Genomic DNA, 59,784 nt, shown 5'->3' with positions numbered 1-59,784 from the left:
AGCACCAGTTGTGTGTAGACAAGGCCCCTAGGGGATACCTGCTGTCACGGAGTCCCGGGGCAATGCTCTGGAACTGCTCCCCACAAAGCCAGTCAGGACTTTGGGGAGCCTCCTCTCCCTCGGAGCAGACTGTTTTTAGGGCAAGACGCTCACATGGCTTCACCTCCTGGGTCTCTCCTGGGAGCATTCACCATATGCCCCTCCGTGCGCTTCCCACAGCGAGTCCGCCCAGGCAGGGTCCTGGGGAAGCCAGAGGGTTCTGCACCCCCCACTTCGCAGTCAGATGTGACTCTTAGCCAGCCAGTAAAACAGAGGTTTATTAGATGACAGGAACATGGTCTAAAACAGAGCTTGTAGGTCCAGAGAATGGGACCCCTCAGCCAGGTCCATTCTGGGGCCCAGTGAGACAGACAACCCTGTTTGCACTTACTCCCGGTCCCCAGCCAGCTTCAAACTGAAACCCCCTCCAGCCCCTTCTTTCTGGCCTTTGTCTTTTTCCCGGGCCAGGAGATCACCTGAACTCTTTGTTCACCTTTAGCTATCCCCTTGCAGGGGGAAGGGCCCCGGCCATTTGTTGTTAGGAGACAGAGTGCTGGCCATTTATGCATACTGGCCTTTATCCCAACACCTAGAGACTTAAGAAATGAATAGGGGAAACTGAGGCACCCACACAGTATTCAGCGGAAACATTAAGAACAGTCCCACTTCGTCACAATTATAAACAAGAAATAAATTTGTTAATTATAAAAAGTGAATTTTAAGTGGTAAAGAGATAGCAAACAGAACAAAGCAGATTACCAAGCAAATAAAACAAAACATGCAAACTAAGCTTGCGTCACTAAGGAAATTGGTTACAAATAGTAATTCCTCACCCTAGATATTGTCTTAGGAAGATTCCTTCACAGGCCAGATATCTATCCAGCCTGGGTCAAGCAGTTCTTCCCCACCCCGCTCAGGGCCAGTCCTTTTGTTTCCAGGTGTTTTCAAGTACCCCTCTACCTCGATATAACGCTGTCCTTGGGAGCCAAAAAATCTTACCGCATTATAGGTGAAACTGCGTTATATCGAACTTGCTTTAATCCACCGCAGTGCGCAGCCCCGCCCCCCGGAGCACGGCTTTACCGTGTTATGTCTGAATTTGTGTTATATCGGGGTAGAGGTGTATCTCTTTGGGCAGGGAGGTGAAGGAGAAATGAACTGAAGACCTTGATTGTTTTCCTCCCCCACCTTATATAGGATTTCCAGAGGCGGGAATCCTTTGTTTAATTCCCCCACCTCCCAGTGGAAAAGTTCAGCAGTCGAACTTTTCGTGAGTGATGTACCCGAGAATTCGGATTCTAATATCTAGACTGAATTGTTAAATCTAGTCACCTACACTGGGTTATTGCTGATTCTGTGCTCTATGTATCACATGACTTTTACAAACTAACTTTATAGTTGTGGCTAATCTAAGCACTATACCCAGATGTACAGACACTCTTTTCCCAACCTATGTGTTACACATTTTTTTTAACATTAGCTTTAATACAATTTTTATATCAGGTGAACCAGGTCACCTGACTCTGTAGTATCACAGCATCAGTGGCGTAGCCAGCTTCTAAGAGGAGGGGGAGCAAACATAAAAAAGGCGCCCCCCCTTGGCTCCTCCTCCGGCCGCCCCGCCCCTCCCCACCATAGCTTCTCCGGCCACCATGCTGCGCCCCACCCCCCCGCTCCTCCGGCCGCGCCCGCTGTCCTCCCGCAGCTGCCGGCCGCCAGCCTGCTCCCCCACCCGCTCCTCCAGCCGCGTGCCTGCCACCCCCCCATGGCTGCCGGCTGCGCTGCGGGCGGCCAGCCTGTGCCCCCACCCGCTCCTCCAGCCGCGTGCCTGCCACCCCCCCATGGCTGCCGGCTGCGCTGCGGGCGGCCAGCCTGCGCCCCCCCTCGCTCCTCCGGCCGCCTTTGGAAAGCCGCCGCTTTTGGCAAATTTACTGAGGGGAAGCGGCTGCTTCCCCTGCACCCCGCTAGCTACGCTACTGCCCAGCATCCATGAGTCATGGCAGGATGGAGTGTCCACAGGAAGGCCGAGCTTTTCACAGTCCGTTGTCCTCGCTGATGAGCCACCCGCCCGGCCTGGCTTTTCCATTGTTGTACCTGAAGTGTTAGCAGTGGGCGTCACCCAAAGTAGCATGGCTGATGTACAGATACATGCTCACTATTCCTAACTTCAGATACAGAAATGATACAGGCACACAAATTGGCTAATCACATTCAGTAAATCATAACCTTTCCAATGAGATCTCACAAGACCCATCTAACATCTCCGTTATATCATATTCATATAATAAGCATATTTTCATAAAGACTGTGGAGTGCAACGTCACAATCCCAATTATGAATATAAAATGATGGGGTCTAAATTAGCTGTTACCACTCAAGAAAGATCTGGGAGTCATTGTGGATCGTTTTCTGAAAACATCCACTCAGTGTGCAGCGGCTGTCAACAAAGCAAACAGAATGTTGGGAATCATTAAGAAAGGGATAGATAATAAGACAGAAAATATCATATTGCCTTTATATAAATCTATGGTACGCCCACACCTTGAATACTGCGTGAAGATGTGGTCACCCCATCTCAAAAAAGATATATTGGAATTGGAAAAGGTTCAAAAAAGGGCAACAAAAATGTTTAGGGGTATGGAACAGCTTCTGTATGAGGAGAGATTAAGAAGACTGGGACTTTTCAGTGTGGAAAAGAGACGACTAAGGGGGGATATGATAGAGATCTATAAAATCATGGCCATTGTGGAGAAAGTGAATAAGGAAGTGTTATTTACTCCTTCACATAACACAAGAACTAGGGGTCACCCAATGAAATGAATAGGCAGCAGGTTTAAAACAAACAAAAGGAAGTATTTCTTCACACAACGCACAGTCAGTATGTGGACCTTTTTGCCAGAGGATGTTGTGAAGGTCAAGACTATAACAGGGTTCAAAAAAGAACTAGATAAATTCATGGAGGATAGGTCCATCAATGGCTATTAGCCAGGATGGACAGGGAGGGTGTCCCTAGTCTCTGTTTGCCAGAAGCTGGGAATGGGCGACAGGGGATGGATCACTTGATGATTATCTGTTCTGTTCATTCCTGGGGCACCTGGCATTGGCCACTGTCAGAACAGGGCCGGCTCAAGGCACAAGCCGAGCAAGCTGGTGCTTGGGGCGGCAGCTTGTAGGAGGCAGCATTCTGTCCAATCCTAGGGCGGCACGGCCGCTTTTATTTATTTTTATTTTTATTTTTACTTTTATTTTTTTTGGTGGTGTTCCGCTCCGGCCGCCCTGTAGGGGGCGGCAGCACAGAGGACGGGAGCGCCCTGCAGCAAGCCCGGCAGGGCAGCCAACGTTCTTCCCTCCCAGCCGACCGGAGCAGCGCAGAGCCCTCCCGGCAGGCGGCGGGGCTGCGTGGCAGCGCCCCGCTGTAGCCCTGGCCGCCCCCCTTCTCTCTCTTCCCCCCCCCGCTCCCTCCCCTTCCCCTGCTAGCCAGGGCACATCTGCAGCGCAGGGAGTCCCCCTGCACCCTGGCTCCGGCCGCATCGCAGGTTTTATTTATTTTATTTTTTTTGCTTTGTCATTCTGGTCGCCCCGTTTTTATTTATTTATTTATTTATTTTTGCTTGGGGCGGCCAAAAAGCCAGAGCCGGCCCTGTGTCAGAAGACAGGATACTGGGCTAGATGGACATTTGGTCTGACCCAGTCTGGCCATTCTTATGTTCTGTCATGAGTCTCAGGATAATTATTGTTTTCCTTAAAGCCCCAGCTCCTGGAGTCATGTGGAGATGTGATGATTTCAGCCTTCATTCTTAAAGACAAAGTATGTTTCTAGCCCTCGTGACTGTGGAGAAAGCTTCCAAATGTGACCCCAGTGCATCCTAAAGGCCCCAAAAGCAGAAGGCAAATAAAAAGAACCCCAAATCTAGTATTTTACATAATCTTGAGATTTTAAAGCCAATCTCGTGATTTTCGGTGAGCCTAGCTCATGATTTTTGAACGTTTAGGTTTGGCAACACGTGGCGGGCCCTCCTGGCTGGGAGAGAAAAACAAACCCATCATGAGCGTGCGACTCTGGCCTGAGTCAGCAGAGAGCCTGCAACCGTAGCTCAGAGGGGGAGAGTGGCCTCCTGCAACTCTGCGGGGGTGGGGTCAGCTCCAGTGCCCCCACGGAGATCATTTCATTGGCACCGACATTAACTCCTTCACTGCTGATCATTTCAGCAGGCACAGCCAGGTGAGGCATTCACCCCTGGTGTGGAAAGGCCCGGCTGCCACAGAAGTCAAGTCACCCAACCCCCACCTCTGGCCTCCCCCAAGGGTGTCTGCAATGGGATTTTGCTCTGGCAAGGAACCTCTTTGGCACCGACGCCGTGGAGCGTGTGGGCACCGCATAAAATCAATGGCATTTAATAGCACAGGAAACAGAAGTGGTGCCAGGAGGGATGGGTCACTTGGGTGCATGCTGAATCCATTGCCAACAGCCGCAAATGGATGTAAAGGAAGCGGCTGCCGATGCCCGAGCTGGGCTGTGAAGCGAGAGGAATCCTGGGGCCCTGCTGGCGAATTCAGCCCAGTGGCTGCTGAATACACACCTGCTGCCCAGAGCTGCTGGCACCCAGGCACATCCCTCCCCCTGTACTGCCCTGCGGCCCCCGGGCTGCACAGGTGGGCTGAGATAGGCTGAAAGACTGGAGCTCATGCCAAGCCCCAGTGACGGCATCCGAGAGTGTCTGTGCTCCTGGGCAGGGACGGTGGCTAGTCTCTGCTCCCTGGCTGCCGGGTTGGGGAATCCAGAGCAGTGTAAGTAAGCGAGCCAAGCGAGTGGGATGGCCAGGAAGCGGCGTGCTCCTTTGCAGGTGAGCTGGAGACAGCCCCCTGATAACAGCCCTGCTACTAATATAACACTCAGGGCTCCCCGCTTGTCGTGGGCAATGCTGCAAAGAATGGATGAGTCACAGCCAATGTGGGTAAAACCAGGGATTTGTGACTCAGTGGGGAGGAAAGGTTTGCAAAACGCTCAGTGCTGATTTAGCTGTTACCACTCAGAGCGAGATCTTGGAGTCATCGTGAATAGTTCTCTGAAAACATCCACTCAGTGTGCAGCGGCAGGCAAAAAAGCGAACAGCGTGTTGGGCATCATCAAGAAAGGGATAGAGAATAAGACAGAAAATATTATAATGCTGCTATATAAATCCATGGTACGCCCACATCTTGAATACTGCGTGCAGATCCGGTCGCCCCATCTCAAAAAAGATACATTAGAATTGGAAAATTGCAGAAGGGCAACTAAAATGGTTAGGGGGATGGAATAGTTTCCATATGAGGAGAGATTAAAAAGAGTGGGACTTTTCAGCTTGGAAAAGAGACGACTACAATGGGATAAAATCTTGACTGGCGTGGCAAAAGTGAATAAAGAAATGTTATTTATTCCTTCACAAGAACCAGGGGTCACCCAATGAAATTAATAGGCAGTAAGTTTAAAACAAACAAAAGGAAGTATTTCTTCACAGTCAACCTGTGGAACTCTTTGCCAGAAGATGTTGTGAAGGCCAAGACTATATGGTTCAAAAAAGAACTAGATACATTCATGGAGGACAGGTCCATCAATGGCTGTTAGCCAGGATGGGTAGGGATGCACCCCCATGCTCTGAGTGTCCTTGGTCTCTGTTTGTCACAACCTGGGAGTGAACGATACTCCATTGCCTGTTCTGTTCATTCCCTCTGGGGCACCTGGCATTGGTCACTGTTGGAAGACAGGAGACTGGGCTGGATGGACCTTTGGTCTGACTCCGTCTGGCCGTTCTGATGCTGTTCTTAACTCTCCTGTGTGGGTGGCTCAGGAGAGGTGTCATGGATCCATAGGTCCGGTGCTCTCAAACGGCTCTAGAACAGTGTGTCAGCCCCCTTAGGGTCACACCCATAGGGTCACTATGGGAAGCCATTTGGCTTCACCGCCTCCTGGGACCAAACTTCAGAGCCTTCAGGACCCCCGTGTCACACTGTGAGCTCCCTTCAGGAGTCCACCGGAGTTGGAGACCTGAGGGAGCCATGCGCCCCAACTCCCTGACTGTGGAGTGACTCTCAGCCAGCGTGTAGCAGCAGGAGGGTTTAGTAGATGTCTGGAACACAGCGTGGAAAGTCCTTCATTAACATGGAGAACAGAAAGTTACAGCCTGGGCCGTCGGGGCCGTCCAGAGCCCTCTGACCCCTCTTTAGTCCCAGTCCAGAAGCTTCAGTTCTCTCCTGCCTCCAGCAGCCCACACTTAAACCCGTGCGCAGCCCTCTGTTCTCCAGCTGGTCACATCCCACTGGCTTCCTAAGGAGGGTGGGCCAGGCATGGTCATTTGTTGCTAGGTGCCAAATCTCTGGGTAATTGGAGCAGCCATTCTCTTCTGGCACTCTTCATGGGCATGGGCCTCCAGGCGACTAGGCCTCAGGCATGTCTGTATCTCTGGGTCTCTGCAAAGAGCAAGCAACCTTCCCCCAACCCAGTCAACCATGCACCACAGAGGGGAAACCGAGGCACCCGCACTATTCATCCAAAATATTATGAAAAATTCCCACTTCCTCCTGGGGGGGGAGGGCACTCTCCCCTCTGTGTTCGCGCTGACCGCTGTGTCCCAGGACAGCACTAAGGGATGCTGGGCTGCAGGAGTGGTGTGAGTGGCTCAGCAGGGGGCGCTCTCCTCTCTGAGTCAATGCTGAGCCCCGTGCCGCCGGACGGTCCCAGGGAGCCCTGTGCTGACGGCAGCAGGAGGTGGCCCAGTGTGGGGAGCGGTTCCACCCGTGCCACTACTGACTGCAGTGCCCCGTCTGGTGCAGGGGCTGCTGTGCTGGGGGAGGGGTGACTCCAGGGGAGACCTTTGTAGTCTGAGAACAATCCCTGTTTTAGGGCCATGATGAGTAGGCCAGGGGGGCTCAGACCTTTTTTTGCTGGGCCTCCTTTGGAAAATATTTAGGGCTGTGGAGTTCCCCCGCCGCCCCCAGACACACACACACACAAGATAGCAAGTTACTGTACATACTCCTAGGAGCATACTCGTGGTATTGCCACCCTTACGGTGGCGCTGCCTTTACAGCTGGGTGGCCAGGGAGCAGCTGCTGTACCCCCTCTCCCCCTCAAGCTCCCCATCACCCTGGTAATATTTTTTGTGATCTCACGACCCCCCTACAATTGCCCTGTGACCCCTTTTGGGTCGGGCCCCCCGTGTGAGAAGCGCTGATTTAAGCGAACGTTAACCCCCGCCAGGCCGCGGCGGCAGGCCCTGGGCAGAGCTGCTGAAGGGTCAGGGGGAGTGGTTGCTTGTTCAGCTCTTGGTGGTTAGTATTTCGTAGCGAGGAGAAATGCAGCTGAGAACGCTCTGGACCAGCCGGACTGCACCTGGGTCCAGGTCGGTGCCAGGCTTGGGAGCAGCGACATTTGACTGGAAGTTAACGAGACTGGGGGCCAGACCCGTGGCTGGTGCAAAGCGTTCAGAGGAGTGTTGCTGATTTCCACCTGCAGAGGATCCAGCCCTGTGGAACCTGCCCTGTGTCCTGCATGAGTCTGGGGGCGATACCGGCTGTGTTTGCTGAGCCAAGCCAGGCACGTCAAAGGAACCTGAGCCAAAGGAGCCGAGAGACGCTCAGAGACTGCGCTGCTGTCAGCGCACAGCTGGGATTGGGAGGCTAAGTGGGTCACAGGAGGGGAGACGAGAAATCGCTTTCGGCACATGGCAGAAAGAGGGATTCTTTCACTGCCCCACGGCGCGCCTGCCTGGCCGGACCACTCAGTGTGCCAGCCTGGCTGGGCACTGTGGGCCTCTCCTTGTCCTCTGAGCGTCGCTTCTGCTTTTAATGCAGCTTGTTAACCGAACCTGAGGCTCCTGCCTGGGAATCTCATAGCACCCCCAAGAACTGTTCCACCCATCTCAGGGGAGGGATTGGGATGGGGTGCTGGCTCGGACGGGCACGGACTCGGATGGCAGGATGTGGGGAGGGACCGGGGCAGTGAGGGAAAGCTGAGGCCAGCCAGTGGGCAGTCGTGGGCAAAGGGAGGAGACTGGTACCTTTCCCGGCTCCATGGTCTGGAGGCTAAAGGAGGAAAGGCTCAGCTCAGGCCCTTGGTAGCCAGCAGCCACCCCACTAACAGCCCCCTGCACCCCGGGGAACAGGTCAAGGTCGCTGCACAGCGGCAGCCCCAAAGGCGCGGAGGAGCCTGCAGCATCCCATGCCCCCAAGCTGCCAGCCCTGGCCCCACGCCCATAGCTGCTGGCATTGGGGTATTGGGGGGCTGCGGCACCCCCTGGCTTGAAGTGGTTTCCAGCATATGCAGGCTTTACAGTTTGGTTCAATGGCTCTCAGCCCCCCTCCCCCCCCATTACACACATTGTTCCAGCACCACGACCAGCCCAGGGTCCAGGCTGCTCCCTGGGGGGAACCTGGGGGAGTCTCTGTGTCTGACAGCAGTGGCCAGGCTGCACTGTTAGAAGTGGCCACCAGAGGGCAGGCCATTCCCACCTGTGCTGGGAGCAGGGCAGCGCAGCGCTCAGGTGGGCCAGGTGCAGGGTGGGGGCTGGGGCGGGGTGGGGGCTCTGTTTGGGGCTCCGATTCGATTCCCTTCATGCTCGTCACATCCGGGCGCATCTCTTTAAGGCCAAGCCTGCAGTGAAGGCGCGATCCTGCCCTCGGCTGCTGCCCAGATGCCCTCAGTGTGGGTGGGGTGCACGTGGGAGACATGAGACACAGCACGTGTGTGCGTGGCATGACACGTGTGTGGCTGGGGGAGGGGGGCAGGGTCATCCACGGGAGCCACACGTCAGGGATACAGATGTAGGATGCTGCTGAGCAGACCCCAAGCAGAAGGTCCAGGTGACCAACTGGGTGGGGTCTTCCTGATCCACATGGTGCTAATAGGCCATGCTGGGTGCTGGCCTCTGGGTTTATCGAACACAGTCCCAAGTAGAGCTTGTAGGTACAACCAGGACTCCTCAGTCAGGTCCCTCTGGGGGGCAGGGAGCTTAGACCCCAACCCTGGGGTTCCCGCCGTTTCCCCAGCCAGCTCCAAACTGAAACTCCACCGCAGCCGTCTCCTTCCAGCCTCCCCCTGGCTCCTCCTCCAGTCTTTGTCCAGTTTCCCGGGCCCAAGGTATCACCTGGCCCCAGCCCCCTCCCGGCTCAGGTATCTTCCCTCAAGTACAGTCACCCCCTGCTCTTCCAGCCCCCATGCAGACAGTCCCAGGTCAGTCCGCCCGGCTCCCTACTACGCAGCGTCACAGCCTCTTCACCCCCCATCTCCAGGGGCATCGCCCTGCTTCAGCTGGTCCACCAGGGTCTCCCTGCCCCTTCTGGGGTGGGCCCGGGGGGGCGTGGCCAGCTTGGCACAATCCTCTGCCAACCTGCATCACAGCGCCTCCTAGTGCCCCATTGCGGCAATGGGGTCAGCACTGGCTGCAAGGGGAAAGTGCCCCCTACTAAGCCCCACCCCTCTCCGTACAGCACAGCGCCCCCTAGTGCCACGTGGTCCGATGGGGGCGAGTTTTGCCCCTGACACCCTGTTCTGCGCAGAGCCCGGGGTGTGATGAGGCCCCAGCTCCCGGCCAGTGCGGGACTCCGAGCTCTGCCAACCCCGCCGACAGCGCCAGCACCGGCCCCGCTCTGCTAAATGCCGATGCCCCCGAGAACCCAGAGGGGCCCCCAGTGCCTGCTCAGCTCAGAGTCCCCGACAGTCCCGTGCCAGTGGGGCAGAGCGGCAGCGGGTGCCCTCACCCAGGGAGCAGAACCTGCGGTGGCAGCTGTGCCAGCCCGGGGCAGGGCAAAGGGCTCCCAGCGCCCCCTTTCTGCTTGCCCAGCCGGCTGCCCTCCTGGCTGGCAGCGCTCGGTGGCACCCTGATGGGCTCCTGCGCCTTTAAATCCGCCAGCAGGTTGCGGGGCTGATGACATCACTGAGTCCCTGGGCTGCAGGAGGGAGCTGAGAGCATCATCGGGGAGGCAGCGATGGAGCAGTCGAGCCGCAGCAGCCGGAGGCCGGGGCCGGGGAGGAGAACCGCCGGCCCGCAGGCTGGGGCAGAGCCCTGCGGCAGCCACCGCAAGGTAAGTCCCGCGGGCAGCCCGGGCGCACCTGAGCCAGGGGAAATGGAGCCTCCTCGCAAGAGCCGGGAGCGCTGCCCCCCGGGGTGCCCCCGAGTGCCGGTCCCCGCTCGGACCGGCCGTGCGCTCTGGGGACCGGCCGTGCGCTCTGGGGCCGGTCCCTGCTCGGACCTGCCGTGCGCTCTGGGGCCGGGCCGTGCGCTCTGGGGCCGGTCCCTGCTCGGACCTGCCGTGCGCTCTGGGGCCGGGCTGCCCCTGGAGCCCTGCGGGGCGAGTGAGGCCGGGGCCCTGGGCTGGGGCAGTGCTGCTAGGACTGTTAGTCCGATGACCCCAGGCTGTCCCCCGGCTCCGGTCCCTCGCACACCTGCGTGAGGGGCCGGATGGCCTGGCCGGGGTCCCACGCACCTGTGGCCCAGGCGGGGGAGCTGGTTCCCGCTGGCAGCACCAGCCGACCTCTCGCCCACCCGGTGACAGACTCGCTGGTTTTGGCAGGTGAGTCAAATGATGGCTGGTTTCTCCCCCGCCGCCCCCAGGCCGGGGGAAGGCGGGGGCCTGGGCTGAGCTATTTTCATGGCCAGTTAGTGGAGGAGCCAGATCTCTGGAAAGGCGGGGGAGGTTGGGGGGGCTGGGTCCCCGAGGGAATAGAACCCAGGAGACCTGCCTGTCGCTCCCCGGCGGGACAGCTCTGCCCAGGGCAGGAAAGAGCCTGGTGATGTGGAGGGTCTGGCGGGCTCTGCCCCCCAGTGCCCCCCAGCTCTGAGCCCCATGGGGGGATTTCATTGGTTTGAGCCAGGCTCTGGCGGCTCCAGTGGCTTGGCCTGTCGTGGTGCCCCCGCCCTGCTGCAAGCGCTGCCCGAGCTGACACCCAGCACCCGTGTTACCCAAGAGCCAGCCGGCCTCTTCCTCTTCCCCTTCCTGCCAGCAACGGCAGACGTTCCTGGGGCGAAAAGCAGCCCCTGCCTTTGGAGGGAGCCAAGCGGCCGTGGGGTCCTGTGCCCGATGGGCCAACAGCCCCAAAGCGGGGTCCCCGGTATGGGAAGGGTTACGGGAACGGTGCAAGTGTCAGCAAGTCTGAGCCGGGCTGAAGAGGGGAAATGAAGGGCATGGAGGGGCCATGTGAGTGCAGGGCTCCTTGGAGGGAGAACGGTGCCTCGCTCCCCAGGTGCCAGTGACTCGCTGCCCAGCCCCCTGCCGGCAGGTCGGACATCCTGTAAGACCCACAGCGCAGAAAGCCAGACAGGAACTGGGTCCCCAAGGTTGATGCTTTTCACACGAAGGGGCCTCACATCAGACACCGAGGCCAAGCTGTTCTCAGGGGGCCTGATCGTCCCTCAGAGCTGAGAGCTTGGCCCCCTCGGGCTGGGTGCCCGGAACTGCTAGGCCAAGTCCTGCGGGAAGGGGGGTGTCTCTGGGAGGGGGCATCCCTGGAAGGGGGTGTCTCAGGGTGTCCCGGGAAGGGGGCGTCCCTGGAAGGTGTGTGTCTCGGGGTGTCTCTGAAAAGGAGCGCGTCTCAGGTGCCCCTGGAAGTGGGGCGTCCCTAGAATGAGTGTGTCTCAGGGTGCAGGGACGGTGTCCCAGGGGCTCACACGCTCCCTGTCTGTTCTCTCTCTCTCTCAGATGGAGCCGGCTCACCGTGGGAACAAGGACCAGGGACCGGCCTCAGCCATGGGGGCCCCGTCTCTATCGCCACGGGGCTCCATTACCGCCACCTCCCCGGGACCATTTGCTCCTCTCGTGGCCCCGTTCGGGGCAGAGGGCTCAGTTCGGTTCCAGCCGGAGGGCTCCAGTGGGCCCATCTCAGCAGCGTACACTGGGGGGAACCTCCCCCTGGGGCACAGGGGCTCCAGGCCCGACACCCTCTTTGACCCTTTCCATCCCGTCTCCCCTCGCTCGCAGCCCGAGGGCTCCCAGCACGTGGGGCCCGAGGAGAGGTCCCCGGGCAGGCACAGCCAGCCCCAGGCGCTGGAGAGCAGCAGAGCCCAGCCCGACGGCTCAGGCGGAGTCCAGCTCTTCACCCTGCTGTCCCCGGTGGAGTTCCGCCCGCTGTCCCCGGGCGCCGGCAGCCCCTCCTCCCACCCCAGCCAGTCGCCCAGCCGATCCGCGCTCCCCGAGCTCTGCCCCCTGGATCAAGGGCCCTCCGGGAAGATGCTCCCTGTGGAGCGGAAAGAGCCACTCCCCAAGGCAGAGTCCAGTGACTACATCTCCGGGGGGAGAAGTGGCTCGTCCCCCAGACCCGTGAGCCTCCCCAAAGCCATCTCCAGTGAGTTCCTCTCCGGGGGAAGGATCGGCCCCTCCAAGTCCATGACCCTGGCCAAGGCCGAGTCCGAGGACTTCCCCTCGTACGGGAGGAGCAGCCCTTCCCTCGCCCTGCCTGGCTGCATGGACCCCTCTGAGACTTCCCTGAGCTGGCTGGGCAAGGCCAAGGAGAACGGCGCATTCCGGTGAGCGTGGGCTGCAGCGCTGGGGGGGGGGGGGCAGTCTGCTCCCTGGGGGGCTGGGGAGCCTATTTCAGGGTCTGGGCGTGCTCGGAGCCCTGCTGCAGTGGGCTGTGGGGACGGACGGCCCGGGAGAGGCTCTGGCTGAGTGCCAGCACCAAGGAGCAGAGAAATGCCTCTCTCCGGTGCTCTCTGCAGGTGGCTCGCAGCGTGCTCAGCAGAGTCGGGGCCACCAGCCCAGTCTGGATGGGCAGAGCCCTCTCTAGGGGGCTGGGGCAGGTGGGGCGTGTGCCACCTGCCTGCCGACTGCTCCTCGACCTGGCAGCAGCTGGGGATGTGATCCCGGTGCGGGGCTCAAAGGGCACCAGGGACAGTCGTGTAGCTGTCTGTCCATCCAGCTCCCTAGCTTGGGAGCCTGCCTGCCCCATACACCCACCCTGCAGCCAGAACCCACCTTCTTCAGCAACTGTCCGGTGGGGCTGGTGGGCCGGCATTCAGTGCCATTGCGTGACTGATAGCAGCTCTGCACCAGGAGAGCATGCACCTGCCCTGGGTTCCGGGCCCCTCTACACATCCCAGCCCTTTCCAAAGAGAGCCAGCAACTGCTCCAGAGGGAACGGCCCGGCTTCCCCCAGATGCCAAGGCATTGCCTGCTCCTCTCTTCCTCCCCCAGGTCTGCACCATGCCTCAAAGCCAGGGCAGCAAACTCAGGCAGACTGTGGGGAGGGGAGTGGGCTCCGGTGTCTCCCCCCTGTGCCCCCCCCACCCCTCTCTCTCCTAGGAATTTGGGGGGACTGACTCTCCGGTAGGCAGCTCTCAGGCAGTTGAAGGCTTAGAGCCAAACCCAACCCCCTTGAACGCCACCCAGAATCCAACAAGCTCCTGGATCGGGGAGAGACCCACGAGAGACCCTGTTTCTGCACCAGCTTCCTGGCTGGGGTCAGCTGCAGCCTTGTGTGTGAGCCATGGCTACAGCCCGTCCCCGGGGCTCAGATGAAGCCACTGCCCTACCCCACCTCGTCCTCGGTCTCTTGTGCAAATGAGCTAGCGAGTCAAGTTCCATTTTGCAAGTAATTTGCATGGCACTAGAACCACCAAGTCCCTCCCTGAGCAGTGGGGCAGAAGGAGCAGTCACGGGGCTGCACGACCTCAGGCACTTGTTGGGGTGGGTCACTGGGAGCTGATACAACGGGGAATTAGCAGGCTCCTGGGGATGGGGGGCTGCGGGGAGCCTGGAGCCAGCCTGCTGCTGCTCTAGCCCGGCCCTGAGCCTGCAGGGCGAGGGGCAGAAGTTCCACAGTGGCCTCTAGTGGTCAAAAGACACAGCTGCAGGTAAAGGCCTTCCTGCCACCTAGCCGGGTGCATGACAGTCCTGCTGAGGTGTGGGCATCAAGGCAGGGCTGAGCACTGGGCCTGCTGTGCCCTGGTGTGGACCTCGCGCCCCTGGGCTGGCACTAGCAGGGTGCTGAGTGCACTCGGTGCGTAGCATGCCCAGCGTGGTGTTCTTAGCAGCCGCTCCGTGCACGGGCACAGCCCAGCGGTGCGGGATGCCCAGCAGCCTCCTCCTCAGGCATGGCCTTTCCAGACCCTTGCCGTGTCCATTAGTCTCTGTCGTGGCCGGTTCTCTCCCCCGCAGGGCAGCAGCTCCGAGGCAGAGGGGTAAGAGGACTGTGGAGGAGGGAGTGGGGCCGGGCACCCTTGTCCCAAAACCTGAGTGTGGCTCCCTTTGTCTTTCCAAGGATCACCGTGGTCACGTGGAACGTTGGCACAGCCATACCCCCGAGCGATGTGACATCCCTGCTGCACCTCAACACGGGCGACACAAACGACACCGACATGATTGCCATTGGGTAAGCGGTGCCTGGGCCGAGAGCTCCTCCTTGCCCCACTGTGGGGGTTGAAGGAGGCTGTCCTGCAGTAGGTGGGCCCCAGAGAGGCCAGCAGGGCACTGAAGGGAATTGTCCACTAGCCCAAGCAATGGGGCCTCTTTAGAAGCAGACAGATCCAGGTTCTGGTCCCAGCTCCCCAAGTGTGCGTGCTGTTCCTGCAAGGAAGATGATTCAGAATAAAACACACAATAAAAATCTAACAGTAAAAGTCACCCAAACACTCTTTAACCCCCTGAAATCCACCCTCCAGCCCTCCTTGCTCCCCCGATCCCTGTGTGCCCAGCCCGTACAAATGCCCCTGCACCTCTCAGTATTGGGCCGTGGACAGTTCAGCGTCCCCTCCAAAGTCTCTCAGGAGCGTCTCCCTCTGCAATCAGCCCTTGGCCGTAGTAAGCAGCCCTCAAGGGCATGAATCCATTGTTCTGTTCAAGTTGGATTGGAGCCAGCCCCTGGTAACACTTAATGCAGTTCTTAGCTATCGACCAGGCAGCTCCCAATACAACGCATGGAGACTTTGTTGGTACGACAAGCCGGACGAGCGTTGCCAAAGTGCAAGAAAAAGACAGGCCCTTTGGGTACTATTGTAGGGGCTTATGTTAGCACCTAGGAACCCGAACTGAGATCAGGGCTGCATTGTTCAGAGACCGGCCCTCTCCCAGAGACCTTCCCGGCCAAATGAGGCTGCTTGTGGGCTTGGTCTCTCTCCTGCTGGACTCCCCCATCCAGGCTGGGGGACACACATGCCCTGGGAGGTTTAATCCCCCGTGTTCGTCTGTGATCACTGTCCATTCCTAGGGCTCTCCGGGTGCTGTGACACCTCTGGCCCACTTACCTGTGCCCCGGGGCCTGGCACTTTTTTAATCCCTGTCTGCTTTTTGATGAGACGTCTTCAACCAGCAGCTTCCCTAGGGAGGGTGTGAAATCCCCGTCACTGGAGGTTTAAGAACAGGCTGGACAAACGCCTGTCAGGGCTAGTCTAGGTTGACTTGGTCCTGCCGCAGCGCAGGGGCTGGAGTAACTGACCTCCCGAGGTCCCTTCCAGCCCCACATGTCTACGAGGCAGCGTCTCCCACCATTTGCTTTGGTTAACAGCTGCCTGGGCCGAGCTGGGGCAGGCTGTTAATCCTGCAAAGCCGCTGCTGGTGCAAACCTGGGCAGAACTACAGTGGCTTGGAGGTGGCTGGGCCCCCCAAGCCCCAGACTGTTTAGTAACGCAGCAGCTGCATACGATGTGCACCAAGTGGCATTGCACATGCTTCTTGCATCTATTGAAGGCACCGAATTCCCTTAGGGTGCAGTTCAGGCCTGGGCTGAGAGCCTGCGAGAGGCCTACCCCATAAGCGGCTGTCTGTGACCCCGAGGCCTTTCCCAGGCTCTCGGCACAGGACGGAATTGCACCTTCCGAGAGCACCCACTGCCCCGCATCTCTCCACGCACTGCTTGTCTCTTCCCATCTCAGATCCCTGCAGCCAAAGCAGAGCGCCCAAATCTCCTTGAACATCCGTGGGATTTGGGTGCCTGACTCTCCTTGGCTCTTCTTGCCAGTCCCAGCCTTCCTCACTCCCCTTTGCCAGTGCAGCCTGTGTAATCGCCTCGGCCCGACCCAAAGGGAGGCTGGTGCTCCCTCTTGATGGGGGATGCTGGCGTTGTGGCCAGTTAAAGTCTGGCTTGGCGGTGGAATAGCCAGGGCCGTGCCACGGACTAGACATCATTGGCTAAGTATCTCTGGAGACCCCTCCCAGGGATCAGAGAGGCGGGTGTGCCACTTCGCGGATGGACTGTGCTGTCAGTCACACTTGGTAGGAAGGGGCCCTTTATAAAGGGTCAACCTGTTTTAGGGTTTTTTCCTGCTGCCCGTCACCATAGCATCTGGGTGCCTTCTACATGAAATCATTAGCAATAGCCAAGCCACTAATGGAGTTCATGGAGTCTCTGGCATTTCTCCCTTTTCCGGGGTCAAAACTCTGGGACGATTCTTGGGTTTGACTTTCTTTTTCAGATTTTTTTTCCTAGCATTTAAGGCCAGACGGGGCCATTAGATCATCTATTCTGACCTCCTGTATACCACAGGCCACTGAGTGTCACCAGTGACCCCTGTCCTGAGCCCCAACTTGTGATTGACTAAAGCCTCTTCCAGAAAGGCACCAGCCAGCCTGGATTGGAAGACATCAAGAGATGGAGAATTCAGCGCTGCCCTTGGCAGTCTGTCCCAGTGGTGAACCACCCTGGCCGATAACATTCACTGTAGGAGTTCCCCTGTGGGATTCGTTGGGAGGATTAGGGGAGCCAGTGTTGGGGTGCAGGGGAGACAGAGTTGCCCCAGTCTCCTAGCAGAAAGGCTTTTCCAAAGAGGAAGGTTTTGTGGCATTTCCTGAAGACGCTTGGACTCTGGTCTCCTCTGGAAGGTTGTTCCTAGCACCTCGTTGGAGAACACTTGGTCTCCTGCACTTTGGGTGGAGCGTGTCAACGACCGATGTTTTAATAAATGTTTAACTGATCGTTGGAGACCAGCAGGTCAATTGGTTGCTTATGAGCGTCTATAGCCTCTTCTACTGACGGACTTATAAGCAGCTGAGGCCAATATTTCTTTATAACGTCTGTCAGTCACCCCTGAGCCTCTCGCCCGTTTCAGAGCGGCACCGTCACACCAGCTGTGACTGGATGTCTGTGTCAGGCCGAGTCTTTGAAAAGTCGTTGTTAGCCTGATTCTTCCCTTGCGGGAAATGAGGCCGGGGTTCCCAGGTGCGCAGCATGTCAGGGCCGCAGCCCGTCTGAGGCTCTTGGAGTCCCTGGCAGGAGGGTGGAGCTCAAGGCTGGTTGTTAGGGCTCCCTGGTCTCCTTGGACAGGCTCCCCCAAAGCAGAGCCGTGCCCTCGGGTTAGTGCCCGGCTGGCAATACGTTGGGAATCGCACAGACTCTTGGGACGTCTCCAAGGGCAGCGTTCGTAACTGTGGGAGGCAACAGCCTGTCAGTTGCTGCATGTAGCTTTGTGTGACTACGGGCACAGCACCTCCGCGGGGTCCCCAAGACCCCAGCCTGGCGGTTAAGCCCCACCCTGCTGACTGTAGTGTTTGACTCGCCCTTAGCTGCCTGCTGGGCACAGCGCAGACGCCCCCTCCACTGCCAGCGGCAGGGACTCTCCCGGGGGGATTTCCGTCTCCCTGCTCCCTCCAGCACTGGGGAGCTGCCCCTAGCTGGGATCCAGGCAGTCTCCTGGCAGGGAGCAGTGCCCGCTGGCTGGAGGGCTACTGGGGAGTCTGCCCAAGCCTGCCATCAGACCTGTCTGTCTCCCTTCCAGGCTGCAGGAGGTGAACTCCATGATCAACAAGCGCCTGAAGGACGCCCTCTTCACAGACCAGTGGAGTGAGCTCTTCATGGACGTGCTGAGTCCCTTCAACTTTGTATTGGTAGGGGGGGGTTGGGCTCGAAGGTCTGCTTGGTTTGGGCAGGAAGCTGATTAAATCAAACTGGGGACCCCACCCAGGAGTGCAGGCAGCCAGGGCCTCCCTACGCCTTTCCCCCCAAGCCTGGCAAGCTGACAGTTCCCCATCCTGGATATCAGGGTCTCCCTGGGGGGCGGGATTTGAAGGAGACTGCTCTAACCCCTAGACAATGCACAGGGATAGCAAGGCCCTGCCACCAGTTTATTGGGTTACTCTGGGCAAGGCCTGTCCCTGCTCTCTGCCTCAGTTTCCCTCATTGCACCACGGAGAAGTGACACCCTGGGCCACCTTTGCAAGGTACTGAGAATCCGGGACATGAGGTGCTTCTTGTTCCATGGGTGTCCCCTCAGTGCCGTTTGGGGTACTTCTTTGAATTAAAGGGATGAGGTCAAAGAGTAGAGGGGAGCCGGTGGGGAGTCAGGAGTGGGGTGTGCAGGAGAACATACAAAGCTCATGACAGTGGTATCTGGGGCCAGGCACCATCCATGGGCTTCTACCTGTGATCTTCACACGCCTGGCCCCCCGGCCCTCTTTGTGCATGTCCTCATAGCTGTCTCCATGGCAACTTGAGACTGGGAGGTCACAAGCACAGTTAAACTCTTCTGATGGGGGGGGGGGGGGCAGGGCTGTGTCTGGCTCCTCCCTGCCTGAGGGCTGGGGGTGTAACTCTACGTGGGCCCAGGAGTGGAGGGCAGGTCTTCCCCAGCAGAACAAGGGTGGGGGCTGCTCTGCCATGGGGGCCTGAGCTCACCCCATCTCCAGTGGATCTACCCCATGGCCCGGAGCCCATGGAGCTGCCCTGTCCCGTCCCATGGCCCTGCGGCTCACAGCGTTCACCATCATGCCTGCCTGGCCAGCGCAGCATATCTCCCCATCATGCTGGTCCCTCGCTGGCCCACGGCCCCCCTTCCTTGTGGGGCCAGCACAGCCCCCAGCGCAGGCCGTGCTCTGGCCTATCCGAAGTCCTAAGGGCCCACCCCCATCCAGGGAGCTAAGCCCCGCTGGGCACTCTGGGATAGCGCCTGTTGCCAAGAGACTGCTCTGCAGGGTCCGTTCCTGGGGCAGTCGCATGCCGGCGTCAGCCTGGCTGCACACCGATTGCCTGGGAATGGACGCTGCGGAGCCGGGCGCCGGCCAGGTACCAAATACAGGACAGGGTGGGTGCTCCCCGTCACAGAAAGTTGCACAGACCTGTAGCCTGTGGGGTCTGCATGCTCAGGGTGGCTGCCATCTGTTCTGGCTGGCGCATAAACACCCCTCAGCGCTGGCACAGATGGGAAGGTGGGTCAGTGCCATCAGCCCTGTCTCGCAGATGGGGAGACTGAGGCAGGGGCAGGGACTGGCCGAAGGGCACCTGGGCAGAGCCGGGATTCTAGCTCAGGTGCTGGCACAGCCCTGCACCTCAGCCCCACGTCCCCTGCCATGCAGGGGCAAAGCCCTCGGATAGCTGCCCCGCTTCACGCCCTTCTCTCCCTGTCGCAGGTGAGCACAGTGCGGATGCAGGGTGTGATCCTGCTGGTGTTTGCCAAGTACTATCACCTCCCCTTCCTGCAGGACATCCAGACAGACTGCACCAGGACCGGGCTGGGCGGCTACTGGGTGAGGAGGGTGCCGCGGCAGGGGTGGGGGGATGTGACTCCGGGGGGGCTCCCCTCCCCCGATGACACAGCTTGGGTTCCTCTTGGAGCAGGGCAACAAGGGCGGGGTCAGCGTGCGGCTCTCCGTCTTCGGCCACATGGTCTGTTTCCTGAACTGCCACCTGCCGGCTCACCTGGAGAAGGCCGAGCAGCGCAAGGAGGATTTCACCACTATCCTCAACATGCAGCAGTTTGAGGGGCGCGCAGCCAGCGGCATCCTGGACCACGAGTATGTACCGCCCCCCCACTCCTTCCACTTCCTGTCCCATCCCCCCCCCGGCTCTGATTGGGGCTTGGAGCTGAGTCTGCGGCTCTACCCCTCTGAAACGGGCTGTGTCCTGCCCCCAGGAGCTCAGATGGGTCCAGCAGGGTTCCTAGCGGGGGCTCTGCTCTGGGAATTGCACGCCAGCACCTCACCTGGGCTCCCTGGGCGAGGTTAGCTTCCGCGGGGAGGGGCGGGAGAGTCTCCCCAGGCGGGGTTAGCTGCCACGGTGGGGGTCTCCCTGGGCTGGGTTAGCTTCCGTGCGGGGGGGGGGTTCCCCCCCAGGGGGGGTTAGCTGCAGAGGGGGGGTAGCTGCTGGGGTGGGGGGGCTCCCTGGGTGGGGGGGGTGGCGGGCTCCCCGGGTGGGGGGCTGGATTAGCTGGGGGGGGGGGGCGCAAGGTGGAAGTTTCGCCTAGGGCGCGAATCTTCCTTGCACCGGCCCTGGCTCCAGGCCTGTCAGGTTGTGGTTTGCTCTGCCCGCTCCCCGCCATGCTCTAGTGCTCGGTGCTAGCAGGGCTGCAGGCCCCGGGACGGCCCCACCAGCCGGCACCTGGCAGTGGAAATTTCCACCCCGGGTTCGTGCTCTCCCATTTGATCCATGGAAAGTCTGCTGATCTGAGCAGAAGGTTTCGGCTAATTATCCCCAGGGCTGCCGGGCCCCGCACCTGAGCCGCTCCAGCAGCGGAGCAGCGGGGCTGGCAGCCGGCCAGCGCGTTATCGGCAAAGCACTGACCTACATTCCCTCGCCCGCACGGCTGGGCTGCTGAGAGCGCCTGCGCGGCTGGGTGAGATTGACTCCTGTCCCCAGGCCTCCCTGTGCCAGAGCCACGCGTCCCGGCTCCTGCTCGGCCCTGCCTGCCTGGGTGCCCCCCTGTGTGTCCAGGGCCCCTCCCAACACCCCCCATCCCAGGCCCCCTGTGCATCCAGGCCCCCCATGTGTCCGGGCCCCTGCCCCGCCCACTGCAGCCCACAAGCTCCCAGAAGCCCAAGTTGAGACACAGCCCAGACCCCACCCTGCCGCCCACTGCCCTGCTCCAGCTCCCCAGGCTGTGCTAGGGCTGGGGAGGTCCCAGACGCTAGCAGGTAAAGGGCTCCTGGCTGCCTGAGAGCAGGCTGGAGGCCGGGTTGCATTGGGGCTCAGAGGGCAGCTCCAGGACTGCTTGTCACCCCACCTGTCACCCTGGAGCTGGTTGGGGGGGCGAGGGGAAGCCCTGGCAGGGCTGCCGGAGGCCCGGCTGCTTTTACCCTGTCCCTGGAGCCCTGGCTGCTAGACCAACGCTTTCCCCACCCCCGACCTGCGTTAAACTTCCCCGAGATCCCGTGACGCTGTGTCTCTGACCCAACCCGCTGGGAATCGTGCCCCATCACTCTGGGTGCTGCAGGGGGGGCCCCAGCCTCCTTGGACAGGGCTAGGGGAGCTGGTGTCAGGCAGGGACTTTCCCTCCCCACTGCCTTACCCAGGACACTTCCCCGGGCGTCGGTTCTCAGTCCAGCGCAGCCCAGTGGCTGGATGCCAGGCCCGGGAGCCAGGACTCCTAGTGCTCTCCTCGGCTGTCACTCACTCACTTACTGCAAGCTCTGGAGGGAGTCGGGTCCCGTCTCCGCGGGCCGCAGCTGGCCCACCCCTAGGGATGCTGTGTGGGGAGCACGGAGTCCCCTCTTCACCCTCTTGCCCTCCCCAGCATCGTCTTCTGGTTTGGGGACCTCAACTTCCGCATCGAGAGCCTGGACATCCGCTTCGTGAAGTACGCCATCGACAACCGTATCTTGAGCCAGCTGTGGGAGAAGGACCAGGTGAGCGGCTGGCTGGGCAGGTGCGTCGCTTACGTCCTGTGCGGGCTCGGCTCTGAGATAACGCTCGGCTCGGCGGTGCTGAATGGGGGCCGGCAGATACTCTCCTGCAGCCCCATGTACTGAGGGTGACGTGGGGCCAAGGAGCCAGCGCCTCCCTGGGGCAGATATGCAAATCCAATCCCATCTGCCCCCAGCCGGGGGGCGGGGAGAGCTGCTCCCCTGGGGAATGAAAATCCCCAGCTGGGGCCCGCAGCTCCTTTGGGGAGGGGGAGGGCAAGAGGCTACCCGTGCTGCTTCCTCCTAACCCGGCTGCTGCCAGCCCAGAGCCCGTGGGGCATGAAGGGCAGGCGTGCCCCTGGGCCTGGGGGCAGGTTCCCTGCAGCACCAGCTGCCTCCGTGACCCTGTCGCAGAGCCCCCCAGAGCGGGGCAGGGCTGCTCCCGCCCTGCAGCGATGCGGCCACCCTGCGTTCTTGCTCCATGTACAAGGTAAAATCCAAGTGCGGAATCCCCCTTAGGAAGAGATTGAGGGGGGCCGGGAGGGGGGCCGGGGTTCGGAAGAGGGCTGGGTTCTGGGGCTGCTCAGGAAAGTGATGTGCAAAGTGCCTCGTTCCTCTCTCTCCGTCCGCTCCCTGGGGTGTGGGTCAGAGCTACTTCAATCCTGTTCCGTTCGCCCTGCAGGGCCAGTTGGGTGTGGGGGAGCTGGGGCCCAGCCTGGCTTGTGCATCGCCAACCGAATTGCTCCCTGCGTTCCCAGTGCACGATCTCTCTTGTCGATGCACAAGCCCAGCATGACTCAGAGCCTGGGGAGAGAGGGGGCTGGGCGGGGGCCCCTGGGGGAGAGAGGGGGCTGGGCGCGGGACTCTGGGGGAGAGAGGGGGCTGGGCGGGGGGCCCTGGGGGACCGTGGGGGCTGGACGCGGGGCCTGGGGGACCGTGGGGGCTGGGCGAGGCCCTGGGGGAGAGAGGGGGCTGGGCAGGGGGCCCTGGGGCAGCAGGGGGGCCGGGCAGGGAGCCCCAGGGGAGTGTGGGGGCCAGGCGGGAGGAGAAACATCTCTGTACTGATGGGCTCTGAGGTTGATGCGAGACTGTAATCGCTGGGCTCTGGGCACGCACGGAGCTGCACTGAGGCTGGGCAGAGAGCACAGGAGCCGCCTGGCACTCCTAGAGGCTTGTGCTTGGGGCAAAGTCCTCCCAGCCTGGCCTGTGTTGCCGGGAGCTGTGGGGACAGATTTGCATGAGGGTCCGGATCTTCCCGCCTGCACCCGTGCTCTCAGCTGGGGCTCCAAGGGCAGGAACAGGTTGGCTGAGCTCCCCAAGCCCGAGTCTGCAGCCTGCTCTCCTCTGCGCTCCAGGGAACAGCCACTGGGGCGATGTGACGAACTGGGACTGTTCTTGCTGGGGTGTGGGAATGCTGACAGGGGAGTGTGACTAGGATGGTCTGCATCGGAGGATGGGAGTCGGCCCGAGGGAACATACCTGAGCTTGTAACATGAGAACCCAGGGGGGGGGGTTGGAGGTCAGGTGACTCCGGGGCCCGGGAAACTGAACAAAGGCTGTGGGAGGGGTCGCTGAAAGCAGAGTGCTGGAAGCAGGCTGGAGAGATGGCTGGGAGGCAGAGATGGCTCTGACCCCCCAAAGGGGGGTGGGCTGGGATGCCCTGGGACCCCAAGCTGGACCTAACTGAGGGGGGCCCTGTTGTCTGTGCCTGCAAGACCTGTCTTGGACTGTATTCCTGTCATCCAAATAAACCTTCTGCTTTACTGGCTGGCTGAGAGTCATGGTGAATCGCAGGAAGCCGGGGGTGCAGGGCCCTGAGTCCCCCAATACTCCGTGACAACTGGTGGCAGCGGCGGGATCTACTGCACCCCGTGGACGGCGCTTCCTGCAGTAAGTGACTGGGGAGCAGTAAAACGAAGGGGGATTGACGGGGACCAGGCGTGCTGAAGAGTGAGAGAGAGACGGTTATTACCCCTGGGAGTGTGTGACCAGCGAGAAGGACTTTTGCAGTAACAGGGTCCCCCGGGGGGATCGCAGCGAGTGGTCCCAGGGGCGGAGGAGTCTGCAGCTCGACCCTGGCAGAGAGGTGGTGACCTCGAGAAGGGCTGGCACACTAGGGGTCCCCCTGGGAACTGTGGGGAGCTGTGAGCACACAGGCCGGTGAGTGGCCAGCAGGAAGATGTATGCCAAGCGGCTTAAGAGCGACCTGGTGGAGCTGTGCAAGCAGAGGCGGCTGCGCATTGGGAGGCTCACCAAAGAACAGCTCATTGCCCAGCTGGAGGCGGAAGATCGCGCGAATGAACTGATCCCTGTGTCTCAGGGAAGCAGCCTGGCAAATGCAGCGCAGGCACCAGTGTCTGTCCCAGCTGGGAGTGGTCAGCCGGCTGCTGAGGGCTTCCCGAGACCCCTCCTTCCTATGCCTAGGGGAAGGGTGGGGAGGAGCCCAGCAAATACCGAAGGCGCCGTGACCCCCCCGGCCAGCAGGGGATCCTCCCGGCGAAGCTCGCCGGCCAGCAGAGGATCCTCCCGGCGACGTTCGGCATCCGTGGAGCGGAATTGGCTGGAATGGGAGAAAGAGCTAAAACTGAGAGAGCTGGAGGATCGTGAACAACAGAGACAGCATGAAGAGAGACAGCGTCAGCATGAACGGGAGGAGAAAGAGAGACAGAGACAGGAGAATGAGAGACAGCGTCAGCATGACCTGGAACTGGCGAGATTGAAGGGCAGCGAACCCCCGGCTGCGGTGAGTGAGGGGGGACCCAGGACTGCACGGAGCTTTGATAAGTGCATCATGGCCCCATACAAGGAGGGGGAGGACATGGATGACTTCCTGGAGGCCTTTGAGACGGCCTGCGAGCTGCACCGGGTTGATCCCGCGGACAGACTCCGGGTCCTTACCCCCTTACTGGACCCCAAAGCCGTGGCATTGTACCGCCAACTGGGAGAGGCAGAGAAAGGGGACTACGAACTATTCAAAAAGGCCCTGCTACGTGAGTTTGGGCTGACTCCTGAGATGTACCGGGAAAGGTTCCGGAGTCAAGATAAAACCCCTGAGATCTCATATCTGCAACTAGCCGTCCGCATGGAAAGATACGCCAGCAAGTGGGCTGGTGGGGCCCAGACGAAGGAGGACCTGATTAAACTGCTGGTACTGGAGCAACTGTATGAGCGGTGCCCATCCGACCTGAGGCTGTGGTTGGTGGACAGAAAGCCAGAGAACCCGCGACACGCCGGGCAGCTGGCTGATGAGTTTGTAAAGAGCCGGTCAGGGGGTGGCAGGGAGGAGCCCCAAAGGAACAGGCCCGCCGCGATGCAGAGAGAGAGTCACCCTGGGACCTCCCAAAGGGGGAATATGGGGAATCCCCTCCCACGGGGAATGCCCAGCGTCAGGGACAACCGACCGGCTCGAGGGGACCCACAGGACATGAGCTGCTATTACTGCGGCCGAAGAGGCCACGTTCGGGCCCAGTGCCCCAAGCTCAAGGACAGACTGAGCAGACCGAACCCGCACCGGGTTAACTTGGTAGAGGCCCAGACGGACGAGGGGCAGGCTTCTCACGCAAGAGGGGCTGGCAGCTTATCAACTGCTCAAGAGAGAGAAGGGCCCCAGGCCAGCTCCTCTAGGGGGCTGGATGCCCCAGACTCAGGGTTTTTGGTTTATACGGTGGGCGCGGGGCTGTCCCTCCGGAGAGAGTACCTTGTTCCCCTGGAGGTGGATGGGAGGAAGGTCAATGGATACTGGGATACGGGCGCAGAGGTGACGCTGGCCCGGCCCGAGGTGGTGGCCCCAGATCAGGTGGTGCCCAACACCTACCTGACCCTGACGGGGGTGGGCGGAACACCAGTCAAAGTGCCCGTGGCAAGGGTACACCTGAAGTGGGGGGCCAAGGAGGGCCCCAAGGATGTGGGGGTACACCCGTATTTGCCCACTGAGGTATTGATGGGGGGGGACCTGGAGAACTGGCCAAGCAACCCCCAAAAGGCACTGGTTGTGACCCGCAGTCAGAGCCGGCGAGGGGCCCTGCGCCCTGGCCTTGGGGGGGGTGCCTTGCCTGAGGCGCAGGACCCTAACCTGGTGGGGAGGGAACGCCCAGGGACACGGCTCAGGGAGGCTGCAGCTTCAGACCCAGCGGGCGAGAAAGAGCAGGTGGCCATCCCTGTCCCAGCTGCTGAGTTCCAGGCCGAGTTGCAGAGAGATCCCTCCTTGCGGAAGATAAGGGACCTGGCCGACCTCAATGCGGTACAGACCATGGGACGAGGTGGCCGGAAAAGGTTCCTGTGGGAGAAGGGGTTCCTGTACCGAGAATGGGCTCCCCCAGGGAAAATGGAGTCAGGGGGGATCAGGAGGCAGCTGGTGGTACCCCAGAAGTATCGCCGCCAGCTGCTGTGCCGGGCCCATGACATTCCCCTCTCAGGGCACCAGGGAACCTGGCGTACCCAGCAGAGGCTGCTACGGAGCTTTTACTGGCCTGGGGTCTTTGTTACTGTCCGACAGTACTGCGGATCCTGTGACCCCTGTCAGAGGGGGAGGAAGGCCTGGGACAAGGGGAAAACAGCTTTAGGACCCTTGCCCAGCATAAAGGATCCTTTCCAGAGGGTGGCCAAGGTTAAAAGGGCGGCTCTAAACCAAGAGAGCCCAAAGCACAGACCTCCAGACTGGAGCGCTGGGAGAAGACCACAGCCCAGTTGGAACCCCAGAGGTATGGGGGTGGGAAAAGGGCACAGGCCGCATAAACCTTCCCACATGCGAACTGCGAGTGCCATCAAGCACCCCGACCTAAGGGGGGGCGTGAAACTGAAGGGGCCTGGTGTAATTCCCACCAAGGAACTGGAGGGATGCGGGGGCATCCATGGGAACGGGGGTAGGTTCGAACTTCCCCAGGTCACTGGCTAAAGTGACCCCGCTCAGTTCGGTCTCGAAGGGGGGAGAGATGTGACGAACTGGGACTGTTCTTGCTGGGGTGTGGGAATGCTGACAGGGGAGTGTGACTAGGATGGTCTGCATCGGAGGATGGGAGTCGGCCCGAGGGAACATACCTGAGCTTGTAACATGAGAACCCAGGAGGGGGTTGGAGGTCAGGTGACTCCGGGGCCCGGGAAACTGAACAAAGGCTGTGGGAGGGGTCGCTGAAGGCAGAGTGCTGGAAGCAGGCTGGAGAGATGGCTGGGAGGCAGAGATGGCTCTGACCCCCCAAAGGGGGGTGGGCTGGGATGCCCTGGGACCCCAAGCTGGACCTAACTGAGGGGGGCCCTGTTGTCTGTGCCTGCAAGACCTGTCTTGGACTGTATTCCTGTCATCCAAATAAACCTTCTGCTTTACTGGCTGGCTGAGAGTCATGGTGAATCGCAGGAAGCCGGGGGTGCAGGGCCCTGAGTCCCCCAATACTCCGTGACAACTGGTGGCAGCGGCGGGATCTACTGCACCCCGTGGACGGCGCTTCCTGCAGTAAGTGACTGGGGAGCAGTAAAACGAAGGGGGATTGACGGGGACCAGGCGTGCTGAAGAGTGAGAGAGAGACGGTTATTACCCCTGGGAGTGTGTGACCAGCGAGAAGGACTTTTGCAGTAACAGGGTCCCCCGGGGGGATCGCAGCGAGTGGTCCCAGGGGCGGAGGAGTCTGCAGCTCGACCCTGGCAGAGAGGTGGTGACCTCGAGAAGGGCTGGCACACTAGGGGTCCCCCTGGGAACTGTGGGGAGCTGTGAGCACACAGGCCGGTGAGTGGCCAGCAGGAAGATGTATGCCAAGCGGCTTAAGAGCGACCTGGTGGAGCTGTGCAAGCAGAGGCGGCTGCGCATTGGGAGGCTCACCAAAGAACAGCTCATTGCCCAGCTGGAGGCGGAAGATCGCGCGAATGAACTGATCCCTGTGTCTCAGGGAAGCAGCCTGGCAAATGCAGCGCAGGCACCAGTGTCTGTCCCAGCTGGGAGTGGTCAGCCGGCTGCTGAGGGCTTCCCGAGACCCCTCCTTCCTATGCCTAGGGGAAGGGTGGGGAGGAGCCCAGCAAATACCGAAGGCGCCGTGACCCCCCCGGCCAGCAGGGGATCCTCCCGGCGAAGCTCGCCGGCCAGCAGAGGATCCTCCCGGCGACGTTCGGCATCCGTGGAGCGGAATTGGCTGGAATGGGAGAAAGAGCTAAAACTGAGAGAGCTGGAGGATCGTGAACAACAGAGACAGCATGAAGAGAGACAGCGTCAGCATGAACGGGAGGAGAAAGAGAGACAGAGACAGGAGAATGAGAGACAGCGTCAGCATGACCTGGAACTGGCGAGATTGAAGGGCAGCGAACCCCCGGCTGCGGTGAGTGAGGGGGGACCCAGGACTGCACGGAGCTTTGATAAGTGCATCATGGCCCCATACAAGGAGGGGGAGGACATGGATGACTTCCTGGAGGCCTTTGAGACGGCCTGCGAGCTGCACCGGGTTGATCCCGCGGACAGACTCCGGGTCCTTACCCCCTTACTGGACCCCAAATCCGTGGCATTGTACCGCCAACTGGGAGAGGCAGAGAAAGGGGACTACGAACTATTCAAAAAGGCCCTGCTACGTGAGTTTGGGCTGACTCCTGAGATGTACCGGGAAAGGTTCCGGAGTCAAGATAAAACCCCTGAGATCTCATATCTGCAACTAGCCGTCCGCATGGAAAGATACGCCAGCAAGTGGGCTGGTGGGGCCCAGACGAAGGAGGACCTGATTAAACTGCTGGTACTGGAGCAACTGTATGAGCGGTGCCCATCCGACCTGAGGCTGTGGTTGGTGGACAGAAAGCCAGAGAACCCGCGACACGCCGGGCAGCTGGCTGATGAGTTTGTAAAGAGCCGGTCAGGGGGTGGCAGGGAGGAGCCCCAAAGGAACAGGCCCGCCGCGATGCAGAGAGAGAGTCACCCTGGGACCTCCCAAAGGGGGAATATGGGGAATCCCCTCCCACGGGGAAGGCCCAGCATCAGGGACAACCGACCGGCTCGAGGGGACCCACGGGACCTGAGCTGCTATTACTGCGGCCGAAGAGGCCACGTTCGGGCCCAGTGCCCCAAGCTCAAGGACAGACTGAGCAGACCGAACCCGCACCGGGTTAACTTGGTAGAGGCCCAGACGGACGAGGGGCAGGCTTCCCACGCAAGAGGGGCTGGCAGCTTATCAACTGCTCAAGAGAGAGAAGGGCCCCCGGCCAGCTTCTCTGGGGGGCCAGATGCTCCGGATTCAAAGTTCTCCGTTTACAGGGTTGGCGCGGGGCTGTCCCTGCGGAGCGAGTGCCTTGTTCCCCTGGAGGTGGATGGGAAGAAAGTTTATGGATACTGGGACACGGGCGCAGAGGTGACACTGGCCCGGCCCGAGGTGGTGGCCCCAGATCGGGTGGTGCCCAACACCTTCCTGACCCTGACCGGGGTGGGCGGGACCCCATTCAAGGTTCCCGTAGCGAGGGTACACCTGAAATGGGGGGCCAAGGAGGGCCCCAAGGACGTGGGAGTGCACCACCATTTGCCCACTGAGGTGTTGATGGGGGGGGACCTAGAGGACTGGCCAAGCAGCCCCCAGACCGCCTTAGTCGTGACCCGTAGCCAGAGCCGGCGAGGGGCACTACGCCCTGACCTTGGGAAGGATGTCCCACCGGAGGCACCGAACCCTTCCCGGGTGGGGAGGGAACACCCAAGGACAGGCCGCGGGGTGGCTGGGGCTTCCGACCCAGCCGACGAGAGGGAGCAGGTCCCCATCCCTTCCCCAGCCGCCGAGTTCCAGGCCGAGTTGCAGAAGGACCCCTCCCTGCGGAAGCTAAGGGGCCTGGCTGACCTCAGTGTGGTACAGACCATGAGGAGAGGATGCAAGGAGAGGTTCCTGTGGGAGAAGGGGTTCCTGTACCGAGAGTGGGCTCCCCCGGGGGAAGTGGAGTCGTGGGGGATCAGGAGGCAGCTGGTGGTTCCCCAGAAGTTTCGCCACAAGCTACTGTACCTGGCCCATGACATCCCTCTCGCAGGGCACCAGGGGATCCGGCGCACCAGGCAGAGGCTGCTACAGAACTTTTACTGGCCCGGGGTCTTCACCAACGTCCGGCAGTACTGCCGATCCTGTGACCCCTGCCAGAGGGTGGGGAAGGCCCGGGACAAGGGGAAGGCAGCATTGAGACCTTTGCCCATCATAGAGGAGCCTTTCCAGAAGGTGGCCATGGACATAGTGGGACCTCTCAGCAAGACGACCCGGTCTGGGAAGAAATACATCCTGGTGGTGGTAGATTTCGCCACCCGCTACCCCGAGGCAGTGCCCTTATCGTCCATTGAAGCAGACACTGTGGCGGATGCGCTGCTGACCATTTTCAGCCGAGTGGGGTTCCCCAAGGAAGTCTTGACGGACCAAGGGTCCAACTTCATGTCGGCCCTACTCCGGTGCTTGTGGGAGAGATGTGGGGTCCGGCACAACTGGGCCTCAGCATATCACCCCCAATCCAACGGGCTGGTGGAGAGGTTCAATGGGACGCTAAAAATGATGCTGAAAACATTTATGAATCAGCACCCGCAGGACTGGGACAAGTACTTACCTCACCTGCTGTTTGCGTACAGGGAGGTACCCCAGGAGTCTACCGGGTTTTCGCCTTTCGAACTGCTATATGGAAGGCGGGTAAGGGGGCCCCTGGACCTGATGAGAGACGAATGGGAGGGGAAGGCCACTCCTGACGGAGAGTCGGTGGTGGAGTATGTCCTGACCTTCCGGGAACGACTTGCCGAGCTCATGGGCCTGGCCAGGGAGAATCTGGCCAGAGCCCAGAGGAAGCAGAAGGTCTGGTATGACCGCACAGCACGGGCCCGCGCCTTCGCCACTGGGGATCAGGTGATGGTCCTCATCCCCGTGAGGAAAAACAAACTCCAGGCCGCCTGGGAAGGGCCCTTCAAGGTTGTCAAGCAACTAAACGAGGTAAACTATGTGGTGGAGCTGTCGAACCGGGCACACCACCACCGGGTGTACCATGTGAATATGATGAAGCCATATTATGACAGGGGGAATATGGTGTTGGCCGTGTGTGGACAGTGGGAGGGGCAGGGAGATGACCCTTTAGTAGATCTATTCCCTGGGACAAGAGTTGGCTTCCCCCTGGAAGCAATTCCCCTCTCTGATCGGCTAACCCCTGCCCAGCGAGCTGAGATCGGAGGGGTGCTGCATCTGTACCAGCAGCTGTTTTCCAACCAGCCTGGACGCACTAATCTGACTGTCCACCGGGTGCAGACAGGATCGCACCCGCCTATAAAATGCTCCCCCTTCCGAGCCACAGGGAAAACTGCTCAGGACCTGGAAAGAGAGGTCAATGACATGCTGGCTTTGGGGGTGATCCAGCCGTCTTCCAGCCCTTGGGCCTCGCCGGTGGTGCTGGTCCCCAAAAAGGACGGGTCGATCCGGTTCTGTGTGGACTATCGGAAGCTCAATGCCATCACTGTAGCCGATGCCTACCCCATGCCCAGGCCGGACGAGCTCCTAGACAAGCTGGGAGGTGCTCGGTACCTTACCACCATGGATCTTACAAAGGGCTATTGGCAAGTGCCGCTGGATGCAGATGCCAGGCTGAAATCGGCCTTTGTCACCCCTCTGGGGCTCTATGAGTTCCTGACCCTGCCCTTCGGCCTCAAGGGAGCGCCGGCCACCTTCCAGCGCCTGGTGGATCAGCTACTGAGGGGGATGGAGAGTTTTGCCGTGGCGTATATCGATGACATCTGTGTCTTTAGCCAGACCTGGGAGGACCACATATCCCAGGTTAGACAAGTGCTGGACCGACTCCAGAAGGCTGGGCTGACCGTAAAACCGGAGAAGTGCAAGGTGGGGATGGCTGAGGTATCCTACCTAGGCCACCGGGTGGGAAGCGGCTGCCTAAAGCCGGAACCAGCCAAAGTGGAGGTGATCAGAGACTGGCCCGCTCCTCAAACCAAAAAGCAGGTCCAAGCCTTTATTGGGATGGCAGGGTACTATCGGAGGTTCGTGCCCCACTTTAGCGCCATAGCCGCCCCCATCACTGAGCTGTGCAAGAAGGGGAAGCCAGACAAAGTGGTCTGGACCGAGGAGTGCCAGGAGGCTCTCCGGGCGCTGAAGGAGGCTCTGGTCAGTGGCCCAGTTCTGGCAAACCCAGACTTTGACAAGCCCTTTATGGTGTTCACCGACGCCTCAGACACAGGACTGGGGGCGGTGTTAATGCAGGAGGATGAAAAGGGGGAGAGACACCCCATCGTGTACCTGAGCAAGAAGTTGCTACCCCGGGAGCAGAACTACGCGGCCATCGAGAAGGAATGCCTGGCCATGGTGTGGGCCCTCAAGAAACTAGAGCCATATCTCTTTGGGCGTCACTTCACCGTGCACACCGACCACTCTCCCCTGACCTGGCTGCACCAGATGAAAGGAGCCAACGCCAAGCTCCTGAGATGGAGCCTGCTCCTGCAGGATTATGACATGGACGTGGTCCATGTGAAGGGACGTGACAACCTGATAGCGGACGCGTTGTCCCGGAGAGGGAGCCCTGAACTTCCCCAGGTCACTGGTCAGAGTGACCCCGCTCAGTTCAGTCTCGAAGGGGGGAGAGATGTGACGGAGCAGGGAGCAGGGCAGATTTGACCTGGGAATGTTGCAGGGGGGTTGCAGTGGGGATGTGGGACTTCCCTTGAAGGAAGCTACCTGAGCTGTAACCTGAGCCAGGAACGGGGGTGGGGAGAATTAACACCTTCTGCCCGGGAGACTGAACAAAGGAGAGGAGCAGCGGGAGGAGTTGGGAGTTTAGTTTCGGTTTGGGCTGGGTGGTGCAACGCAGGGAACCCCAAGCTGGGGTCTAAGCTCCCTGAACCTCCCAGAGGGACCTAATTGAGGGGGTCTGGTCGTACCTACACGCTCTGCTTGAGACTGTGTTCCTGTCCTTAAATAAACCTTCTGCTTTACTGGCTGGTTGAGAGTCGCAGTGAATCTCGGGAAGAGGGGTGCAGGGCCCTAACTCCCCCACAATCCGCAACAACTGGTGGCAGCGGCGGGATCTACTGCACCCCATGGACAGCGCTTCCTGCAGTAAGTGACTGGGGAGCAGTAGATCCCGCCGCTGCCACCAGTTGTCGCGGAGTGTGGGGGAGTCAGGGCCCTGCACCCCTCTTCCCGAGATTCACTGCGACTCTCAACCAGCCAGTAAAGCAGAAGGTTTATTTAAGGACAGGAACACAGTCTCAAGCAGAGCGTGTAGGTACGACCAGACCCCCTCAATTAGGTCCCTCTGGGAGGTTCAGGGAGCTTAGACCCCAGCTTGGGGTTCCCTGCGTTGCACCACCCAGCCCCAACCGAAACTCCACTCCAAACTCCTCCCGCTGCTCCTCTCCTTTGTTCAGTCTCCCGGGTAGAAGGTGTTAATTCTCCCCACCCCCGTTCCTGGCTCAGGTTACAGCTCAGGTAGCTTCCTTCAAGGGAAGTCCCACATCCCCACTGCAACCCCCCTGCAACATTCCCAGGTCAAATCTGCCCTGCTCCCTGCTCCGTCACACCCCCCCTGGGGTAGCTCCCTTGGCTTCAGTGTGTTCACCCCAGGGAGGAGTCTGGCCCCTCTCCCTAGCAGGGGCCGTCCCTCTTCTCCTGTTCACCCCTGGTGGGGCAGCAGGGACTGCCCCCTTGACCCGGCTGCTGACTGGATTCCCCAGGGGCTCGGGGGTCCCCTGGGTTACAGCCACCTGCTGCCGCGTGCCAAGGCCCTGCCCTGGGTGCCGCTGCGCTGGGTCCGTGCAGCCGAGGGACAAGGGGAGGCTGGGGCAGAGCCTGCTCTTCGCTAACAGCTCCAACCCGGGGCCCTGCTGCTACGGCAGGAGCATGGCTGGAAGTGATGGAGCGGACGTGTCTCCCGCTCCCAACCCCTGACGGGCGAGCCCAGGCCCCGCTAGCGCTCGGGGCTGGCCAGGGGCCAGCATCTCCTCTGATTCGGGTGCCTCAGTTCCTGGATGCCCAGCCGGGGACTGGGACTGTGGGGTGGGGGCGACTTGTGCACAAAGGGAGTCTCACCATGCATTGTGATTGGGAGCCCCGGGGCCGGGGAGGAGAGCCCCTCACAGCTCAGAGCCTGCAAGGCGCATCGAGGGCAAACCCTGGGGGTTCAGAAAGCTCAGGACTTTAGGGCTGTGGCGGGGGGGGGGGGAGCCTAGGCAGCGAGTGCTGCAGGTGCTCAGCACCTCTGAAAATTTGGCCGTGTCTTAAATGGAGCCCCCAGATCAGGCTGGGTTGTTGGCAGAGGCTGGCTGGGAGCTGAGGGTTGGCTCTGGGGGTTTGACCAGGCCGGGTCGGGGTTGGCTCTGGGGTTATGACCAGGCCGGGTTGGGGTTGGCTCTGGGGGTATGGCCAGGCCAGGTCAGGGTTGGCTCTGGGGGTATGACCAGGCCGGGTCGGGGTAGTCATGCTCTGGGGTTAGGGGTCAGAATCAAGCACCCTGGGGTTAGAGGTCAGGGATTAGAGTTGGGCATGGTCTGGTAATAGGGTTGGGGTCAGTGTGGCTGGGTTAGGGGTCAGGGTGGGGTCAGTGTTAGGTGCACGCTGGTGCGGGGTGGGTTGTGCAGGTCGGTGTTACAGGGGTGTGGGCGGGGTTAGGAGTCAGTGTGAGGCACGCTGGCATGGGCAGGGGTCAGCACTGGGTAGGGTTACCATTCGTCCGGATTCCCCCGGATATGTCTGGCTTTTTAGCTAAAAATAGCGTCCGGGGGGAATTTGTGAATGTCCGGTTTTCCGCCCGCGCCCCCCCCCCCCCATGCAGAGCGCGCCCCTCCTCCGCTTCCCCTGCAGCAGAGATCACTCCCTCCCTCCCTCCCTGCATTCTCAGATCCCTCCGGCAGTCTGGAGCTTCTCCCCCGCTCCTCCTGCCCAGCGTGCCGGGACGAACGGCTCAGGCCATTCCTGAGCAAGCTCACAGAGACATTAGGCGAAGGCCAACAACAAGGGGGCCAGGGGGTCGGAGAAGGGGCAGGGAGGTTCTGGAGGGGGCAGTCAAGAGATGGGGGGGCGGGAGTTCGGGGGGCTTTCTGGGGGGGGGGAGGGGATAAGGTTTTGGGCAGTCAGGGTACAGGTAGGGGGTAGGGTCCTGGGGGGCAGTTAGGGTGGGGGGGTCTTAAGAGGGGGCAGTTAGGGGACAAGGCACAGGGAGGCTTAGGTGGGGGTGGGGTTCTGGAGGGCGGTTAGGAGCAGGGGTCCCAGGAGGGGGCAGTCAGGGGACAAGGAGCAGGGGGGAGGGTTGGGGATTCTGAGGGGGGGTGGGGCTAGGGCAGGACAGGGGCGGGGCTAGGGCGGGGCTCCTCCCGTCCTCTTTTTTGCTTGCTGAAATATGGTAACCCTAGCACTGGGCACTCTCTGGGGGGCTGGGGCCTGGTCCCGTCTAGCTCTCCACTGGGACTTCTCTCCCTGCAGGTGGGTTTCAGGCACTACAAGGACTACGTGGCGTATGTGTGGGCCAAACATGAGGACCCAGAGGGCAGCATGTACCAGGTGTGTGAGCATGGTGGGGCCCACACAGCCCCCGTTCATGGCCATGCACCCAGCTGGCCCCCGCTGGCCGCTCCTTTTGCCTCTGCTTCCCAAGTACCCCACTGAGCCCCCCGTCTTCCCCCCCACAACGGTGAGCGAGCCCTCCCTGCTGTGCCGAGCATCCGCGCCAGCCAGGTGAGCGTCAGTCCCTGAGAGAGCCTGGTGTGCTCGGGATCTCCTGGCCCACAGCGTCTTAGGGCAGCCTCCCTCCAGGCTGGGTGGAGCACACAGCCCACACAGGCAGCCATTGTTAGCAGGACATCCTGCACCAGAGGGGAGTTGTGCTGGGGGCCACCAGGTGTGTGTGTGGGGGGGAGCTGGGGAACCAGCACCAGCCAGAGGCCAGGTGTGGGGCTTTACAGCTTGTAGGACAGTCCAGGGGCTGGATCCGTGACTAGAGAGACAGCCACATGCCCAGTTGAGCCAGCCCCTCACAGCATGGAGACAGCCGCTGCCCTGTGGGCAGACGATCACACAATCCCATGCAAGCCACCTGACAGCCTGGAGCCTGGACTCCATGCCACAGAAGGAGCAAGGCCCTTGCCAACGGCTGCTGGTGGTAGTGATCTGCATTGCAGTCTGTGCCCATGGGCCCTGGGTACCAGGCTCCCAGCGAGCAGGCATTCAGCCCCTTTGGCCTCTCGGCGCTCCTGCATTCATGACTAGTGCCATGCCCCCTCTCAGCGCTGCCCAGGGCACTTCTCCATCTGCCAGCTCTGCGTTTGCCTGTCCCCTTAGAAACGCCCTTGGGCGCCAGACGTCCTTCCTGGGTACGCCAAGGGGCACTGTGATGGGCCTGCATCTGAGCTACCCTGCTGGATGCTCTGCCGTGCCAGGGGTGGGGGTGGGTCGGGTGCATTGCAGGGCCCATCTCGTGTGGGTGGTACGGCCCCTGACGCCCCCTTGCTCTCCCCGGGGCTGTAGGTGATGTTTTCGGAGGAGGCGCTACCTAAAGGGAAGGGCGAATACATTCTCGGTTACTACGGCAACAACTACAGCAGCATCACTGGGGTGACAGAACCCTTCCAGGTGAGCAGCTTCCTGCCAGGCGTGTCCACAGGGGGCAAGACGCAGCGGGGGGCGGGGGCACTATGCAGGTGGGGACAGGGAGTGCACCGGGGGGTTGCTGTGCAGGTACAAGGGCATCACGGTGGGGGAGAGGAGATGGGGGGGGGGATGATGGGGAGGGGAGCTCTGGGGGTGTGAGCTAAACTATATGGGGGTTCTTGGGGGGCCCCATGGCACCAGCTGCTGCCCAGACACCACAGAAGTTGAGCTGGCCTTGCCCTGAGTGGTGCTGTGACATGTCTATCCCCCCTCCCCGCTCCCTGGTAGCTGAACCCTCGGTGTAGGGAGGTGAGGGGCATGAGAGAGGGCGGACTGGGTGTACCGCCTGCCCTGAGACACCCGCGCTCCCCGTGGGGCAGCGCCAGCCTTGTCTCCCCGCTGACTGTCTCTGTGGGCGTGCAGATCTCGCTGCCCACGTCGGAAGAGGGCAGCAGCCAAACGGACAGCTCGAACGCCAGCTCTGAGGAGGAGGACAACAGCACCCTGGTCCTGCTGGCGCCCAAGTCCCGCAGCCCCAGCCCTGGCAAGATGAAGAGCCACCGGAGCCGCAGCCCCAGTCTCCCCAAGTTCCAGGGGCTGATCCTGAGGCCGACGAGCCGCGAACGGGGGCCCAGCCGCAGCCCGTCCCCGCAGAGCCGACGCCCCGTGAAGGGCGAGATCCCCAGCATCCAGCTGCCAAAGGAGGAGCCGCCCTGGCCCAATGCCAAGACCCAGGAACCAGCGCGAGCTGCCGAGAGCCGGGAGAGCAGCCGTGCCCCCGGCTACAGGACTGCGGGGGAGCACTGCGGCACCTGGTGCCTCTCTGACGACAACCCCCTGGCCAGGGCCAACCCCCGGAACCTCGGCCTGCTGCCCGCGCTCCGCCTGGAGACTGTCGACCAGGCCATGGGCCCAAGGCGGGCGAGTGCAGACCAGGGCTACCCTGCCAGGAGGATGAGTCCCACCAGCCCCACGGCCGGGGCTGCCAACCTGTTCAGCACCTCCCCCAAAGAGGGGAGCGGTTCCAGGGACAGCCAGGAGCCCCCGCCAGCTGCGGGCACCACTGGAGCCACTCAGTGCCGAGCAGCTGGCATCACGCCGTGACTGCTGGGCCTGGCCTCTGTGCGCCCATGTGCAACGATCCCCGTTTTGAGCTTGCCGTGTGCTTCCTCGTGTGCTGCCTCTCCTGCCCGCACTGTGATCCGTCCCTGCTGGTGTGATGTAGGCAACAGCCGTTAGCGAGCCACACGCCCTGCTCAGGGCTGCCCGGGCATCGGCCATCGCACGGTCGCTCCGCTCCCCACGGCTGCTCACCCCAGCCATCCGCCCGCCGGGCCCGGTAGTGTGAGTGCAGTGACGCCCTGGCAGGGCCGCAGTGCCCCTTCCTCCGTGTTAGCTGTTCCAGCCGTGAAACCTTCCACCCCAGGCTGTGTGCCTGGGTCCCAGCTCCGATTCCATCAGCTCGGAGACGGAGCCTTGGGCAGCGCTCCCCGGGCAGCCTGGAGCACGGACTCCGTAGGGCATGAGCAGGGCCAGGGAGTCGGGACACTGGGTATGGCAGGGCCCCCGGCAGCAGTCAGTGGCGATGCCAGGGACTGTGGGCAGGGCTGGCAGCCTGAGGCTACCAGGATGTGACGGGGGGAGCTGGCTGTGAGTGGCTGGCAGACCAAGCTGCAGCCCGAGTCCTCCTCTGTGCGGGGTGAGCCCAGACGGAGTAGAGCTTTCCTTTGCCGCACTGCTGGGCCGAGCCCGCTGCCCTCACCCACGCGGAGCAGGCTGGGGAAGAGGCAAGGCAGTGGGGCTGGCCCCATGGCCCGGACGACAACGTGGATGGGGGGGAGGGGTGCTGAGGAGCCTTCTGGGGGCCCAGCTGGAGTCTCCAAGGGGGTGGGTGCCAGGCACCCAGCGGGGCAGGAGGGCTGAGCGCTGGCCCTGGCTCTGCGGCTGCGTGGGGAGCATGTCAGGTCACTCAGGACAGTAGCACTGACCCACAGGGCTGGGGCAGGAGCTGGGCCTGGTGCAGAAATGGGGGCACAGGGACAGTGTCAGGGGAGATGAGAGCAGAGGGGGACAGGACAGAGCCAAGCAGCACAAGTGGGGGGGGGTCACTGACCCACAGCCTGGCCTGGTCCTGTAGCACAAGTGCCCATGTGGGAGGGAACAACCCAAAGCTGCCAGGGAGTGTGTGGACCTGGCTGCCCTGGGGCCCACGGCAAGTCCTACCACATTGCAGCTGATGGAATAAACGACCCACCCCCAGGTGCCCACCCTGTGCTTTGATTTACTGAACTGGTATCTGCAGGAGGAGGTGGGGCCGGGATGGCAGGGTTACCACGGGGCCTGGGGCTGGCTTGTGGGGCCTGCAGCCCCCCTTGGCTCTCACGGGGAAGGCCTGGGCTGGCTCAGCATTTGGATGGCAGTGCTCAGTAGTAGGCACTCCCCTGGCACTCCGTGCCAGCCCATGCCCCAGCCCAGCACTAAGGGGGCCTGTGAAAGCGGGGTGCTAGTCACAGGTGGTTCCTGAAGGCCCAGCCTTCCTTTGCAGCAGCAGGGAGCTAGTCGGGGGGGGGGGGGGGGGGGGGTCATTCTTTTGTGCCTCGCCCGCTTGCTCTGCCTGGCTCTGTACTGGGAGCGCAGGGGCAGGGGCCATGGCCCCTCCGTGTGCAGCTCACTGCATGTGGGGGGCTCCTGAGCGCCCCCCACCCTCAGCACAGGAACTGGAGCAGCAGAGCAGTGGGGGGAGGTGCCCCTGGTGAGGGGTGGGGGCCCTGACTCCCCACAACATAGCAGACAAGGGTGTACCAAGCCAGTTGCTGCCCCGCTGCTGATGCTTCCCTGAGCCGAGCTCCCCTGCCCCACACTGCCCTCGGGGGCAGGGGTGGCTGGCAGCTTGAAGTCAGTGCTGTTCCCTCCCTCCCCTGGAGAGTTGGGGCCCTAGGTCCTGTCCCATCACCCCCATGTGAAAAATCCCCCCCCCCCCAAGCCATCTGCACCCGCTGGCTCCCCTTGGCCTCCCCACCCCCCCAGGCGTGTGCACACCCTGGCTCCCTTGCTCTGCCTTTGCTGTGAATAAAATTAGCAACGTTCCCCCTGGCCCACACCCCCTATGCAGCAGGGGTGGCTGGCTGGCCTGCCCTTCCCATGGGCCTGGGGAGGAAGAGGCCACAGTCCCCTGCAGGCAGCCCTCCCCCCTCCTCTTCTGCTAGTGGCCTGGGTACTGCTGGGGGGGAGAGGGCACAGAATGAGGGGGAGGCACAAGAGTCTGATGGGACAGAGAAGTAGCCCCCCCCCCCCCCCCCCCCCCGGCGGCAGGAGCTGGGGGCTGCTCAACCCACCCCGGGCCCAGGCCCCGCCCAGGACGCAGCCGGCGTGAAGGAAACACTTTATTGCTGCATTATTTACAGAGCAATGGCCCCTGGCCCTGGCCCACAGCTCCATGCCTGCTTCAGGCCCAGCCGGAACGGCCCCCTTTGCCCCATACCCGGCCCCCAGAGGGGCAGCGCTAGGGGGAGGGCTGCAGCATTAGGGGGAAAAGATGTAAAGAAATAGGCTCTGTAGAAAAGTTGTCCCTACAGCTGTCATGGGCCAGTTCTGCCCCCAACCCCTGGCAGTAACAGGCTCACACAGCAAGGCTGGGAACAGCACCCCACAGTCTTGACTCACCCCCCTTCTCCCCCCAGCCTAGAGGAGGTACAGCTGAGCCCTCCTGCCCCGCTCAGGTGGGGGCACTGCTAGTGGCAGCGGCCCCTCCCCCCAGCATGGGATTCCCCACAGGGTGGGGCTGGTTTCCCCTGTCTCAGCCCCCCGGGCTGCAGTCCTGAAGAGGGGCCACTGCTGCCCCCCATGGCAGAGCTTCAGGAAGTGGCCTCCTGGCCTGGAGCTTCTCCCCTAGGGCCCGTGTTCAAGGGACCCAGCTGGGGCCCAGCCCTGGGGGGTGCCCATGGGGCAGGACAGAGCCCCTCCCCCAGGCAGGGTGCTCCCGGGGGAGGGAATGTGGAGGGGAGGCAACGCCTTAGCCTGGCCCCACACGTGCACCACAGCTCCTGCCCGGGCCAGGGCCCTGCCCAGCCCACCCTCAGGAGTGTGTGGCAGGGGGCAGCGGCACCAGCAGGTGAAGGAGAGGGAGGGGACAACCAAGCCCCTGTCCCAGACCAGGCTGGGAGGGTCCTGTCTCCCTGCAGTGCCCATGCTGGAGGCTACAGGCTGCCCAGTGGCACTGTCAGTCTCCCAGCCCTGCCGGAGGTGAGCAGGGGCAGGGCTGGCCACAGTGTCAGCGCCACGTTCCCCCTGCAGACAGGCTGGCTCCGTGGTCCCACGTCCAGGCTGTGCCCTGGCCTCAGTGGGGTGCTGGGTGATGGTCTGACCTCCGGGCTGCCCTGGCCAGCTGGAGACACTTGTCGTAGAGTCTGGGGGGGCTGCCCTGCGCCTCCCACTCCTGCCGCTTGACCTTGACGGAAGCTGCGGGCCGCGCCTGCCACCGCCCCAGCGTGTTCTTCAGGTGCTGCGCAGGCGTCAGGACGGCCCGGCCCAACCCGATGCAGCTGGGAGAGAAGAGGAGCCCGCTTAGCCCAGGGAGCGCCACGCCGCTGGCACCAGGGGAGGCCCCAGCCCTTGGCTTGCTGGGGAATCAACCCCCATGGGGCCAAGGAGGGAGGGTGGGAGGAAGGCAGGGGCCCAGCCCCCTCAGTTCCACCCTGCTCCCGTGGGCCCATGGGGGCATGCTGTGGGGAGCTGACCTGAGCCCCTCTCTTCCAGCCTCCCACAGCCTCTGGGCCTGGGCACTCCCTCCAGCCCGCCTGCTTGGCCAGCCTGCCCCATGTGCCCCACTCGGGCTGTGCCTTCTGCCAGGTCCCACCATGGCACTGCCACTGTTAATGGCTGAGTGCTGCCAGGCAGCTGGGGGGAGGGAACCAGAGCTGAGAGGGGCGGGGGGCTGGGCAGGGCAAGGGGCTCCAGGTGGGGAAGGGCCCCTCAATGCCAGCGGTCCCCCCCCCCCGCCAGGAGATCCAGGCTCCAATCCCTCCCGCCCTGTCTATGCGCAGGGTGATCCTCTGCTGCCACCCAGTGGGGAGAAAGCCGCATTGCAAGCCCAGCCTGGGCTGCCCCTTCCAGCACCTCCAAGGGGATCTTCAAACAGAGGTAGGGCCCAAGCTAGGCAGCACCCACGTACCAGCATAGGGGACCTCCCCCCACCCCCAGACTGGGAGCCCAGGCTGCAGGGGACTCCATGCCCCCCTTCTCCCGAGCCCCAGCCCCGGGCACAGAGGCTCTGAGCCTGGCCTGGGCAGCCCCTGGTACTGATGCTGTACTCACTTGGGCTGCTGCTCCCCGTCGGCGCAGCCCCTGGGCGGCTCCAGCACGAAGCAGGCCGTGGAGATGAAGTCGGACAGCACCTCATTGGGACCCTTCGTCCTGCGCAGGAACCGCGCCAGCCTGTGGGGACAGGGCACAGCTCACAGCGGGACCCCACTGGGGGCAGAGAGGCAATGCTGGGCATGGGCCAGCACCCCTCCAGACATGCACCGAGTGCCCCCTGCTCCTGCAGAGTCACCAGCACCTCCACCCTGTCTCCGGGGCCCTTCCCTCTCGCCCACTGCAGAGACCGCCTGGCACAGTCCCTGGGAGCCAGGGTTAGCTTGGGCAACAGTGGGAAGGAAAAGGCCCAGCACCAGGCCCTTGGCCCCTCTCTCCATACACCAGTCAGAGCGGAGCCAGCCCGGGACACCCACCCGGCTGCACCCCAGGGGCGGCCCCGCTGCCTGAGGAAGTGGCACTCACCTGCGGGTGCAGTTGCAGTGGAACAGGGTGCGGGAGTCCGGGTTGCGCAGCTGGTACTTGACCTCATGGGGCGCAATCTTGTGCTCACACTGGTCAAGGTGCCGGTAGCATCCGCAGCTCCTTGCTGGGGCTGGGGGGAGGGAGTTGGGCTGGGGTCAACTGAGGCACATCATTCAGGCCCCCCCCAGCGGGTCAGGGGCCCAGAAATCCTGCACAGGGCCTCGCTCTGCACAATGTTGGGCCAAGCGCCATGGGCACTCAAGCTCTGTGCACACACATCATGGGCACGGGCACTCTCTGGGAGTTCCCCCGCAGAACATGCCACCCCAGAGAACCCACGGCAACCCCCCAGCCCCTGTGCCCAGAGCCCTCACTCACCCTGGCGGCTCAGCTCGGGCGGGTGCGGCGTGGGAGTGCGGCGTGGCTCCGAGGCTGGGGTGGGCGGCGAGTTAGTCCTTTGGGCAGGGCGCGCTGAGTCCCTGTCCTGGGGCTGCCCTACCCCCTCCATTCCAGCCCCACCAGGGGGTGGGCGCTCAGTCCCCGGCGTGGGGCCCTGCTCGGAGGCCCTCGTAAGGGGTGGTGGCTCCTGCCCCCCCAGGTCTGGGACATGCCTGTGTGGAGTGGTGGCTCCATCCTCAGCAGGGGCAGGGGGCAGTGTGCCCAGGCCCCTGGGCAGGGGGGGCGTGACAGGTCTTTGATCTTCTCTGGGGCTCTGGGACCCCTGGGCCCCAGCGTCCTGCCTAGGCGTCTTCCAGTTCTTCCTCTGGTGCTTCCTGCCCCGCCTGGCGTGCTTCTTGCCCTTGCCCGGGGGGCGCGTGGCAGGGCTGGCCGTCTCCCCCGGGGGCAGGCCGTAGTGGTACTGGCTTTGCTGCACCATCCGGGCCAGGGCTACGAGACCGTAGTGCTTACACCTGGGGAGCAGAGGGGGAGTGAGACAAGGCCCTCCCCCAAACTCCCACCCCCTCCAGGGCTGGGCTCTGCTCCCAGGGGTTTCCCTGAGCACCCACACGCCTGCCCCCTGCCAGCTGGCACTGAGAGGGCTGTGCTGCTGGAGCTCCTGACAGTCATGCCCCGGCTGGCACCGTGCCAGCATGTGGGAGTGCCAGGGTGGGGCCGACTGGCTGAGTCCCGCCTGCTGAGTCATGCCACCTGCAGCAGCCAGTCAGGGAGCAAGACACCCACACGCCCCACTGGTACCCAGCTGCTTCGCCACAGCACCCCCTCCCCCACACAGGGCCAGCCAGGGAACCCACAGCCTTCCCAGAGCCTGCACTGGCCAAGCGAGGGAGTCCCAGCGGGAGAGGCAGCCCAGGGCCGGAGAAGGGAGTAGGGCCAGGCTCTCGGCCAGGCATGCTGGCCCGATAGCCCTGCAGGCTCTGCCCTGATCGCCCACACACTGGATGGCAGCAGAGCCTAGCAACCCCCACCGGGCTGGGTCCCACCACCGGTCCCCTGCCCACTGTCTGCCCCCTGCTGACCTGTCTTCTCCCCCATTCCCCTCCACCACTAGAGGACAGTCACCTGGTAGAGTCCCCATGTGCCCCGCCTGCCACCAGCAGCCAGACCCCGCAGGGGACACACTGTGCTGGGCGAGTCTGTCCCTCTCTTCCCAGCCCACCCCTGCCCTGGGGCTCCTGCCTCCTTGGTGCAGCCCCGTGAGCAGCCCGGCTGGAGACTCACTTCTAGAGAGGTCTTGAGTTCAGGGACCTCACCGTGCTCCCAGGGCAGATGGCAGTCTCCCACACCTGAGCCAACCCTGCTCCCCCTGTTAGCCTGTGGCCGCTCCATGCAGTCTGGCAGGATTCGGGATGTCTGACGAGCTGACGCGGATCCATGGGGCACCTCATGAGAGCCCCTGGGAAGCTATCTCTGCACCCTGTCATGTGGCAGCAGGCACCCGGAGAGGAGCCCGTGGTGCAGGGGTGAATGGGAATGCTGCCCAATTCCAGGGACAGCCCCGGCTCTCCAGCACTGCTAGCAAAGGGCATTGCAGGGACACGCTAGTGAGAACCTGGCACAGCCCCCGCTCCAGTGACGCACCCAGGCCTGCTGGGCGCAGTGCCCAGAGACTGAACCTTGGCCTGGGGAAACTGGCTGCAGCTCCAGCCTGCCCTGTCTGATGGCCCTGGGGTCAGAGAGCCCCCCCGAGATGCTGGGCGTGGTTCTGTGAGCAGGGCCGGGGGCTCAGGACCCTGCCTGGGTACTCACCCTCCCCACCAGTGCCAGTCCACGCATGCTTCGCTCTGCTCCAGCACGAAGCATGGGACCTCCAGCAGGTTGAAGAAGGTGATGCCGACGACGTTGGAGATGGTGTCGTTCTGCTCCAGCAGGCACTGCTTGAACCTGCAACCCAGCGAGGGGCGTCAGGGCCGCGCAGCACAAGGCGGGCGGGGGGAGGAAGGGCTGGCTCAGACGAAGGGCACGAGGAGGGCGGGGGGGGCATAGAAGGGAGCGCAGAGGAGCCCTGCCGCTGTCCAAGCCCAGCCCCCTCCCGCGCTGAACCCCCGGTTAGCGGCTCTGCTGGGCGTGCGAGGTGACAGCGCCAGGATCCTGCACAGCCCGTGAAGCAGGAGTCGCCGAGGAAAGGGGCGGCCGGGGTCTGCCAGTGCCTCCGTGGGACCCGGGGAGTTGAGCCGTTTCTAGCCGCCCTCCTGCTGGCCGCAGACACTGGAGCAGGGGCGGGCACTCGGGAGCCGCATGGCACGGCTGCAGGAGGGGCTGGGGGGACCTGCAGGCCTCACCACCCCCAGCTCTGCTGATGCTCCTCAATCCCGACTCGCAGCCCCCCACTCTAGGCGTCTCCGGAGCCCAAGGTGCCAGGGTGGCTTTGTGATACAGACGGTAGCTCCCCAGTGGCTGAGCGGACAGCCCCGGGGAGCTGGTGCAGCACCAGGCGAGTCCTGCCCGTGCCAGCCCGGCTCACCTGGTGTCGCAGTCGCAGTGCGAGACGGTGTGCAGGCGGTAGTTGCGGATGCCGTAGTTGTACTCCAGGGCAGAGAGTTGCTCTGAGCATTGGTCGTGTTCCCGGCAGCACAAGTCTGGGCCCTGGAAGATTCCTGCAGGGGAGGGTCGGGTGGCTCAGGGGGGGCAGTGCCCAGCAAAGCAAAGCAACACTCCGCAGAGGCCCCAGCTCCCTCGCTGCTGCCCCCTGTGGGCAATGGGCGGGGCACCTATTGGCAGGGCAGGAGGGGACCTGCAGGGTGGGTTATTGTCTCACACGCTGGCCACGATCCCCAGCAGGGATCAGCACCCAACCCAGGCTGGACTTGCAGGGGCAGGGGCGCTGTACCTGCTGAAGGTCTGGCCCCATTAGGGCTTCTCTAGGGCCTCCCTCAAGTAGCCTGTAGAATGTCTTGGCCCCATGGGGCACCTTGGGCCACCGTCACCATGCTCAGGAATGCAGCAGCCTTGAACCAGCTCCCACAGATACTTACACCCCTCCTGCGGGGGTCACACGCAAAGGCTCACAGGCTGGGGTGGGGGGGGGTGAATTCCCCAGGGACCAGCCCCATCTACCAAGATGATAAAAGTCAAGACTGAGGGACACTGAGCTGTCCTGGCTCAGGCACAGATAGCCCCGGTGTCTGCCCCAGGCTGGGAGCCCACGTCTCCCGGTCCTGCTGGAACCACAGTTAGACCAGAGCCACTGAATCACAGCAAAGTCCCCACTGACAGGCAGCTCCTGCAGGTAGCATGGTGAGGAGACCGGGCAGCCTGTCCCCAGACACCCTAGGCCCAGGCGTGTGCCACCGGATCACCACTAGGGCAAATGCAGGAAGCTCATTTATTTCCCTTCAACTCATTCCAGCCTCTTTGGCCTTAGCCTGGGACCTGCCGGCTCCCCCTGCCCACAGTGCGGGGTCCCAGCTCTGCCCGCTCTGCCCCAGGGGAGCTGGGGGCACTGGGGACCTTGCAGCTCCACAACTCTTACCTAGCTCGTTGAGGTTCCCCGCAGAGTCCCCAGCTCCACACCACAGCGTCCCTGGCATCGTCCAGCCCCGCCGGGTCCTCCTGCGCCCACGCTCCTCCAGGGCCAGTCCTGCCCACTTGCCCACGGGCGCTCTCCTCACACGGGGCCTGCCAGCCCCCAAGGGCTCAGCCCCGCTGCAGAGGTGCGTCTGTTGGGCCAGGCTGTCCAGGGCTTGCTGGCGCGCCGGGCTCCAGGGGCTGGCAAAGAGGCTGCTCTGGGGGCTCTTGGCACAGGACTCCTGGTACAGGTGCGTGAGCCAGGCCTCTTCCTGGATAGAGCAGGCCAGCAGGTGCCCATCCCCGCCCCAGGCGCTCTGGACCAGGGCCAGGGCGCCGGAGCGCTGGCTGAGGAAGCTCAGGTACCTGGTGCCCGCGGTGCCCGCCGCCTCCAGGTAGCAGAAGGTGTCGCTCCTGCTGAAGGAGCCGCCGGCCCCCGGCTCAGCGAGAGAGAGCAGCGCCCAGAGGATCCGCCACATGGTCCCCAGCCGGCGCCCGGCCAGCCCAGGGGCGCCCCCCGCGGGGCTGTGGGGCGCGCAGACAGTGGGGCGCGGAGCCGATGGCGCGCAGCCGGCGAAGGAACGAAGCTGCGCCCTGCGCCCGGCCCGGCTTTAAGGCGGCGCGGCGGCCGCGTGGGGTGATCCGCGGCGACTCCATCAATGGGAGGGTTGGGCCGCGGGCCGGCCGCTGATTGGGCCGCACCCGGCAAACCGCTCGCCGGCTGCGCCGCCTCCAGCCCGGCACATGGCGGGGACCTGCCCGGAGGGCTCGGCGCTGCGGCAGCCCCAGAGCCGGGCGCGGGGCCATGGCGGATCCCCTGCGCCCTCAGTGCCCGGGGCTCCGGCCCGGCGTCAGCGTGTGGCTTGGCCGCCGGGGTCACGCACGCTGGCCCCGCTCCTCTCCGGTCCCGTGGGGGGTGTGACTCAGGTGGGCTGCCCCACGCTCGGCACAGGCCAGGAGGAGCCGGCAGCGCCCTTGGCCTGGTGCCCTACCCAATGGGCCTTGCCAGCGGCTCCTCTCTGGGTCACGCCCCAGGGCACCTGCCGCACCAGTGCACGGGGGCGGCTGGGGCTGGGCTGGGCGCGGCCCTGGGCGCACAAGGCTGTACCAGCAATAAACGGCCCCTAAGAGCCTCCAGGGAGCAGGTGCCAGATGATGCCGGAGAAGTGGGGTCAGCCAGTGGCCACTGTCTGACCTTTCCCTAGCCCCGTCTGTCTCCCAGCTCCTTGGCGTACTTTGCAAGCTACCCCCTTCACCAGCACGGAGTTGCAGTCACCTCTGGGGTGCATCGTGGAAGCTGCTTAACCGCACACAGCAATGCCCCAACGCGGGGGAGAGCGGGAAGGGAAGGGTAGTCCCCCGTGCAGAGGAGGGGAGATAAGGAGGCAGGATGCAATGGCTGGCATTAGCACAGGGAGAGTTGTGGTGAGAGCATGGACATGCCATCAGATTGGGATTCTATGCTCATCGGTACCATGGGCAGGCCCCTCTCTGTGCCTCAGTGTCCCCATTGGTGATATTAATAGTTGGCACTTGCGTAGCAATTTAGAAAGGTGGGTCAGTGTCACCATGCTACAGATGGGGAAACTGAGGCACAGAACAGGGATGGGACTTGTCCAGGGTGACAGTGACCAGCTCACTAGCTACTGCAGACCTGGGAACAGAACCCAGGAATCCTGGCTCCCAGATCTGCCCCGCCCCGTCTAAGCACTAAATCACTAAATAAATCCCTGCCCCAGGATTTAATTTTTTATTTAGAAGATAAAACTTGCCTGAGTGCAAGTGACTCCAGGGAGTTCTGGGGCTCCAGCAACACCTGCCCAGCACCTGTCTCTGCTCGTCTAGGCTGGCGTTGCAGGCATTGCCCAGAGCGGGCAGATTGGACAGCCTGAACTTGGCATTCAAACAGCCCAAGCCTGAGACCCTGACCCTGCAGGCCCAGAGACGGTGACACACGAGTTCGTCCCTTTACCCAGGGAGCTGAGGCTAAACAAACCCAGCCAGGACTTTGTGAGTGCCAGCAGCCAGACTCAGGACCAGGAGGTGGCTTGGGGCTCCCTCATTCTGGGGCACATGAGGTGGGGGGGGGGGGCATCTGGCTCCCTACAGAGCTCCACACCACCCCAAGTGGCCATAAGGGGCCACTGCAAGCTCATCCCTTCAGCCCAGCCTCGTGTGAGGCTCCAACCAGGCTGTGGGGAGATGTGGTGGAGCTGCAGATGCCAGAGTGTCCCATGAGATGCTGGATACTTGGCTTCTGCAAAATGAGCTCAGATCCTTGGGAATTTTCGGTAATATTTGCATGAACCCAACGCAGCGGCACCGCTGCAAGATCTCCCGTGTAGCCGCTCCGTGCTGACAGGAGAGGGCTCTTCCGGCGACATTATTAAACCACCCCCAGCGAGCGGCGGTAGCTACGTTGAGGGGGGCAGCTTTCCTGCCGACATAGCGCTCTGCACACAGTCACTTATGCTGGCAAAACGTATGTCACTCGGGTGCTGTTTTTTCACTCCCCCGGTGACAAGTTTTGCCGACAGACGTGGTAGAATAGACATGGCCGTAGCGTGTGAGTGTCGCCTGGCTGTCTGAGTGGACTGAATAAGAACATAAACACATAAAAACGGCCAGACTGGGTCAGACCAAAGGTCCATCCAGCCCAGTATCCTGTCCTCTGACAGTGACCAATGCCAGGTGTCCCAGAGGGAATGAACAGAACAGATAATCATCAAGTGATCCAGCCCCTGTCGCCCATTCCCAGCTTCTGACAAACAGAGGCTAGGGACACCATCCCTGCGCATCCTGGCTAATAGCCATTGATGGACCTATCCTCCATGAATCTGTCTAGTTCTGTTTTAAACCCTGTTATAGTCTTGGCCTTCACAACATCCTCTGGCAAGGAGTTCCACAGACTGACTTGACTGTGTGTTGAGTGAAAAAATACTTCCTTTTGTTTGTTTTAATCCTGCTGCCTATTCATTTCATTGGGTGACCCCTAGTTCTGGTGTTATGAGAAGGAATAAATAACGCTGCCTTATTTACTTTCTCCACATCATGGGTTATTAAAAAGGACTGGCCTAGGCTAACCGATATCAGTGGAAAATCCGAGAAGACAATGGAGAACCCAGTCACCGGGACACTGACACCTAGCAACCAGTGACCCAGGGGGATGAGGATTTCCCCACCTCTCATCAGGGAAGCTGAACGGAAACCCCACTTTGAGAGCAAAGGACTGGAAGGTGTTGGGGGGGGGAGGGGTAAAGAGGTGGCTCCTGGAAGGATCCTGGACACTCTCACCTGGGAACTGAGTACAGAGGGAAGAGAGCGAGCCTGCCAATGGAAGTCACTACAGCTTGGCTGGTGGGTTGCTCTGGGGTTGTCCAGAATGGACGATGCTTTAACCTTTATGTCTCTGGGTGACCTGAGGACTTCCAGGGCTGTGTCCAGTTGACTAATAGACCCGACTGTTTTGAAAATGCTGCTTGAGTGTCACTGGAAATCCTGGGTGAGGTGCATTGGTCCCTGCAGAGCGGACAAGGAGTCTAGCTCAGCTGGACTCAGCAAGCATAGCTCATGACGTCTGTTACCCACGGAGCATGGGCAGCCTCCCAACAGCTCTCCTGCCGACCCGTGTCTCAGCCCCACCTCACCTCAGCTCCGTAAGTCCTGGGCCTCTTGACGGGCTGCCAGCCAACAGGATGCTTTGGGATCTGGTCCTAGCCCCCTGGGATCTGGCCCCACCAGTCGTGTTCCTGGGCTGGGAATGAAGCTGCAGCTGAGAGGTGCAGGCCAGGGGAGTACGGGCTCCTCGGGGTCTGGGCCCGGTGGCCCCAGCAGAGAGTCAGCAGGCAACTGTGCAGAGCCGAGCTCAGTGCCTCCCAGGCAGGGCTGCCTTCCTTGGCTGGAAGATCAAGGGCTCAGGAGTGGGTGTCAAACAGAGTCTCCCCGGAGGTGGTAGGAAGAGCAAGTCCCAAGAGAATGAGGCAGCAGTCTGGGTGGGCTCCATCGCTGGTACTGATCCCCCAAGCCAGCCAACCCCCGGAGTGCCTGCTTGTGACCAGCTCGGAGGGTGTTCCTGTCGGGGGTCTGGGTTGTGTTGTTTGTGCGGGGGGTGTAGTTCGAGGGTTATCTGAAGGGTGTTGGTGTTTGTGAGCATGCACAACGTGGCATGTTGTGTGGTTTGTCAGGATGTTCATGTTGCAGGCTTGTGTAGTTTGTGACAGCACTGTTACCCAGGAAGGTGTTGGGGGAGTTTGTTAGGGTGTTGTCTCTGTGTTTGTGTGTTAGAAGGGTGTTACAGGGTTGTTGTCCCTGTGTGAGGCTGCATGACTTGTGGGGTGTTGTGTCTGTATGTGGATGTTGGCGGGTGTTGTCTCAGGGGCGTGTTTTTGTGGGGTATTGTTCCAGGGATGTTGTGGGGGGAGGGCGGTGTTGTTTGTGGGTGTGGGTGTTTGTGTGCTGTCCTTATAGCAGGGTGGTTGTGCTGTTTGTCGGGGCCATTGCCAGGGCGCTGTGTGTGCCCTCGCAGGCCATGCCCTGGCTGCTCAGGGCCGGTTGCTCTGTGTTCAAGGAGCGGGTGATGTGGCACTCAGAGAGATGACCTGACACTGCTGATAAGGGAGTGGGAAGGACTTGGCGAGCCAGTGGATTTCAGTCAGCAGGGATGGGGGGAAGGGGGCAGGCTGCGCTCCTCAAGGGAAGCACATGGAGGAGCTAGCGCGGGGCCTGGGCTGGCCTGTCCCATTTAGCACTCAGGAGTAGGAGTCCCATGTCCTGAGTGAAGCTCATCACCTTCCTCAGCAGGCAGTGGCGGTTGGGTGGGGACTCTCCCCATCCCCTGGGTCTGGGCACAGGGACCTGCCCCCTGCCATTGGCAGAGCCTTAGCCTAGGAGCTGGGACTCGGCTCCCTGGGAACGACTCTGGTCCCTTGCCCCACCCACCAGCGCCCTGTGGTTGATGCATCCAGCACCAGGGCTCAGAGCCATGGAGTTTTCCCTCCCCCACAGGGTGACATTCCCCCTGTCCAGAGGGGCCATGCCAAGACGTAGGTACCACATTCACCAGTGACCCAAGAACCTCTGGATGCCAACTGGCAGAGGGCGCTGGGGTACACAGGGGTACAGGGTCCCCAGGGTTCACTAGAAGAATGCCATGTAAGGTCCCTAAGAAAGCCTGTGTCACACTGGTCATCATAATCATATCAAGATGGATGTATGGAGAAGATGTGAGGAGTTCTGCTGATACTAACCATTATGTTCTCTAGGGCGTGTTCGAAACAGGTCACTCGGAGGTAGTGTGTCTTGAGACAAACTCCTCCAGACAGGGGCATGGGAGACACTTGTCTCCAGGGGACCAGTGGGTATTGTTGTATCTCACACCGTAGGAGTCAAATACTGCTGAAGAGCTGGAGGAGACTTCAGAAGGCAACTACCAGGAAAAGGCAACAGCAGGAGCAAGAGAGGAAGAGAGTTGCTCTCTTGAGGTGAACTTCCAAGGGCTGTTGTGGTACATTTGGGGATGCAAAGAGACACCCTGGCATCCTTCACTGAGGAAGTAAATGGATAGCGAGTTGGCTTCATGAAAAGGATCCCAGCCAGGCCTGGTTGAAAATGCTGAACAGAACTTTGGGTGAGAAAAAAGTTCTTTAGCCAAGAGGGGAACGTGTTAGTGAAGTTTGAGCTTTAGAATAAATTCATAGAGTCCAAGGCCAGCTGGGACCATTGGGACCATCTAGTCTGTATAGCACAGGCCAGAGAACAGCCTCAAAATTGCTCTGAGGGCAGATCGTTTAGAAAAACGATTTTCAAATGGTCAATGATGGAGAATCCACCACGCCCTTTGGTAACTTGTTCCAATATTAATTACTCTCATCATTAAAAAATTACGCCTTATTTCCAATCTGTATTTGACCAGCTCCAACTTCCAGCCATTGGCTGTGTTAGATCTTCCTTTGCTGGAGTGAAGAGTCCCATTATTAAATATTTGTTCCCCATGAAGATACTTACAGACTGCGATCGAGTCACCCCTGAGCCTTCTCTTTGTTAAGCTAAATAGATTGACCCTTCGAGTTTATCACTAGAAGGCAGGTTTTCTAATCCTTTAATCATTCTCAGGGCTCTTCTCTGACCCCTCTCCAATTTATCAATGTCCTTCTTGAATTGTGGTCACTAGAACTGGACACAGGATTCCAGCCATGGTCACGTAGGGCCAAATACAGATGTAAAATAACCTCTGTGCTCCGAGTCGAGATTCCCCTGTTTACGTATCCCAGGATTGCATTAGCTCTTTTGGCCACAGCGACACATTAGGAGCTGATCATCACTGATTATCCTCCATGACCTCAAATCTCTTTCAGAGTCACTGCTCCTGGAAATCTGGCGGACATTCTTTGTTTGGCGGACAGTTACATTTAACCATGTTAAAACACGTATTGTTGGCTTGTACCAAGTGTACCATGCGATCCTGATCACTCTGAATCAGTCACCTGGCCTCTTCGTTATTTACCATTGCCCAATTTTTGTGTTATCTGCAAACTTCATCAGTGATGATTTGATGTTTTCTTCCAGGTCACTGATAAAGGTGTTAAATAAGGCACATTTGTTCCCATCTCTCATGCTGGTTTTTATTTAAATCTTGATTCTTTCTTAAATACATTTCCTTTTGTTTTAGAATTGAACTCCAGGGCTGTGTGTAATACAGGAGTGGTGGGCTAAGGCACGGTGGGGATTTCTGGGGGGATCCAGTGATCAAGGACTGGAAGCCACAGGGGGACACTTTGAAGGAGCCAGGGTGCATCTATTGTCACTCGGCAGGGCTGGTGTAGCCTAGAGGAGAGTGCTGAAGTGCCTGCCAGTCTGGCTGTGTTAAGGAGCGACAACCTGGCTGGCACAGGCGAGATTCCCTTGCACCACAAGGTGACTCTCAGCCATGGGTGCCGGCGAAGCATCACGGGGCATGGTGCCCAGAGTGGGGCAGTCACTACTTCACACTGATCCAAAGCAGTGGCCTGGCGAGCTGCAGTTCCCTTTGATCTGGGCTTGGCTTACAATTTTAGACTAAATCAGGAGGAAGTTCGGCTCCGGGCAACATCTGCACCCTGCTGAAATCTCCCACCCTGCTTGGGAAAGAACTGGTGACTTTGCAACTTTGGTCTGTGTTGCAGCCCTGACGCTCCCCAGGGGTATGCAGGGCGCCACGGCACCTCACCACCTCCTGTCCTTCGCGTGAAGCAGTCTTGTCTGGGCCTGCTGTGCAGCAGCTCCCTGAAACCACCAGCCTCTGGCGGCGGAACAAGCCCTGCCTGCCACGCACGCCTCCGCAGGCCTCGCTCTCTCTGTACGGGTAGTGACAGGCACACACCAACCTTTGGACCGTTCCCTGCAGAGTCCAGCCCCCGTTCCACTGAATGTCACAGAACAACCAGGCCTGTTCTTCCCCTAGGAACAGAACAACCAGCTTGTAAGAGTCGGCCCCGGCCCAGCGCAGCACTCAGCACCTCAGCGCTGGGAGATGTCTAGAGTGAAAACGAGAGTACGTTTGTTCTCAAAGAGCAGACAGTCAAGTGAAGGTGAGTAAGGACACTGGAAACCAAAGGTTACATATAAAACAAAATTCAAACACACTTCCTGGAGACTAAACTTAACTAGCCGGTTACCCTCCTGTCTCAGGACGCCCTCTCACTCAAGTTCTCGTCAGTGTTTTCAGCCACGCTCTGCATGAAGAAAGCACTCTGTCCATTTACTTCCTAGGGGCAGGGCGACAGAGTGTCCTCTTTGTCTCCCAGATGTAGCAGCGGGAACCTTTGATGTGCACCTCAAGACAAGGTTCTCCCCACCCCTGCTCTTTGCCCTGCCAGTTAGATAAACATCTCTGGTCTGATAGAAAACCTGTTGCTCATCTTTACTGGTGACCAGCCTCTAAACAGAGAAGTTAAGAACATAACTTTCAGTGTGTGTACTTAACACTTCCACAACGGCCGTGCGTGCATTGGGTGAGGTATTGGTGACCAGACTCCAGCTCTTCTTGGAAACCTCTCGTGACACTCTTGGGTGAACCAGAGGGTACGTGCCAGACCCAGGAGATGCTGTAATCCCTGGGCACCCCGTGCTAGTGGCATTAGTTGGTTCTTGGGTCACAGCAGCTCAGAAAGCTCAAACCTGTTGTGGGTCTGTGCTTAGCCTGCTGGGCTCGAGCGCCCGCTGCTCGTACTGGTGGAACGGGCCGGTTGGGGGAATGTCGTACCGAGCCAGCCCCTAGTGTGGGTGCAGTTATACCTGTGTAACGGTGCCTTATACGCTGCAGAGAACGCTCACCAGTCCTTTGCCCGCCACAGGAGTTCAGCCGGGGATGGCACCAGACACTCCAGCCCTCTTGGGCATTTCTGCTGTGCCAGGGCGGGGGGGGGGAATGCCTCTGATTGGCTGCTTTCCCCACAGCCAATCAGAGCTGCTGCAGGTAGCAGGAAGAGCTCTTCCCCGCCCCTCAGGAGCCAACACTGTTCTCACAGGACGGGAAGGGACAGGAGGGAGCTAAAGAGCCCAGCAGCTCAGGGCATCCCCCCTGCCCTCCTGTGAGCAATACGGACGGGACTGTCCCTTCCCCTGCAGCACCTGCCCGGGCAGAGGGGGTGAAGAGCCCCCCCCCAGTCTGGAAGGGAGTGAGGAGACCCCACTGCAGCTCCCAAGCCTGGTGGGGGGGATGAAGAACCGCAGGAGGGGAGGTGGGGCGACAGAATTGATGGGGAGATGGGGGCAGAATGAATTGCTGAGCAGGGCCAGGCAGGTGTGGGATGCGAGCTCCTGCAGTGGGGGCCAGACTCATCTTAATGTATCTGGGAGTGTTGGCAACTAGGGCTGCCAGTTTTGGCTGGACGTATTCCTGGAGGTTTCATCACGTGACATAATCTTTAAGTCCTGGAACTTCAGGACAGTCCAGGAGGGTTGGCAACGCTATGGCAACAGTACTTGTCACACACCCCTGGGGCGGGATGACATGCGACAATCCAGCAACAGCCAAACCCCCACCATATAGCCTTCAAGCAAACCAGCAAACCACCTCTTGGCTCTGGGGCCTGTTCCGTGCATTTGGGGGGTTCTGATTCATGCTTTGTGGACTGTGGGGTTTGGCCAGCTGGCTGTACTGGTTAGACTGGTGTAGCCTCTTCCCCTTCCTGTACGAAATAGCTCTCCAGCTAGAAGGCAGCTTGGTGCCGGTGTAACTGCGTTCACACTCAGCGGCTTGTGCTGCTGTAACTACCGCGGCCGAGTGAGGCCTGGGCTATTTTCGCATGTAGATATGGCCTGGGGGCTGTAGGGGGAAGGCTGGCAGCTCCCAGTGCCCCAGAGAGCTGTTCCTCCCTGCTAGTCGCTGATGTACTAATAGTGAACCAAAGCCGGCAGTCCTTGCTCAGGCATGTCCCCCCACGGGAGCGCGGTGCCTAGGTGGCTGTGCTTTCGCTGCCCTCCCGCTGGGGTTTAGGGCGAGGAGCTGCGTGGTGAGCCCCGGGGAGCTCGGCATGTCCGGCTGGGTGGTAAGAAAGGGTGGAGCCGGCACCAGGCTCTGTCACACAACAGCCTCTTCTGGCAGGCGGTCCAGTCACCTGTGCGCGGGGTTAGCTGCCTCCCTGCCGCGCCCTGTCGGCGTCTGTGCACAGGAGATACGGTATCTGATGGCAATGCTGATAGGACAGGAAACCGCAGCTCGTGATGCTGTAGCAGAGAGCTGGGATCCGCAGCCTGCCAGGGAGCTGGTGCTTCGCTGTTTCCCAGGCTGCAGGGCACTGCATGGGGCTGGCCGGCTGCCGGAGTCCTCATGGCATCCAGCAGGGTGATGCGGCGCTAGCCCCACGCCAGCCCTGCGACACAGAGAGGGGGCGGTGCTAGGCCAAGGCCCCGTGGAGGGGCAGCGGCAGGGCTGGCACTGGCACGCAGGGGCCCCTGGCTTTCCCACCCACCCCAGCCTCCCTGCCCTCCAGCAGGGCTCCTGCCTCTCACGCCCCAGCCCAGCTCCCTTTGGCGGGGAGGGGCGGGGCTCGGTACCACAGCTGGGGAGCCCTGCCAGGTAGCCCCTCCTCCAGAGGGCATTCTGGGGAGACAGGCAGGTGCCCCACAGCCCCCCATTCTCCCCACTTAATCCTGCTGCACCCAGCCCCTGCCAGCTCCACTCTCTCCATGGGCCCTTCAGCACCGTCACTGGCTCCTCAGGCTGACAGCACCTGGGTGCGCCGCTGGCCCTGGCAGTTCCCGCCTCGGACAGCATCAGGCCCAAGTGCCCTGTCCCCCAGCCCTGGGCCCTTGCCCCGCTGTGGGGGGGAACTGTCCCTTGGGCTGTCTGTGGCCCTGCTCAGACACATCCCCTGCCCAGTGGGCGAGCTCCCAACCCAGCGGGTTCAGGGGTGCCACAGAGAGGGGCCCATTCCCTGACTGTGCCTTGGGGACCTGGCCTGTGGTTCATGGGGAGGGGGTGGGGGGGTGCATGTGTGCTGACCTGGGAGAGGCTGTGAAAGTGTTTGCTGGGGTCCAGACCTTACCCAGGGGCCCCTCCCCATCTCCCAACACCCTCCCACACTCCAGGGACGGCTGGGAGCACTGGCCATGGGGCTGGGCACATGGGCTGCACTGCATGGGCCGTACAGCCTGGCAGAGCCTATGGGGTGGGAGCACGATTACGGGGTTCCTGGTCCTGCCTTGCCCTTGTTCTGCCTGGCTGCCCGTCAGACCTTCTCCGCGCCCAGACCCTCTCCATGAGGGATACCCTCCCTGCCCCATCCCATTCCCTTCCCCATCTTGGGCTTCACAACATTTCGTCTGTGGGCTCCCAGGCCCCCTGCTGCTCCCTCCAGCCCGGCCTGAGAAGCACCTGCTGGACCTGGCGGGGGGGGGGGGGAGGAGGGGGGAGCGGGGAGGCAGCTGCATATACATTAGTGCGGAGCTTGGGGTAGATTCCTGTTACAGCTCCCCACCCCTCCAAGTCAGACCCACACCTCCCCCACCCCACACAGCCCACCCCCACGGCTGGAGGAAGCCTTCCCCAGGACTTCACTGGCTGGGGGAGCTCCCAGCCACGGGCAGGTGGAGGACCAAAGCCCTCAGTATAAGGGGGGGGGAGTGATGAGGAACAATCAGTGACCCCCGCTCCCCCCCAAGGCCATGGAAGGGAAGCCCTAGGCCTAGCCCTGGAGCACAGGCCGAGGATGTGGGTGGCCCCCCCCGTCTCCCCAGGGGGCTGTGAGGCCCATGATGTGCTGCAGGGTTTGGCTGCCAGCCGTTGTCCCCGCTATCAGGGCTCCCTGGTATGCTGCGGGGCCAACGGGACAGGCCGGGCAGAGTCCAGGGCCCGGCTGTGACATGGCCCCTGTGCTGGACCATCGCCTGAGGTGTCGCAAAGGTCTCCTGGCTGCCATGTCACCTGGCGGGGGTTACTCAGAGGCAGGGACAATTCCCGCTGCCCCTTGCCCCGCAGCAGCACGGTGTGTTCGGAAGACGGGTCCAAAGAGCCAGCCGGATGTTTGCAAACAGTGGCTCCTCCCGCCAGGCCTGGAGAAACCTGCCCCTTGCTGTCAGCATTGTTGTTGGTGTGATCCAGGCCTGAGAGGGGAAGGGATTTCTCCCCAATCCAGCCCGGTCTCTCTCCACTGCAGTGCCCTCCACACCCCCAGCAGATCTCCTCCCCAGCCCCTCCGGCTCTCTAGCACCCCCGCCCCCCTTGCCCGAGTGCCCCTGGCCCTCCAGAGCCCATGCTGAGCCCGTTGCGCCAGCCTCAGGCAGCCAGGCCCAGCTCTGGGGAGAGCCCAGCCACCCCTGTGCCCAGGCTGCCGGCTGCTGCACAGTGCCAAGTGTGTGAGCGCGCCAGGGCCTCCGCGCTGCTCCAGGGCCAGCCCCAGTTTGGGTTTGTCGTGGAGATAACGCAAGATAAGAGGGGACGCCCTGGGCTCTGGCCTTCAATCCTGCCTTTCACGCAGACAGCTGAGAGAGCCATGGAAGCGGCTGGGCCACCAGAGTGCAGCCACCTGCCCCTTCCCTGGGGGTAGGGTGACCAGACAGCAAGTGTGAAAAATCGGGATGTGGGTGGGGGGTAATAGGAGCCCATATAAAAAAAAGCCCCAAATATCGGGACTGTCCCTATAAAATCGGGACATCTGGTCACCCTACCTGGGGGCAGGACTCCTGCTGGGTCAGTTCCTACTGTCCATACACCCCCTCTTGCTGGATTGAGGGGGGTGCTGGGCTCCGGGACAGGGAGGGCAGGGTTCCCCATGGGCAAAGAGTCTGAAATGTCCCGGGGTGACCCTGCGCTCTGAATGGCTGGGGGCTGCTTGCAGCAGTGCACAGATGTTCTGGTGACAGGGCTCATGGAGGTGCCCAGGGTCAGAGCTGAGCTGGGCCCCCTGGCCAGGCCAATGGGCATGTGTGTCTGCAGCCCTGGAGTCACAGCGGGTTAGCCAGGCTCTGCAAGGCACTGGCCCTTGTCCTCTGCTCTGGCTGTTTGCTCTTACCCTGGGTGATGCTGACGTGTCTCTGTGCAGGGGAGCTGGGAGATATGTGGGCCAAATCCATCCCTGGAGTTACTCCGGGGCCAGTCTGCCCCTCCCCTTGGGCTGTCCATCTGGTTCCCAGTCAGCCCAGCTCCCTCGTGCGTGCTGCAGACTCCTTGGGCGTTTGCTCTGGCTCTGAGTACATCTCATGCGTGACTTTTCCCTTTGCTCTCCGCCGTGTCCCGCCCTCTCCCCGAGCTCCTGCAGTGATGGCGGGACCCTGCGTGGGCACTAGCAGGTCCAGGTGTGCACAGGTTCCGATGCAGTGGATGAGCAGGGCTCCCTGCAGGGGGTCTGGGCCCTGGGGCTCTCGGATGGCTCGGGCTGGGGGATGGTCTCATCAATGGGGCAGAGGGGGATGTAGGGCTGACACTCAGGATTAAGCCTGCTGGGTTCCTGGCTGACCCTGCTGGGTGTGGGGGCTCTGTATCCTGTCTCTGGCCGCATGCCCCACGTAGCCCCGCTGGTTCTGTCACTGGCTCAGAGCAGACAAAGCGAGACAACGGTTGGGGACCAGCCAGCCCTACAGAAGCTCCATCCCTGTCCACGGGGTCAGCCGGCCACTGCACTGGCCCCTCCAGCTCCCCGGGGAGCGATTCCCTCACCTAGGGCCCGATCCTGCCCCAGAGCCAGCGGCACAGGCTGTGCTGCTCTCTGCCACGAGCCCCAGTCACATCAGGGAAGGGGGCTCTCGGGGCCAGACTCTCAGCACCTACAGACCTGTCCCAGCGGGGCTGCTGGGCTCTGGAAAATCCGGCTGTGAGTCCAGATCTCCCTGGCGGGCCTGAGAGCAAGAGCTGATCCCGAGTGCAGCTCGATTCAGCCTCTCCCCCAAGCCTGCCCTGAGAGCATGGCAGGGAGCCCAGTGTCTCTCGCGGCCCGGTGTGATGCTGGCCCACGGTGTGATGTATCTGCTGCTTCCCAGCCCTGCGGGCTTTTATAGACTTTAAGGCCGGAAGGGACCATCATGATCACCTAGTCTGACCTCCTGCACACTGCAGGCCACAGAACCTCCCCCACCCACTCCTGTAATAGACCCCAACCTCTATCTGAATTACTTATGTCCTCAGATCACAATGGAAAGACTTTAAGTTACAGAGAATCCACTATATCTTCTAGTTTAAGAAACTGACCGGTACCCTCTGCTGCAGAGAAAGGTGAAAAACTCCCAGGGTCTCTGCCAATCTGACCCAGGGGAAAATTCCTTCCCAACCCCATATATGGTGATCAGTTAGACCCTGAGCATGTGGGCAAGACCCAGCAGCCAGACGCTTGAGAAAGCGTACTCAGAGCCCTCCCTATCTAGTGTCCCATCACTGGCCATTCTAATCCTCCAGGCTTTTCCTCTTTGGTCTTGAACATCTTCCCTTCTGTGGGATCCATTTTTCACGTTTTCTTAATGGTGGAAT

General features: G+C 61.3%; 2 protein-coding genes across 2 annotated transcripts; one reads left to right on the top strand and one right to left on the bottom strand.

Moving 5' to 3' along the window:
• Window positions 1-10,011: 10,011 nt before the first annotated feature.
• INPP5J (inositol polyphosphate-5-phosphatase J) lies at window positions 10,012-38,352 on the top strand. The gene is made up of 10 exons (XM_034791472.1): window positions 10,012-10,098; window positions 11,713-12,536; window positions 14,270-14,380; window positions 17,718-17,826; window positions 19,345-19,461; window positions 19,553-19,728; window positions 21,444-21,555; window positions 34,836-35,015; window positions 35,979-36,083; window positions 36,525-38,352. Exons 2-10 carry the CDS (start codon window positions 11,713-11,715, stop codon window positions 37,203-37,205), a joined length of 2,415 nt encoding a protein of 804 aa, XP_034647363.1. The 5' UTR covers window positions 10,012-10,098; the 3' UTR covers window positions 37,206-38,352.
• A 1,143-nt stretch (window positions 38,353-39,495) lies between these two features.
• On the bottom strand, window positions 39,496-46,519 carry PLA2G3 (phospholipase A2 group III). The gene is made up of 7 exons (XM_034791642.1): window positions 45,811-46,519; window positions 44,803-44,935; window positions 44,088-44,222; window positions 42,258-42,790; window positions 41,880-42,009; window positions 41,415-41,534; window positions 39,496-40,642 (listed from the first exon to the last, which is right to left on the bottom strand). Exons 1-7 carry the CDS (start codon window positions 46,322-46,324, stop codon window positions 40,438-40,440), a joined length of 1,770 nt encoding a protein of 589 aa, XP_034647533.1. The 5' UTR covers window positions 46,325-46,519; the 3' UTR covers window positions 39,496-40,437.
• Between the last annotated feature and the right edge of the window lie 13,265 nt (window positions 46,520-59,784).

The sequence above is a fragment of the Trachemys scripta genome, chromosome 15 (genome assembly GCF_013100865.1).
Source record: "Trachemys scripta elegans isolate TJP31775 chromosome 15, CAS_Tse_1.0, whole genome shotgun sequence".
Classification (NCBI taxonomy): Eukaryota; Metazoa; Chordata; order Testudines; family Emydidae; genus Trachemys; species Trachemys scripta.
Note: the sequence above shows the minus strand (reverse complement) of the source record. Positions and strands in the feature narration are given on the sequence as shown.

What these genes read in the sequence shown, in the direction of transcription:
- INPP5J (XM_034791472.1), top strand. Translation starts at nt 11,713, where the DNA reads ATGGAGCCGGCTCACCGTGGGAACAAGGACCAGGGACCGGCCTCAGCC. An exon ending in ACCGACATGATTGCCATTGG is followed by an intron (nt 14,381 to 17,717) that starts GTAAGCGGTGCC and finishes TCTCCCTTCCAG; the next exon opens with GCTGCAGGAGGTGAACTCCA. An exon ending in CCGGGCTGGGCGGCTACTGG is followed by an intron (nt 19,462 to 19,552) that starts GTGAGGAGGGTG and finishes CTCTTGGAGCAG; the next exon opens with GGCAACAAGGGCGGGGTCAG.
- PLA2G3 (XM_034791642.1), bottom strand. Translation starts at nt 46,324, where the DNA reads ATGTGGCGGATCCTCTGGGCGCTGCTCTCTCTCGCTGAGCCGGGGGCC. An exon ending in GGGGAACCTCAACGAGCTAG is followed by an intron (nt 44,936 to 45,810) that starts GTAAGAGTTGTG and finishes CCTCCCCTGCAG; the next exon opens with GAATCTTCCAGGGCCCAGAC. An exon ending in CACTGCGACTGCGACACCAG is followed by an intron (nt 44,223 to 44,802) that starts GTGAGCCGGGCT and finishes GCTGGGTTGCAG; the next exon opens with GTTCAAGCAGTGCCTGCTGG.